Genomic DNA, 70943 nt, shown 5'->3' on the forward strand with positions numbered 1-70943 from the left:
AACATTCCGTCCTGTCCTAGAACGCGGCGCTAACCGCTAACGTCCATTTTGTATGAACCGGACGCTTAGTCACGGTTAGCAATTTCATCAAAAACAAAATAACGTCCATTCAACTTTCTGATAACGACATTCCACTTCGCGTCAGCTGTCGGGAATACGCGTAAGACGGCGTCACGTGGGAGTGGACGCCGTCTTACGCTTTCCCCTCGCCATCCCAGACACCGCAGCTGCTCATTAATAGGCCCGTGCCGTAAATCTCTAGAGACTGGTCGCTCGGGGAGCAGCTGTAGTCGTCTAAAAATAGAACCAAGGCTGGCACACGTTGAACTCGGCGCCCAAATCTTATCTTCGAAAACTCCTACCCACGCCATTGTGACATGGGGAGTTAAGACGGGGGTGCTGGAGACGTCAGCGTGTGTCATCGTGACTCAAATACTTAAACAAGGACTACAAAAAATGGACACTTTGCTTTTTTGGGGGGGAAGACAGGTACATCAGCAGAATTTGGTGGAAACAAATGGTCATAAAAACGAGAACAGGACTTTTTGTTGTTGTTTTTTTAGAAAGTTGTTATCTTGTGTAGGAGTCAAGTTCAGTTAGTTTTAGTCTTTGGAAGTGGTTATGTTTGTTCAGGACTGATTGTTTTGAAAGGAATATATAAATAATGATACAGGAGGAGGAGTTGTTGCTGTTAGTTTAGGGTACAGGTGTCAAAGTGGTGGGTCGGGGGTCAAATTTGGGCCGTCGTATCTTTTTGTGTGGCCCGGGGAAGTGAATTATGAGTGCTGACTTTGTGTTTTTGGATGAAATTATAATGAAGAGTATAGATGTATGTTACATTTCCTGATTTTGCTCGTTTTAAATAAATAATTGCCATTTTTCATCATTTTTTTCTGTTTTTTAGTTCAAAAATTATTTTGTAAAATTTAAAAATATATATATAAAAAAGCTGAAATAAACATTGTTTTAGATCTGTAAAAAAGGAATGTCCAGGGCTTTTAATCTAGTTCTTTTAATCCGTTTATTAAAAAAAATCTAAATATTCTATAAAAACTGGTCTGGCCCACATGAAATTGAGTTGACTTTCTGTTTTAGATTGAAATTTAAATGAATAGTATAGATGTATATTACATTTCCTGATTTTGCCCCTTTTAAATCAATAATTGTCATTTTTAATCATTTTTTCTGTTTTTTAGTTCAAAAATTATTTTGTAAAAGCTAAAAATATATATAAAACAAGCTAAAATGAACATTGTTTTAGTTCTATAAAAAACAGAATATTCGGCTTTTAATCTAGTTCTTTTAATCCGTTTATAAAAAAAAAAATCTAAATATTCTATAAAAACTGGTCTGGCCCACATGAAATTGAGTTGACTTTCTGTTTTAGGTTGAAATTAAAAGGAAGAGTATAGATGTATATTCAATTTCCTGATTTTCCTCCTAATAAATCAATAATTGTCATTTTTTAATCATTTTTTTCAGTTTTTTAGTTCAAAAATTATTTTGTAAAATCTAAAAATATATTTAAAAAAGCTCAAATAAACATTGTTTTAGATCTATAAAAAACTGAATATTCGGGGCTTTTAATCCAGTTCTTTTAGATCATTTATAAAAAAAAATTATCAAAATATTATATCTAAAATTGTTCGGCCCACATAAAATCGAGTTGACGTTAATGCGGCTTGCTTTAGTTGGACGTTGGAGGGGATATTTGATTTCCTGGAAGGGTTCGGGGGTGCCGTATTGCACTTCTGGGAGTCACTTTAGCTCGCATACTGACTGTATAAAAAAATTAAAACATATAATGTCCATTTAGGTGAACACCCGATTTTTTTGCGGTAATAGCATGGGCTATTAAAAATAATTTATTGATATAAAAGCACATTATGTGGATGGCAACAATTTGTCATTCTAGACAACTTAAACATTTATAAACAAAGTGTATGCAAATTAGGGAAGATACTATGCAAAACCTTAAATTATACTACAAGTAAATTAATAAAAGCCTTCATAATAATACTTTCCACACATAAAATTTTCCTTTCTTTCCATAATTAAAGTTTTCTTCATAAAAAGCAACTCCTTATTTGCTCTTACCTCAAATTTCATCATCTCTCCAAAATCCCTGCTTAAAATATACAAGAACAAGGCTCCCTCTAGTGGCTAAAATACGCTAGTGAGATCTCCAACACTTTTTCCATGCACCCAAATTAGAATACCATTAAAATAGGGGGGAAAAACATCCTCGATATTGTTTTTTAATTGACACGTGAAGTGAAATATTCAAAGGTTGTGTGTTTACCTGCGAGCCTCATCTAATAGCTGCGCACTGTTGTGTTACGGACCCCCCGTTGTTCCCCTAATTACAGCCAAATACGTTGCTCTTGTCTATCGCCATTATTGTATCAATCCCCCTTTCTCAGCTGTGCCGTTTTACATAATGAACGGCGAGGCTTTTGATGTAGTTGCCCGCTAGGAGAGGCACTTCTTCTTCTTCGCTGAAAGAGCTGCCGGAGGGCATCCTGTTATTTACATTTTTGTTTTTATACTGCTTTAAAGTGTTGGTGGAATTAGGTCTGTATGGTTATAATGTGCCACATTGTGTAGTTGGTGGTTTTGTAGTGTTCTGAGTTTCAGTTTTGGTTATTTAAGAAGGGGTGGAGCATATTAGGGAATGTGCAGTAATCCCTCGATTATTGTGGATTCATGACATGGTGTTTTTATAAAAGGGGGACATTTTTTGGGTTATTTTTTTTGTAAGTTTATAAAAATGTGAAAGTCTATTGAAGTGAAAAATAATATATACATTTTTATAGGTCATAAAAAGGTGAAAATCCATTGAAGTAAAAAAATGTATATTTTTTATAGTTCATAAAAAGGTGAAACTCTATTGAAGTACAAAAGTAAAAATATATATTTTTTAAAGTTCATAAAAATGTGAAAATCAATGCTGAAATTCGCAATCGGAAGCCACTCCCCCTTACCTCCGCTTGCTAACTAAAAACACGGAAAAAAATGGATTAGAAAAATTATTTATTTAAAAGGGGCAAAATCAGGAAATATAATATACATCTATACTTTATTTTAATTTGATTCTAAAACAGAAAGTCAGCACTCATGTTTGACTTTCCCGGACCGCAAAAAAATCATGTAGTGGGCCAGAATTAGCCCGCGGGCCACCACTTTGACACGTCATCCACTCTTTCTTTACACCACCCTTCATTACACCTGCTGGTTTTTGACCCATAGTTTTCCCCCCTTAATTCTGCTCTAACTAACGCAAAAAAACCCAAAAAAAAACATGAAAAAAATGCAAGGCCCCGCCCAGTGCTCTTAAATATCTTAACACAAGGCTAGATGCAATGAGAAATGTAACCATAAGCAGCCTTTAGCATCTTGGCTACCTCCCTGTCTCATATACTCATATCTCAAAGCAAAAATGTCCTCAGAATTGCACTCTTATCTTAAATTTCTACTATGTTGGAGCACTCTTATGTCAAAGCACCTCAGGCAAGCCAAACAGTCGACACATCGAACTCAGCGGGATGTAAACGGGAAAAAGGTTTCTCACTACGAGCGCCAAGAGTCTGATGTGTTTTGATCATTCTCAGCGGGGGGGCTGGCTTTTGGGTGCACGATAGGAAGTTGGAAAAAAAAAAAACACTGTTGATGCCAGGCTCAGCGGCGTTTGCTACCCGTGCAAAAAAGACACTTTTTTTTGCTGCAATTTAGGAAGGAAGACGTTCACTGGAGCTTGGCTAATATGGGGGAGGAGCTAGGAACAAATTCCTACCCCCTGTTGCTTCTTCTCTGTCTTAAACTATGTCTTCTGATGGTGGGAATGTACCTTGAATTTGAGGGAAACGCGGGAGGAAAGAAACGAGTGGTTAAACTACGGCCCGCGGGCCATATTTGGCCCGTTAGGCGTTTTAATCCGGCCCGCCGACGTTGTCCAAATATTTTTAAATTTTTTATAATTTATTTATTATAATATACAGTGTTCCCTCGCTACTTCGCGGTTCAGCTACCGCAGACTCAGCTTCGCGGATTTTTTTGGGAGAAAAAAAATACAAATATTACATTGAAACAACATATTTTACAGGTTTTTTTTTGGTATAACATGAATTTCACTCTCTCTACCCGTATTCTATATGGTGTACCATATACAGGGGGGTAAAAAAAATAAAATAAAAAAATTAAAACAAAAATAATATTACAAAATTTAAAAAAAAATACGAAAAAATAAAATTTTTGAATTAAATTCAAATTAAGCATTTTTGAAGGGGAATCCCTACTTCGCGGAAATTCACTTATCGCGGTGGTCCCGGTCCCCATTAACCGCGATAACCGAGGGAACACTGTATCCCCAAGATGGCGCCGTAATGCGGAAGCCAGATGATGATGATAGATGTATATTAAATTTCCTTACTTTCCCCTTTTCAAATCAATAACTGCAATTTTTAATCATTTTTCTTTGTTTTTAGCTCAAAAATCATTTAGTAAAATCTAAAAATATATATTAAAAAAATCTCAAATAAACATTGTTTTAGTCCTATAAAAAAAAAAGAATATTCAGGGCTTTTACTTCCGTTCTTTTAATCCATTTATATTAAAAAAAAATCTAAATATTATATCTAAAATGGTCCTAGTCTGACACCCTTATATGATCACAACAGCTCAAACATAGAATCCAGGATAGAAAACGCATCTATGGGTCATGTGACCACATCTTAATTTTCAGCAAGTAGCCCCGCCCCCAGTGTCTCATTCCGTACTCCATGTCTGGCTAGAGTCATTAAAACCACATCTTCCAGTTCTCGCCGTTGGGATAACGCGCTCATAACGTGTTGCAGCTTGGAGCGAATCGTAGAATAGCGGCGTTGGCGTTCTTCGGCGAGGGGGGTCGGCCCCCCCTCGTCGACGGGGGCGGGGCCTGGATCACTTCGTGGTTCGACATCTACTACAAGTGAATTGGTTTGAGTGCTCACATGGCAAAATCTTGGACTCGGACTCGAACCCGCGGCCAGGATTTCATCATGGTGGTCCTGGTGGTCTTCGCCGATGGTTGACGCGTTTGAACCCCCGCTAGCGTTTTGCCCGATGGATTCTTGGCGAGAAAAAGGCGGGGAAAAAGCTTTGATTTTACGTGCTGGAGTGCTGGTGGGATGTGATTGGTCCATGGGGAGGAGGAAAGGGGAGGAGTTTAGCAAGTGGTTGGAATTGGGGTCAAAGGTCGTGGTGTGTACAGGGATTGATCGGGTGTTGATGGGGAGGGATTGGGCGTAAAGGATGCGGAATTGTTCGTCAAATTTTTCCGTGATTTGGCCGGAAAGTTCCATTAAATTGCTGGTGTTCAATTTGCTGTCCGTCCAGTTGAACCTGAAAATAGATGAAAAAATTAGCATAGTGTGTTTGGAGGGTTAGCATGTGGATTTTTTTAATTTAAAAGGGGAGAAATATTGATTTATGTAGTGAGAGTGGTTGGTGGAAATGTTGGTGAGTGTTTGGCTGGGGAGGTGGGAGTTTTTTTTGGAGGATTTTGGGGGGATGGGGTTTTTGGTTGAAAATGTGGTGGGGGTTTTTGTTTGGGGCTTTTTGAATGTGATTTTTTTTGTGATTGGTAGAGGTGATTATGTTATTGTGAGGAGATTTGTGGGCATTGTTTTGGGGGATTTTTTTGGAGAATAGGGCCAAGAAATGTATCAAAATTTTAAACAAAATTTGTATTAAGTTTAGCGTAAGGTTAGTTGAATTTATTTTTGAGTGTCTGTATTGTAATTTAAAGTTCATTTAAATTTGTTTTTGTTATGTTACGAATGCGGTGCCATGCAAAAAAGTCTGATTTTTAGTACTATTAAACACATTTTAGTACTCTTAAGTTATTTGTTACTTTGTTTATAGATGGCAAATTAGAACAACTAAAAATGTTTTTACAATCCAATAGCCTGTTTTTGGTGTTTTTTGAGACAATTGGAACAAATTAATTTGTTTTTAGTTCTTTCTATTTTAGACTTTTAAGAGTAAATATGTGCCGCGGTGCCATTGTATATTTTTTGTACATTTGGGTTAAAATCCCTGAATATTCAGTTTTTTTTAATAGATATAAAACAATGTTTATTTGAGCTTTTTTAAAATATATTTTTACATTTTACAAAATGATTTTTGAACTAAAAACAGAAATTTTTGATTAAAAAATGACAATTATTGATTTAAAAGGGAGAAAATCATGAAATGTAATATACATCTATACTCTTCATTTTAATTTGATCCTAAAACAGAAAGTTGGCACTCATGATTGACTTTCCCGGACCGCACAAAATGATTCGGCGGGCCAGATTTGGCCCCCGGGCCGCCACTTTGACACATGTGACCTAGATAAATACCTGTATGAACCTGTAGCTACACGGTTCCCATCGATCAGCATGAAGCGTTCGTGCACTTTCCCCGTCATCCTGGCTCCCGATCTCGTGTAATAAGTGTTGCCGGTGATGGTCCTCACCCTCATTTGCTTGAAAAATAAACACAAAAAACTGCATGGTCATTTCAAATCTTTAACAATTCAACGTCAACTTAATTTCACGTGGGCTGGACCATTTTAGAAATAATATTTAGATTTTTTTTAAATAAATGAATTAAATGAACTGGATCAAAAGCCCTGAATATTTTTTTTTTTTAGAGATTATTTTAACTTTTTTTTTTAGTAAGAGAAAATCTCATAATCAATTTCAAAAATATCCAAATTTGTATTTATGTTCTACATTAAAATGGAAAACAGAAATATTTTTATATATTTTTAAATTTTACAAAATATTTTTTGAACTAAAAACAGAAAAAAATGAATAAAAAATGACAATTTTTGATTTAAAAAGGGGAAAATCAGAAAATCTAATATACATCTATACTCTTGTATAATTTTTTATAAGGAAAGGTAATATGACTAGATTATTCTTTAAAGCAAGGGTGTCAGACTCGGGTTGGTTCGCAGGGGCGCTTTAACGTCAACTTGATTTCATTTTAGATATAATATTTAGATTTTTTTTTATATAAATGGATTAAAAGAACTGGATTAAAAGCCCTGAACATTCAGTTTTTATAAATCTAAAACAATGTTTATTTTAGCATTTTTAAATTTTTTTAAAAATTTTACAAAATGATTTTTGAACTAAAAAAATGGATTAAAAAATGACAATTATTGATTTAAAAAGTGGAAAATCAGGAAATTTCATATACATCTATACTCTTAATTTTAATTTGATCCTAAAACAGAAAGTCAGCACTCATGATTGACTTTCCCGGGCCACACAAAATGACCCAACGGGCCACATTTGGCCCCCGGACCTCCACTTTGACACCAGTACCATACCTGAATATCATCCAATCTAACGCCAACATCGTTGCACATTTTCAGGAAAGCCAGACCACTGGACTGGTCCAACAGAATGTAGACTGGTACTTGACGGATAGAACAAGCCTCTTGAAGATCTTTAAAGATATCCAAGTCTGTCAGGGAATCCGTAACTATGGCGATCACCTGCAATGGAAAATGACAGACAAGAGAAGGTAATTTATTTCCAGGGCTGCAGCACATGATTGTGTTTTCATTTGTATTAAACGCAAGGCCTTATTGAAAAAAAACACAACTCTCCATCTCGCCAATATGCGTGGCCTCCGTTGACAATGCTCTGTTACCGTGGCAACGGCCAGTTACACTTGGTCAGCAAACAAATTAGTTTTTATCTGAACCCTCCTCCCTTAAAAAAAAGACCCTTTTCTAAAGAGATTTTTTTTTTGGGAGCTTTTCCATGTACACGGCGTTGAAATTTCAGCAGTCGTGCGTGGAGGATTAGACGCGGATGTTAACGTAATCTCAGATTTAAGACTTCAATCTGGTCATAGACGCATAGCATTTAAATCGTCCTTATTTGAATGAAAAAGCAGGGATTCTTTTAAAGAGGAGGATGAGCCAAAATGGTTTCCCAATGACAATTATGTAGCGTTTACAGTCTTTTGTAGCGTCATGGTGGCTAGCTCGGAGGCCAAAGGCCATTGTTCAATCTACATCTGGTGTCAAAGTGGTGGCCCGGGGGCCAAATTTGGCCCGCCGCATCATTTTGTGTGGTCCGGGAAAGATAATTGAGTGCCAACTTTCTGTTTTAGGATCAAATTAAAATTATAGATATAGATGTATATTAAATTTCCTGATTTTTAACCTTTTAAATCCATATTTGCCATTTTTTTAATCATTTTTTTCTGTTTTTTAGTTCAAAAATTATTTTGTAAAATCTAAAAATATATTAAAAATAAGATAAAATAAACTTTATTTTCAATCTATAAAAAACAGAATATTCAGGGCTTTTAATCCAATTATTAAGAAAAATATTTTAGACCATTTTAGATATAATATTTAGAATTGGATTATAAGAACTGGATTTAAAGCCTTAAATATTCCATTTTTTCTTAGTAATAATCATTTATTTTGTCATTTCAAATGAAAACATTTTTTAAAATTATATTCAATATTAAAGTGGAAAACCAAAAATATTTTTATATATTTATTTTTAGATTCTATAAAAAGCTTTTTGACATAAAAACACAAAAAAATGATTAAAAATTGCAATTATTGATTTAAAAAGGGGAAAACCAGGAAATATAACATACATCTATAATCTTCATTTGAAATTTGGGACTCATTATTTACTTACTCGGGCCGCACAAAATGATGCGGTGGGCCAGATTTGGCCCGCGGGCCGCCACTTTCACACCTGAAGGCCATAAAAGTGTCTCATTTCCAGATTGATCTGGTTCTGTCTACACAAAGACATTGTTTAGATCCACTACGGCTTTTTTATAGACTAAACTTGGCAAGTCGAAACAGATCTGCGTTTTTTTTGCAAATGCCCGAGGTCTTGCCGAAGTCACGTTATGATATTTAAAAAAATAAAATAAACAGACAAACCTGACAGCTGAAATAAGGCACATGACACCACCATGAATATTCATTCTGCGTTTTTTCTTTTGATTGTCCTTTTTTTTTGGTCATTTCATCTCATTAAAAAAGCCAGACAAAAGAAAAATGGGAAGATCAAACTCAATGCCGTGGGGACTTTAGCAGCACGAATCTAAGATGACAGGAATTTGATTGACAGCTTTTTTGTTGTTGTTCTGGGACAGGTAAAATTATATATAAAAAAAGGTGGTTTACCAGCATGGCAGCTAAAATCAATCATACAATAAGTACGGATGGTAAAAATAAGCGCTCTTAAGTAGGTGTAAAAATAAATAAATGCCGATCCCCTAAAATTTCGTCAGGTGGAGTATGCTCCAGCACATTTTTTCAGATTTTTATGAATTAAAAACAAAATAATAGCAGGGAAAAATCGCAAAGAAGATAATTCACGATAAGTGAAGTCGTGATAATCGAGGGAAAACTGTAATTCCTGTGTGCCCTTCAACAGACCGGCGACCAATCTTTGGTGTAATCACCTTTTGCCCAAAGTCAACTGGGATTGGCTCCAGCACCCCACAACTTATGTTGTTAGTTTGTATAGGTTTTTTACTTAACTATTGTGGGTAGGCTTTCATGCAACTACAACTGTGTTTATACAGCTTTGCTAATATTGTGAATTAATTTATCCCAAAAAGCCTTTTTGTTCTAATATTAAAAACTATTACAAAGTTAAAATCAAAATATGTTATGCTATAACGTTAAATTATAGATTATACTATTACAAGATTCAAATTGTGAAAGTCATTGTTTATTTTTCTCAGGAACCGGAAGTTGTTTGGTTTCTAGGTCATCAACTTTTGCGAACATAAAGTCTGTGTAAGCAATTTTTTTTCTTCGTAGTACTATTAGAAGGAATATGTCATATTTGGAGAAAAGTCATTCAATTAGTTTAGAGACGCTATATTATTATTTCTTTTCTTTCTTTTTTCTTTACAATACGTGAACCGGAAGTGGTTCGTGGTCGGCAGCCATTAACTTTTGATGATGGTCAAGGTAAATAAAAACATTTTGGAATAATTTTAGAGGTTTATGATAAAACTTTGATGAGAATAACTATCGCTAATATAGGCGACATATTTAAATTAAAATATTTTCATATGGCCAAAAAAAAGTTTGGAAACGCTGCTCTACCACACCTGAATCAACTGGTCAACTAATTAGCACGCTCGATCACGATCCGGATCATTTGTTTCCGGTATGCCAGTGGGGGGAGACGTAATAAAACAGTTGAAGACCCCTGATGTAAACAAAGTTAATCTACTTTGGCTAACATACCTCTTTAGCACTGCTAATCATTTTCCTCGCCGCATCTTTACAGGCATAGATATTCTCCCCAAAACTGGGCTGGAAATGAGCCACGGCCCGAGTGACTCCCCGATAAGATCCGGCTGTGAAGGCCGGCCAACCGATCTCCAGCGGCGGCGGCTCCACATCCGACAACTCAGGGAAGTACGTGACCGATGAGCAGTCAACCGAGCTGCCCAGCTCCGGGACTGCTTGGTCCTCCCCCACGAACGATACGCACCGCGGGGCCACGGCGGCAGCTCGGATCCGCTGGATCTCATCATCGGAAAGGAAGTTTGGTATGGATTCTTTCTTTAGAAACGCTAAAAAGTTGTCAACACCCCCTGACAGGAGCTCCTCCAAGGCAAGCCTGTGCCCCTCGTTGTACACTTCCTGCGGATTATTGCACAGCAGTGTCGGCTTCGATCTCAAGAGGGAGTCGTCCAAGCACTGGGATAGAGCCATGGCTTCTTCTTTTCGGCTTCCTACCTGAGGACTAACCGTCACCGGGGTGGAGGTTCCTCGCTTCGACCTACAGGTACGTGCATTCATATTTTGTGCTTTCCCACTGTTCCACTTAATCCTGAATCGCTATTGGTTGCTGGGAAATGTTGCCGACTTTTCATTGGTTTAGCCTAGCTGTCATTTTATTGTGAGCGATCTCATTGGCTGGTTTGGATGCAAACATAAATGCACTTCTCTCCTAACACGTAAACGTGAAATAACAGTAGGACGTGTCACTCTGACTTTTTTTGTCGAACATAAAATCGTATTTAGTCGCGTTAACTTTTATTTTTATTCCTAAAAAAACATTTTTAGGTTGGTTTATATGACTATTCAAATCAAATGTTTATTCTAAGCATATTACTTTAGTTTTTTTCTGTATATTGGGATCACAATGAAGCTCATATCCAAGTACAGTACTATGTACTATATAGGATACTATTATACACTATATTTAATTTTAATCATACAATACAGGTCTCATGACAAACTGCTATTTTTAGTCACTTTAGCCACTACTCTTGCGTCATACATCTTGTCAATTCGCAATGCCACGTTATAATTATCTGCGGTCTTTGACGGGAAAACACTTCCTTGAAGTAAATGATACATTTTTTGTAGTAAACACCTAAAAAACATTCCACATTATAATGATAATTGTTTTTCAAGCCTCAAAGTCCCTTACCTCTGCACAAAATAGAACCGTAGTGCAAATTTAGCCATTTTTTTCACAACTTTAAGGACTTTTCTTCAAAAAAACGACTGTTTTTGGTCGTTTTTTTCCTCCCTGACCATCTGTCACAACTGCAATTTAATGATTTTGTTTTTAATTGATTCTCCAGACACGATGCACAGCTCTAAAAGTATGTGCTTGTGTTTAAAAAGAAAAAAATACCATATGACCAAGGTATTATTTATTTTTTTACTCCAGATATGTTCTATTATAGCCCGAAGATATTTTTTTGTCATATGCAGTTTTATTTCCCAGCAAAAAAAAAGTTTGTCGTAATCATTAGCAGCTTTACATCGATAAAACTAGCACATCATGGTGATTAAAGTAAGTCGTTGTCATATAATGAAAGCAACAGCTCACTGTTAACGCCACACCCACCTTTTTGTTTCTATGTAGTGGTTTAGTGATTTATAATCTTGTTGTTCCTGAATGTTACTTAGAGGCAACATCTGACCTCATTCCTGTACAAACTGGTAAGACAAACACAATTTATTGTATCAAAAAAAATGTAAAATAGTTTAAAAAAGCCATACACGGCAAGCACAGTTCAGTCAAATCATTGATTTCAATTTATGGTTGTTTTTTTAGCCTGGTGTTTACATATTTGTGGATTATTGCTTGTGGATATGACTTTGTTGGCTGGAATTTATCATTCCGGGGATACTTTTCTATTGTTGGTTGTCGTTAGTGGGGTCATAGGTGAGTTGGGAAGAAAATTATTTGGATATTTGGTGGTTTTGGTGTTGTTTTAGCATGTTGTGGTGTTGTTTTTTTGGGTGATTTAGGTGTTTTGGTGGTTAGAAAATATCGATAGGGGGTAGTTTTTCATTGGTTCTTGTGGGTGAGTTTGCGAAAGTGGTTATTTTTACGTTTTGGTTAATATTTTGGGTGGATTTTTCGTCATTGGAGGAAATAATGAGTAGTATTTTGTAAATGAGTGTTTGGTCGTAAATCATTTTTCTGCTTCGACGGCACATTTTGTTCTTTTGACGCTTTTGATCAGAACAGAAACGCCGTCACGTGATTTTGCGACTTTTTGATGCGAAATGAACGTTTGCTTGAATTCTGAACATTTTGGAAATGGACCAACATTGTTTTTTAGACATCCAAGTAACCTGGCAAAAACACTACGTTTTTTTAATCCTTGAAACACCTGAATTGCACTTTAATATTCCCAAAAAAGCAAATTCTTTGTTCGGAGACATCGACAAGTCTCTTTTTTTTGCATTTCCACCTTTTTGTTGTTCTCTTGAGCCCCCTTTTTCTTGGCACTCCCACTTTTCTGGGATATTGAGTGTGTTTTCATTCATCTCAGTTGCATTTTTTTTTGGGCTACGTTCAAGTGCCTCCTTTTTTCATCTGCCATCCAAGTGTCTCTCGGGGATGGTGACGTTGCACACAACCAGTCTATACATCTCTCCTCCTCCTTTTTTCCCCTTTTTTTCTTCCCTATTACACATGCTCATCTATCCCCGCCCCTCTCCCAAATTTGAGATGAAAGGGCTTCTGGATTTTTTTGGATGACGCTCCCAATCACGTGCTCCGAGGAAATACACTGGCTATATTTTTTTGGAGCCGCATCGCCGACCATAGTTGTTTTTGCAAGCGGACGGACCGGCCAGCTTTACCCGGCTGTCATGTAATGTACCTTGCCGTGGTCACTGAAGGGTTCACGCCAGTTCAGCGGGTTCACTTGAGGAGAGCCCCCACCCCCCGCTCGCCTCTCGTCCTCTTCCTCCAAGCGCGGCGATCGGAGCTAATCCAATATTATTTCATTTCTATATTCATGTCGGATTCCGTTCCCCCGCGCCGACCGTTGAGGTAAGGACACATTGAGTCCTCTTTTTTTTCTTTCTTTTTTTGAGGCGGAGCACAGTGAGCCGCAAACTTGTTTACCGAAATGACGTCTCGCTCTTGAATTGTGGATGTTGATCTGACGCTGCTGTAGTTTAGATCAAGTCGCCTATGTATAAAATGGCGACAGTCGGTAGAGGGGCGGCGGAGGGCTTTTTTTAAGGGGGGGAGAAGATTTGACTCTTTTTTTTTTTTAAAGGAATGCCAGCTGATTGTTGGCAAGTGTCTCGGGGGGTCGTGTGAGGCTTCACGAGCGTTGTGAATGGACTTGAATTGGCTTTACGCGTCACTTTGTCACACTTGGAGACCGTCGATCCCCTTGGCGTGCACCCCCCTCCTCCATCCCATTTGGTATAGTCTCAAATGTGGCGGGTATGCTTTTTTTCTTTTTTTTTCTAAATGATTATTATTGCACAACACACACTCGGAGTTTGGGAAGAGACTTGTCAGCACACACGCTAACGCGCACGCGCGCACACACACTGGTGTTTAGGCTAACGTATAACAAGACGGTTGAAGCGCGCGCACGCACATACACATATACGCACGCAAATAAGCGTCACAATTTGTAATGTTAGGCCCGAATGTACAGGAGGAGTCTTTTTCTTTCATTTCCTCCTCTTCCTCCCACCAACATGTGCTTCTGCCCTCCTCACACACCCACTCGTTCGCGAGCGCACGAGCACGCGCGCAGGGAGACGAATATATACAAGGTTAGCTCATTTTTTTCCATATTTTCCACATTGTGGTAGGTCATTGAATGTATCACTTCCGGCTGAGGAACATTTTTGTAAGTGGACGTAAATAGTGAGGCAGTTTTTGTGGAGGAAGTGTTGGGAAGACATTCGTATGTTGAATCCTCGATGTCGTGCGTGGAAAGTAGTTTGGGAAAGATGCTTAGTGGAAAAGGGGATTGTTGTTTTTGAGGGGTTTGATTGGAGGTGAAGTAATGAGCGAAAAAAGTGCAAAAATGTCCAATTCATTTAAACTGGGAGAACTGACTTTGAATATTAGTATTTTTTTCAGTGCCTTTGAACGCCTCCCAGGTCAAACTGTATTAGACAACGTAGAACAGCATTTTGTTTGTGTGCATTTTTAGTCAAGTGAGTAGTTTTTGGTCATGGGGAAAAGAAAAAAAAATGAAACTTAACCTTTTATAGACCTGGCGTTCCTATATGTCTGCGTCATATTTCTAGTTATTTAAGCCACGATATTAATATAGTCATGATCTAATAGTTTATGTCGACATATGTATATAATTAGATGTGTTTATAGGTATGTATGTGTCTGTATATAAGTGTGTGTTTGTATGAGTGTGTGTATATAATAGTGTGTGTGTGTGTGTGTGCATGTGTGTATATATGTGTATATATGTATATGTATACACATATACATACATACATATATAAATCTACATACATATAAATATATACATGTGTGTATATGAGTATATGTATGTATGTGTATATATAAAATATATATTTTTTCATATGCATTTGCCAAAATTAACCAACTAAGTATACACATGTATGTGTAAATGGATATAGATGTATATATGTACATACACATGTATATATGTACATACACATGTATATATGTACATACACATGTATATATGGTACATAAATATATGTATATATGTACATACATGTGTATATATTTATATACATATATACATATGTATATCTACATTTACACATACTTGTGTATAAATAGTTGGTTTATTTTGGCAAATGTACATGGAAAAAAATATATTTTATATACTTATGTACAGAGCCCATTTAGTATTTAGAAGATATTTTCATTTAATGTGTCAATCATCTGACAATTTCCTATACTGGTTCAGGCGTTGGTAATAACTGATAATAACTAATTTTTAAGCAAACTTTAGGATTTTTAGGTAGAGTAAACCACTCCAAAACCAGCGTTGCCTTCAGGAATTATCGTACATTATAGCGCCACCCAACAAGATCCCAAATGAATGGAGACAAGCAAAACAAGGCACATTTTGGAAATAGCCTTTAATTATTTCATGTGGTACCGTTACATATAATGTAGGTCAAGGAAAGGACTGAGCTTTTCCACAGCGCCGTCCCAGAACTCGAATGGTCGCCCTGACCATTCTCCCGTAGATGTGTTTTGGTCGTTTGAGGCGTGGACGTAGGCGTGGGCGTGTCTGTGCGTGCTTGACCAGCAAGACGCGGTAGACCAGCTTTGGCGCTTGTCGTTTTGGCAGCTCGGACCGCTGAGTTGTGCGTGCGTGGAGGTTTTGGCTCGAGCCGGATGTACGCTGAGAATGGACTCCCGTGTTTCCCAACTGCGCTAATGAGGCCAGCCGGTTGGTCGCTTGCTTTATCTCTCTCTCTCTTTCTCTCTCTCTTTCATTCAGTCAGAAATAGGACTGCTGTGGGCTCGGCTTTTGTCCCTCAATCTGCAATTGACTGCAAGGACTCCATAGAAGGGAATTTTGGATAATACAAAGGGTGTCAGACTCGGGTTGATTCGTGGGCCGTGTTTTAGATAGAATATTTAGATTTTTTTTGTATAAATGGATTAAAAGAAGTGGATTAAAAGCCCTGAATATTCTGTTTTTTAAAGATTTAAAACAATGTTTATTTTAGATTTTTTAAAGTATATTTTTAGATTTTACTAGATGATTTTTGAACTAAAAACTGAAAAAATGATAAAAAAAAATTGCAATTATTGATTTAAAAGGGGGAAAATCAGGAAATTTATTATACATTAATTAATCTTCATTTAAATTTCCTAAAACATAAAGTCGGCACTCATGATTGACTTTCCCGGGCCACACAAAATGATGCGGCGGGCCAGATTTGGCCCCCGGGCCGCCACTTTGACACCTGCTGTAGGATTTTTTTTTTTTTTCAGGGCAGTGATTTCAGGAACATTCCATTCGTAAATATGCAAAAGTTCCATTAATTTCAATAATGACAAGGTTAAAAAATATTTTAGGTTTTAGACAAATTAGTTTTGGAATATTGGAACGTCAAAAATCAGTTTTTAATAAGTTCTAATGATTGATATTTTGCATTTTAATCTATGTCCATTCAATTCATATCATTCATACTTGCTAATTTTGCAGCAGTGATTTAATTACCTTGCGCTTCGACTCATTAATGTTAACAGCGTCGTAAGAAAATGTACCTGCTAAACTACAACGTACACATGTACTCACGTTGGCGTTTTAATGTCTGGGAACTGCAGTCTTACTATTATTTTTCTTTTTATTGAAATAGTAATTGTTGCCTTACTTCACGCAGAGAATTGAATACAGAAAAAACCCATGTAATAGATTTTTTTTTTGCTTTTGTATATTGTGACAACTGATGCATTCAGGGAAACTTGGAAATTTCAAAACGCAGTCCCAGTAGTATACAGTAATCCCTCGATTACTGTGGTAAATGTAGACCAGACATGGCCGCGATAAATGAAAAAACTGTGAAGTAGACTCACCCCTATTTAAAAAAAACATGAATAATATAAATTAATAAATAAAAAAATACACAATATAAATATGTATATTTTTTTACTTTAGTGCTGAGTCCTAGTATCAAGCGGAGAAAGGGGGAGTGGCTTCTACTTGCAAGTTTCAGCATGATTTTCACATTTTTAGGAACTTAAAAAAATAATAGTAATAATATTTGTTTTTTAACTTTATTGCTGAGTCCTAGTAGCAAGTTGAGGAAAGGGGGTGTGGCTTCCACTTGCCAATTTCAGCATTTTTTTCCCCATTTTTATGAAAAAAATATGTAATAAAAAAAATTCCCCCAGAAAAAAATACACTATGTTGTGATATTTGAGGGATTACTGTAATAATGAAGTCGAAAGCTAATTGCTAAAACATGGTATGGCCCAGTATGTTCTATGCACTATTTTCCAGTTTACCACACACACACTATTTCATCTCGGTCACCACAAAACATGCCGCGAACAAGCGAAGGCACATCGCGCTTCTGTGTACCTGCAATACTGCACTTCTCTGGTATTCTGACGCCACAATCGAAAACACTGGTGTCAAAGTGGCGGCCCGGGGGCCAAATCTGGTCCACCGCATCATTTTTTTGCGCCCCGGGAAAGTCAATCATGAGTGCCAACTTTCTGTTTTAGGATCAAATTGAAATGAATAGTATAAATGTATATTACATTTCATGATTTTCCACCTTTTAACTCAATAATTGTCATTTTTAATCCATTTTTTTCAGTTTTTAGTTCAAAAATCATTTTGTAAAATCTAAAAATATATTTAAAAAAGCTAAAATAAACATTGTTTTAGATCTATAAAAAACTGATTATTCAGAGCTTTTAATCCAGTTATTTTAATCCATTTATAAAAATAAAAAAATCTAAATATATCTAAAATGGTCCGACAAGTTGACGTTAAAGCACCCCCGCGAACCAACCCGAGTCTGAAACCCCTGTTGTAGGTATTCTAAATATTGTACTTGTGTGTATATTGATATATACAATTTTTAAGGACATTTGAACTTACGCTTGATATTGACAAAGTCCCCAAAAACCAAAAACTGCATCTAAAGTTTTTAAGCCCCAAATAGTGTTTTTTTTTTACTATAACTTTGTAGGTATTGTCCTTTTTTGTGTGGGTATATGTGTGTACCTCCCACATCCCAAAATCCCTGCCTGGGAATACCAAGAAGGTCATCTGGTCATGGTTTTCAGATTTAGCTGACTTGAAGTGTTCCACATTCCTTAACTTCTAAGAAGAGAATCAACTGTCTTAATGCCAAAACAATCAAATTTCCTGCTGTTTTACATGCAAAAGGACGCCATATTTTATTCGTGTCTTTAGAAAATGGCGGACTGTGCAGGTGCAATTTAGTGGGCGGTCCTTCAGCGTTAATTTGGCGCCGCTTTTGTCACCCGTTGGTCCGAGTTGAGGCGGAAACTGGCTGCCATGTCAGCCATTTTAGGGCGGACACTGTAACGCGTGCTAGGCCGCCATCTTTTCTTCTTCTCTTGTCTTTTTAAAGTTGCCAAATCAATGGCTTGTAGTCTTGGCTACAGAACTGAAGAAGTTATTCATCAAAAGTGATGTAAAAGGATGCGTGACTCAGATTTTTTTTCTTTTTCTTTTTGCTCTCTCTCTCTCGCCGCGCCACGGTTTATTTGTCCGTCATTCATCTGGGTCGCAGATACAAGGCTTTGTAGAACAATGTACGCTTTCCGCAGAGAGCTGCGCCCTTAAAAAACATAACTGCAAACACGTGCGTTGCGTCCGATCGAAAAGCCCCCGGGAGAGGGGGGGGGGGGGGGGGGGGTATATTGCCGTGCGTTATTTTTTCCCCCAAAAGACGCCCGATCGCCATTGGGCTAGGGAGGGAAGGACCTCGGACCTCACCCCAAGTTGTCTGAAAAGCGTGAATGGACTTTTCAACGACGTGGCTCACACACACACGCACATACACGTACACATACACACATACACACACACACACACACACACACACACACACACATACACATATACACATATACACATATACACATATACACATATACACATACACATGTACATGTACATGTACACATACACATATACACATACACATGTACACATACACATGTACACATACACATATACACATATACACTTATACACTTATACACTTATACACATTTACACATATACACATATACACTTATACACATTTACACATTTACACATATACACTTATACACATATACACATATATACATATACACACACATATACACACATACACACTTATACACACAAACATCCACACAAATACATACACACATATATAAACACACACACATACATAAACACACATATACACACGTACACACATATACACACATCTATACAAAATCACATACATACACTTACACACACATACACACACATCTATACAAAAACACACGCATGCACACACACACATGACCATACACCCACACGCATACACACACACCCACACATATACACAAACATATATCTACACACTCATACACACACACACGTACACACGTACACACACATACATACACACATATATACACACACACATACACACATTACATACACACATTACATACACACACATATACACACACCCGCGTGGATTAAAGTTTTTCCTGCGCCAGATGCAGTCCCAGGAATTCAGTGTGTATGAGTCTTGAGGTTGGTGTGTGTGTGTGTGTGTGTGTGTGTGTGGCATAGTGGGCAAGGGGAGGAGAAGGGTTGCCATGGCAATGTTAACACATGAGTGGCACGGCCGACCGGTCTCCCAGTGGACGGGGCTACAGTCATGGAGGTAAAGGGGGGGGGGGGGGGGTTAGTTTTTGTGTGTGTGTGTGTGTGTGTGTATGTCTTGTGTACATGTGTGTGTGTGTGTGTGTGTGTGTGTGTGAGCAAGGGAGAGAGAAAAAAAGGGAGGAAGAAGAAGGCGAGATGGCTGACAACACCTGCTTCGCAGACGTTCAGACGCTAACACATGCTAACACGCGCTAATATGTCGGACCAAGACTTTAAAAAAAATAAAGAAATAAAGAAAGAGGGCGTTAGCTCAAGGCAGCCCAGACGAAGACACTTGGAGGTCACATTTTGTCTCCAGTTGGACGACCGGCGTAGACGCCGTCACTGTCACCGTCCCCGCCACCGCCGCCACTCTATTAACACTGTTGCTAATCACCCGGACATCTCCCACTTGGATTTCAACCCACGTATTACTCCAGCCACACACTTATTCATGCCGCCAAGGCGCGGACCAAAGACGTCCACGTCGCCCCCGGCGAACGGGGAGTCACTTTTTTTTTTTTTTTGCCTCGTAAATGAGCCGCCATTGTTCCCCAATCCAAACAGTGATGTTTATTTTTTTTTTGACTGGCTTATATTTGGGTATCCAGCTGATACCCTCACATGACATCCAAGTCTCCATTTGGACACCAGTCAGGAAAAAATAGTCCCTCTGGACATTTTTTTTCCTTTTTTTTGATCTCTCAAAAAATGGATCTGACACAGCCCTTTTATGGAGAATTTTTTTTCTCTTAAAATATAGGCGGGGTTTCAAATTAATGTGGCGAGGAATTGGGTTTTTTGTTGTTTTACATGGCCTTTTTATGGAGAATTTTTTTTCTCTTAAAATATAGGCGGGGTTTCAAATTAATGTAGCGAGGAATTGGGTTTTTTGTTGTTGTTTTTGTTGTTGTTTTACACGGCCCTTTTATGGAGATTTTTTCCTCTTAAAATATAGGCAGGGTTTAAAATTAATGTGGTGAGGAATTGTTTTTTGTTGTTTTTTGTGTTTTGTTGTTGTTTTAAACGGCCCTTTTATGGACAAATTTTTTCTCTTAAAATATAGGCGGGTTTCAAAATTAATGTGGCGAAGAATTGGGTTTTGTTGTTGTTGTTTTTTGTTGTTTTACATGGCTCTTTTATGGAGAATTTTTTCTCTCTTAAAATATAGGTGGGGTTTCAAATTAATGTGGTGAGGAATTGTTTTTTGCTTTTTCTTGTTGTTTTTTGTTGTTTTACACGGCCCTTTTACGGACAAATTTTTTCTCTTAAAATATAGGCGGGTTTCAAAATTAATGTGGCGAAGAATTGGGTTTTGTTGTTGTTGTTTTTTGTTGTTTTACATGGCTCTTTTATGGAGATTTTTTTTCTCTTAAAATATAGGTGGGTTTAAAATTAATGTGGTGAGTAATTGGGTTTGTTGTTGTTGTTTTTTTGTTGTTTTTGTTGCTTTACATGGCCCTTTTTTGGACAATTTTTTTCTCTTAAAATATAGGGTGGGTTTAAAATTAATGTGGTGAGGATTAGGAGTTTTTGTTGTTGTTGTTTTTTGTTGTTTTACACGGCCCTTTTATGGAGAATTTTTTTCTCTTAAAACATAGGCGGGTTTTAAAATTAATGTGGCGAGGAATTGGGTTTGTTGTTGTTGTTTTTGTTGTTGTTTTTTGTTGCTTTAAATGGCCCTTTTATGGAGAATTTTTTTCTCTTAAAATATAGACAGGGTTTCAAATTAATGTGGCGAGGAATTGAGTTTTTTTGTTGTTGTTTTTGTAGTTTTTATCCTCCTTTTGTGTTCAAATCTTCCACCAGAGACGCTTTGCCAGTTATTTGCTTCAAAGGGAAAGATTTGAAAGCGACGTTAGCGCTAAATGTTGCCGAGGTGAGGAGGGAACGTGTCGAGAGCGCCTTGTCGACGCCCGCTACGAGGTGTCGACGGCGAGGAAGAGAATATTGAAAGAACGCCAGCTAGGTTGTCATCCGTCATCTCGTTTTTTTTTTTAAACTCCCAGACGTCCCTAGTTTTGTCTTCCTTTGTCCACGTTCTCCTTCATGTGACAAGACAACGTTCTTTTTGGCGTCAAGTGTAGCTGACCCAACTATTCGAGAGCGTCAGTCTGCATCAGTGGGCTGTTTTCAATTAAATTTTAATGTCTAGCAACCACTTTGCAGCCTCGCCTCGCTTTCCGGCGGCCATTTTTCACCTTGTAATATTATAATTGCTGCGCAGGTTTATGAACTGACGGAAGGACGACAGAAGCGTGCAGGCCCGCCAAAGTGGTGATTACAATTGTAGTGTATTTTCTCGTATATAAGTCGCATCCACGTACGTATAAGCCGTTCGTAGCCTTAAAAATTGGTTGAATTTTGCCATTTATTTTGTATAAGATGCTCACAAGATTCACAATTTTCTATATTAATGGTTTTAATAGGGAGTATGCGTAATGTGTTACAGGATAGGTGTCAAAGTGGTGGCCCGCGGGCCAAATTTGGGCCCTCGTATCAGTTTTTGTGGCCCGGGAAAGTCAATCATGAGTGCTGACTTTCTGTTTTAGGATCAAATTTAAATTAAGAGTATAGATGTATATTATATTTCCTGATTTTCCCACTTTTAAATTAATAATTGTCATTTTTTAATCATTTTTTCTGTTTTTAGTTCAAAAAATATTTAGTAAAATCTAAAAATATATTTAAAAAAAACGCTAAAATAAACTGGTTTTAGATCTTGTTTTAAAATAGTTCGAAATCTATAAAAAACTGAATATTTTGGTATTTTAATCTAGTTCTTTGAATCCATAAAAAATATATAAATATTATATCTAAAATGGTCCAACCCACATGAAAATGAGTTGACGTTAACTCAACCCGCATTTTTTCCACCCTTAAATTAAACCGATGTCACTTCTCCACAAAAAAAACACTAAAAACGTACATAAGAATGAATGAATGAATTTAGCAACAAAGCTAAAAGAGTTACTAGCACAGCTGCATTAAACTCGGCCCCCCAAAAAACCCTCAAAAAACCCAAAACGAAGCAAACCGTTACCCGAAAGAATAGCGTCACTCACCTACATGAAGAATGGCTCGCTTTATTTTGAAAGAGCGTGACTAGCGACACAAAAACCGGGACTCCCTCGTGAGCGCGCCCCATTCAACATTTCCCCGTGAAAAGGCAGGATTTGTGTTTGGGCGGCAAGGTGGACAAAGCTGCCAGCCGCACCGTCTCGGCGGGGTGTCGGACGGCCGCACGCATTTCTCCCGCGGGTTTGCCGCTTCCTCGCTGCTAAACTGTTGCTCAACTGAAAAAAAAACTGAAAAAAAACCCAAGCTTTTCCCACCAAATGGGATTAAACGCTATTCTAGTGGCTTCCCGCATTTAAAATGTGATTTCATAGCCGTATTATGATTTGAATATTACGCTGACGTTTCCTCCTTCTGTGTTTTACTGTATTTACTGTATTTTTATATGCGCTACCAAAAAAAATGTAAAAATATATTCAAAAAGTCTACTTATAGTCGATTAAAAAAAATGAACCCCAAAAATCTGATGCTATGTTAATGTGATCCTTTTTTGTAGAAAATTTGCTACCAAGAAAATGCCAAAATGTATTCAAAAAGTCTACTTATAGTCGATTAAAAAAAATGAACCCCAAAAATCTGATGCCATGTTAATGTGATCCTTTTTTTGTAGAAAATTTGCGACCAAGAAAATGCAAAAATGTATTCAAAAAGTCTACTTATAGTCGATTAAAAAAATTAACCCCAAAAAATGTGATGCCATGTTAATGTGCTCCTTTTTTTGTAGAAATTCGCTACCAAAAAATGCCTAAATGTATTCAAAAAGTCTACTTATAGTCGATAAAAAAAGTGAACCCCAGAAAATGTGATGCTATGTTAATGTGATCCTTTTTTTGTAGAAATTCGCTACCAAAAAAAGCCCAGATTTATTCAAAAAGTCTAGTCATAGTCGATTAAAAACACGAACCCCAAAAATCTGATGCCATGTTAATGTGATCCTTTTTTTTGTAGAAATTCGCAACTAAAAAAAATGCCAAAATTTATTCAAAAAGTCTACTTGTAGTCGATTAGAAAAATGAATGCCAAAAATGTGATACCATGTTAATGTAATTCTTTTTTTGTAGAAATTGGCCACCAAAAAATGCTAAAATTTTCTTCAAAAAGTCTACTTATAGTCGATTAAAAAAGATGATCCCCAAAATCCTGATGCCATGTTAATGTGATCCTTTTTTTGTAGAAATTGGCTCCCAAAAAATGCCTACATTTATTCCAAAAGTCTACTTATAGTCCATTAAAAAATGAACCCAAAAAATGTGATGCCATGTTAATGTGATCCTTTTTTTGTAGAAATTGGCTACCAAAAAAATGCCTAAATTTATTCCAAAAGTACTTATAGTCCATTAAAAAATGAACCCCAAAAATCTGATGCCATGTTAATGTGCTCCTTTTTTGTAGAAATTTGCTACCAAAAAATGTCAAAATGTATTCAAAAAGTAATTTAAAAAATGAACCCCAAAAATGTGATGCCATGGCAATGTGATCCTTTTTTGTAGAAATTGGCTACCAAAAAATGCCAAAATTTCTTCTCAAAAACTCTTCTTATTGTCAATTTAAAAAAAATGCAATTTTTTAATCAACATGAATCAAAATGTAACAAATTTTTGTATATTTTTTTAAAGCTGTAATTTTTGTAGAAGGTCCAATTCCGCCATTCAAATTTCCTAGTCCATTAAATCCCACCCATGTCAATTTCCACTTGAATCTCGTTGTATTCCCGATTGTTTTGGTTGTACATTGATTGGTCTTTTGTCAAGTTGCTCTCATTTCCATGTCATGACCCACATTTAAAAAAAAATAACCTCATTTGAACTACATTATGTAAATCAGGCCTTAGGATACCCATAATTTAACCACCAAATAAAATTAGGAATGTTTATTTCCTCACAGCTTTCAAAGATATCCGCTCACATGAATTCATTTAATATGCATGCAACACACTTGGAGGATGCTCAGATAGGCTGCGGCACCCCCCCTTTGCATGGATGCGTGTATTCTTCCTAGAAATATTTACTGTCATTGTAACTTTTTGATAGAAAACACAGTTACTTTGAAAGATAAACACGTTCAAATCCAGGCTTTGGTTGTTGTATCGTTGCTATAGGAACAAAGAGCTATAAATTTAGGAGTCATTTTCTTAGTACGGACTATTTTTTTTGTGTTTTGACAGAAAACAAAGCAAATAGAACGTTGTTTTCAGGATACAAAAATGGCAAATAGTGTTTTTTATCCTTTTTTGTTACATTTTACTGTATTTTCTCGCATATAGGCTGTTTTTGTGGCTAAAAAAATGGTGACTGAATCGAGGGTAAGGCTTATATGCGCATAAATTAGAATATATGTTCATTTATTTCAAAATAGAGAAAAGATAAATAGATAGAATGCTAAAGAAAATGTATTTTGACTTCTATGAATGAAATTCAAGCAAAAATATCAACTGTATATTGCATAAAAATTGAAAAAAACTTGTATCTTACCCAGGGATGACAAACTAAACTACTACAGATACACTTCATGGTTGTACTGCTCACTTGACCTCCTTTTTGAATTTGTCTATTTGCAGGCAACACCCTTTAGGAATGTGCAATCCAGGAATCGATTTATACAGTATCTCAGAAATAACACATGATGATTTTTATCAAGGTTTTCCCTTTCAAAGTAACACATTTGTACTCCCTATTAAAACCATGAATATGGTGCTGAAAATTGGGAATCAGGGGGCGGCTTATACGAGAGAAATTGTCAAATTTCAACAATTTCAAGGCAATTTTAAGGGTATGGCTAATATATGTGAGAAAATACGGTAACAAATTTGTACTCTCTATTAAAACTATGAATATGGTGGTCAAAATTGTCAATCAAGGGAGCGTTTTATACAAAAAAAAATGTAAAAGTCAATGATTTTAAGGCAATTTTAAGGGCTTTTACGCAGAGGCGGCTTATATGCGAGAAAATGTGGTAACATATTTGTACTCCCTATTAATATCATGAATATGGAGATGAAAATTATGAATCAGGGAGTGTTTTGTACAAAAAAATGTAAAAGTCAATGATTTTAAGGCAATTTTAAGGGTGCGACTTATACATGGATGCGGCTTATATGCGAGAAAATACGGTGATCAAACATCTGTAGAATAGAATAAGCGAGAAACTAATATATATATATATATATAAATATTTTTGTAGCTTTGTACTTCACAATGAGAATTTAACTGCAAAAAAATGGTAATATTAAATGAAAGATTTGAACTCAAAATCCTGCACTGCGGCCCATTTATCTGCAACACTAGGCCTTGTTATTGGTCCCCAAAAATTCTCTCTGAAAGTAAACTCGCATCTTTCCTACAGATGTTTTTCGATGTCACCATATTTATTATTTTTTTTTTTTGGTGAATCTTTTGTTCGTGGAACAGACACAAAATGTCCTCAGCTGGGATTCATTGAATGTTCCGTTTTGAGGGATATCATGACCCGTCTGTCTGCCACACAAATGTACAGAACATGCCTACGTCTGGTTGGCCGCGAACCGGACGGGATTACTCAGTAAGATGCGGGTGACCTAGTTTTTGGGGTTTTTTTTAGTGTTTGTTTTGTTTTGTTTCAGGTTTTTTTTTTGTTTTTTTTGTGTTTTTGTTCCTGTCCAGAGTCAGCAGCTGTCGGTCATAAAATAAATCATCCATTTTCTATACCGATTGTTCTCGTTAGAGTCCAGGCGTTTCAAAATGGTTAAAAAAACGGAGCTTTTGACCATCTGGGGGTGACGGAGTTCTGGTGGGTTTTTATTCGGGAGAAGGTTCAGTTTTTATTGAATTGTTGTCAGGGTGGTTTTTGTTAATTTTGTAGAAATGCTGGAGGGTTTGTGGAAAAAAACGGGGGTGATTTATGTTGTCATAAAGCTGGGCAATATGCAAAAAAATGTTATGAAGAATTAAAAAAAAAAATATCAGTCGATATTGATAATTATTGCGATTAAAAATCGTGTATTTTTTGGTTCAGACTTCAAACTTCTGTGAATAAGTTTTTTTTTCAAATATGAAGGTAATTATAGTATCTTACTTTATAACAAAAAAATAATATGAAAAATGATTTTTTAAAGTATTTTTGTTGCTCTGTTTTACAATATAGATAGACAAAAAGTAAAGCATAAATCCTGCAAAAATCTTAATTTTTTATAAATTTGCCTTCAAACCAAAATTTGCTGTGTAATAATTCATATTAAACCAAGAGAGGTTTTTGTAACATTTTCAGAACATTTGCATAAAATAGTGAAAACATCTTGATATTAAGTTGAAAAAAAAATATTACAGGCTGTCCTCAAATGAGGACAGTGGGTTAAGGACATTTTTAATAAAGCTGCTTTTTACGAGGCATTTAAAAAAATTAAAACTTGGATCTTTTAGTGTTGGATATTTTGGCTACGTTATTGTCCTTTTGTATTCATACTCCATGTTAGCCTCTATTGCTAACATGCTAAAAACACGTTTCCTCGTCTCCTGAACATTGACCTGGAAACAGCGCCCCCATTTTCGGTGGTGGTCAACTGATGTAACTACAGTTTTTTTTAAATTATCAAATTTTTATTTTTTATATTATTATTGACAAAAAATACCCAAAAATTATCATTATGGTTTTATCGCCCACATTTATGTCACCACATAACCAACAAGCGCAATTTGTAGTAATTTATGTTGATGAAAATATGACATTTGGTTGGGATGTGGATTTAGAAAAACGTCAAAAAACTCCCAAAAACTCGCCACACGTCAACAATTTCAGACGAGAGAAATATGATCGGCGGTTGTGTGTGTGTGTGTCAGCGGTTCACGGGGGTGTCGTGCACGGGCTGAACATTTCACTTGACTTTTCCGCCCTTTTTTTTTCATTCAACACTTTTCCACTGTGATTAAAGCCAGCTGTGTCGCTGACACTCAGCAGGAGGACGTTTTTTTCCGACATTTTTGGCTTCCAAATTTGAATATGCAAGACTTTGCGAAAAAATATTCACCTCCAAATGTCAATAGTCAAAAAGTTGCATGCTGAAATAATATATATTTATGATTGTACTTGATATTTACCTTATTTGAAAGGATAAGTGAGTGGTTTGCGTGTCTGCCTGGAAGTTCTGGGATCAATTCCTGGTGTGTTGGTTTTGTTTAGGTATTCCTGATTCCTCCCACATCATTTTGCATTGAAAAATATTTTCATTTTAAACTATGTTACCTATATTAACACTTTTACTGTATCAGCTCTGTGTTGTCCTGCATCTCATCGTCTATTTTTGCAGTATTATTCATTCTCATCGAAGTTTTATCAGCAGGAATCACATAATCCTTCAAAATTATTGCAAAATGTCATGTTTCACATTGACCCAATGTCACCAAAAATTGATGTATAATAGATATATGATTATTTTTCATTGCAAAATGTTTTTTTCCCAATTGAAGACTTCTATCCCTACCATATATACGTGAAGAATCCTATACAGAAAAAAACCCAGAATTATTTGTTTTTAAAACATTAATATTTTTTTAATATGTACACTTAACAGGGTCAATACTTCCGAGCATTTTTATCCAGGTAAATTGACTTTGAAATGTAGTTTTTAGTATTTTGTGTGTGGATTATTGGGTGGGTGGATATGAAAAATACATATATATATATATATATATATATATATGATTATTTTTCATTGCAAAATGTTTTTTCCCAATTGAAGACTTCTATCCATACCAAATATACACACATAATCTTATACAGAAAAAAACCCAGAATTATTTGTTTTTAAAACATTAATATTTTTTTTATATGTAAACTTAACAGGGTCAATACTTCCAAGCATTTTTTTCCAGGTAAATTGACTTCGATTTGTTGTTTTTAGTATTTTGTGCATGGATTATTGTGAGGCTGGTATGAAAAATGTTGCTATTAGAATTACCATAATGCTTAATGAACTTAAAAAAATAAAAAATATAAAATAACAAATAAAAATTTCCCCTAAAATAAAAACCGTAATGTCGTGAAACCCGCGATATTCGAGGGATTACTGTATACGAAGCTTCCCTTTTCAATCTGCAATTCAATTGTTCAAGGCGTGTCCGCCGCATTTCTCCATAAAATTCATATTTTTTTTGTCAGCAGACCTCCTAAAAAATGAATTGAACACTCCTCATCCCTTCCGGAGACAAAAAAAAAAAAAAAGACCGCCCGCATAAATTTGCCTGCGGAAAATGTAAAACAGCTCCAAAGGTTCGGGGAATACATGCGCTTCCATCAATCAAGTCGCCCAGCAAAATCCACCTCACTCAATAGGTTGAAAATCCCCCAGGAAGTCTGAGGCCTAATATTTATTCACTGATAATAACTCCTTCCTTCAGGGAACCAGGTGGCATCTGGCAACAAATATATTCACTCAAAATCCCTAAAAAAAAGCCTCCAAATTACATTTTTGGTGGTGCACAATTGTCAAGCCTACACTTTAATTACTTGGGGTTTTTTTTTTTGGGTTACATAAAGTGCTGCTAAAAATAATTATGCGGACACATGCCATTAATAATTAGTCGATTTAGACTAAGGCAGCAGATTGGGAAAACAACAAATAGTGATGAGATGAGATGTGTGTTGTCGGAGTGGTGATTTTTTTTGATTTGATCAAAAGTGACAGCAAGGGCAGAAGCGGAATACGCAAATAGAATTGTGACAGGTGATCTTAAATGTGGATATGTGTGTGTGTGTGTGTGTGTGTGTTATTCTTGTTTAATTGCTATTGTCAATTGTGTTGGGAAGAAATACTACATTTTTTATAGAAGGCTGCAGTGGTACCTTGATATACGAGCAATTTGAGATACGAGTCAAATTTTGAGCAAGTGTGTCTTGAGATACAAGGAAAATTTTGAGCAAGTGTGTCTTGAGATACAAGGAAAATTTTGAGCAAATGTTTATCTTGGGGTATGAGTTACATTTTGAGCAAATATGTATCTTGAGATATGAATAACATTTTGAGCAAATGTGTATCTTGAGATACGAGTAAAATTTTGAGCAAATATGCGTCTTGAGATACGAATAGAATTTTGAGCAAATATGGATCTTGAGATATGAGTAAAATTTTGAGCAAATGTATTTTGAGCAAATATGTATCTTGAGATACGAGTTAAATTTTGGTCAAATGTATTTTGAGCAAATATGTATCTTGAGATACGAGTAAAATTTTGAGCAAATACCTATTTTGTGCAAATATTTACCTTGAGATAGGAGTAAAATTTTGAGCAAATATGTATCGTGAGATACGAGTCAAATTTTGAGCAATTATGTATCTTGAGATGAGACAAATTTTGAGCAAATATGTATCTTGTGATACGAGTCAAATTTTGAGCAAATGTGTATTTTGAGATACGAGTACAATTTTGAGCAAATATGTATCTTGAAATACGAGTAAAATGTTATTTTATTTGATTCATATCCCTGGCAAAGTTGATTTGAGATAGGAGTAAATGGACATACGAACGTATTCAGCTCGTATCTCAAATGGTCGGCTAGTGCTTTGTGTGACTCTCGCTATGTTTTTCAAGTTATGTATTGCAATGTGTGTGTGCTTTCCGTCCGTCCGTCCGTCATTGCATAAGCCAGCGTGTGTTATTTTCAGCAAATGAAATGAAAGCTGTGCTCAAGTGTTTTTACTTGAGTGGAAAAACACCACCTACATTGTCACACTGTATTTAGCGCTTAGCGTTTAGCGCCTCCACTTATTCCGCCGCCGCCAAGCCTTCTTTGCTTTTCTACATTCACACAGCTGTTACCGTAACGGGTGCGTCTACGCGTGGCATCTTTACGATTGGTCACCTGTAAATTGGTGTTCTATTAAAATGCTTTTCATGCAAAAATGTAATCACTATGTGCAATACTTTAGGATATTTTTCTCTCTTTTGCCTTTGCCAAAGTATTTTTTAAATATACAATCGTACCTCTACTTAGAAAATGTATTTACTTTTTACGTAACTTGAAATATTAGTAAGCAGATCAGTACTTTATATGTAAAAAATCGCAAATTCGTTCCAGTCAGTGTTTCAATTTTGTATGAAAGATGTACACACGAAATTGATAAGAAAATGATTTATTAATTTCTTAAAATTAATAACAAGTAAACAAAATATTTGGGTTAAATTCATACAACAATTTAATTCATTTTTTTTGTAGATGGCCGTATATCAAGTAAATTTACAGTTTATTTTTAATTTTTAAAATGTTCTTGGTGTAAGGGTGGAATTATCTTATTTTTATTGCAAAACAACAACAAAAATACATTTTTTTAAATCATCATATTTTCTTTTCTTTCCCAACATAGCTACTTCCATCTTTAAATAAGGAAAAAAGTAAATTATTTTCATAAGTCCGAAGTCTGAAACCAAAAAATAAGTTATTATTGTTATAATAATTATCAATTTTTAAAAATTATCTTTTATTGTGAAAATATTTTTTCTCATATCTAATTCTAAGGAGAATTTATGTCATCCAGCTCCAAATAATATCACTTTATTTATTCATTTTTCATTAAAACAAACTGAAACCAAAAAATAAGTCAATAAAAATAAGTTATAATTATTGTAATAATTATTGATTTTTTAAATATCTTTTAATGTGACAACATTTTTCTCATCTAATTCTAAGGAGAATTTATGTCTTCCAGCTTCAAATAATATCACTTTATTTATTCATTTCCCATTAAAATTATTATCGATTTAAAAAAAAAAATCTTTTATTATGACAAAAAAATTTCTCATATCTAACTCTAATGAGAATTTATGTCATCCATCTTCAAATAACATCACTTTATTTATTCATTTCCCATTAAAACAAACTAAACTAACAAAATAAGTTATTATTATAATAATTATTATCAATATTTAAAAAATATCTTTTATTGTGACATTTTTTCTAATATCTAATTTTAAGGAAAATGTATGTTTTCCAGCATCAAATAATATCACTTTATTTATTTTTCATTAAAACAAACTGAAACCAAAAAAATTAGTTATAATTATTATAATAATTATTATCAATATTTAAAAACTATCTTTTATTGTGAAAATATTTTTTCTCATATCTAACTCTAATGAGAATTTATGTCATCCATCTTCAAATAACATCACTTTATTTATTCATTTCCCATTAAAACAAACCACCTCAACCCAATGTCGCCATTCCGTGCCTCCTATTAACCCTCCCTCCCTCCATTTTGTGCCCTTTTAGGTTCCCCGGCAGCTCTTAAAGTCCCCCCTCGGCGTCCCTTGGCGTCTCCAGCACCCCCCCAATCAAAAGTCATGAAGCAGCATCCCCTCCGTGGCTGATCCATGCCACTCCGGTCCGTCCTCTGGCCCTCCGCTCTCATCGCACCGGACAATCAAACCCCCCCCAAATCCCCTTCCCGTGGTCTCCGGCCATTAACGCCGTCGCCGCCGCCGCCGCCGCCATGGCCAGCAAGAGGAAATCCAGCGTTCCCTGTATGATCCCCTCCTCCAAATCCAAACACGCCCGCGAGGAAATCATCCTGGGTTCGTTACCGGAACTCCTCCCCACCATCCCGGAAGACGGCATCCTCAGCATCTCCATGGACGAACGCGGTGGCGCTAGCGAGGTCCAAAAAGGCGGAGCCTACGCTTGTCCACCGTGCTCCTTCGAATCCAGAGACCTGAACTACTTTTTGGACCACATGCACACTTGCCACGCCGATTTTAGGGCGCAGGGGACCTTCTACTGCCTGAGTTGCGCCGTTTCGGTGGTCCGTTTCGAAGCTCTGGCCCTGCATAACGCTAAAACCCACCCCAAGATCGTGGAGGGTTCCATGACGGCTTCGTTGAGCGTCAACAAGCGGGACGGGATCACCGCCGTGGAGCAGAGCTTGTTCACGGACGCCAAACAAGACGCCGCCATTTCCCTCAGCAAGACCCCCATCGCCAAGATGATGCGAGCTAAAGGGGAACACAAGAAAATCGTGGTTTCACATACTGTGGAAGTCTTGAAAAGAGACACTGACCACAAGGGGGCGCCAAACGCAAGTATCCCCGAACTCCAAAACGGAGCTACGACCAGGACGACTGCCGTTCGCACGCCGGTGGCGACCCTACCGGCGTCCAATCGTGTTTTTCGCCACCAGCACGCTGCCCCCCCATTGCCGTACCCGGCATCCCATAAAGACCTCCCCAAAGTGATGATCCCCCTAAGCAGTATCCCTACTTACGACGCCGCCATGGACACCAGCAGTTTTCTCAAGACCTCCTTCGGTAAGTTCCCCTACCCGACCAAAGCGGAGCTCTGCTACCTGACGGTAGTGTCGGAGTTCCCCGAAGAGCAGATCAAACTGTGGTTTACCGCCCAAAGACTCAAGCAAGGCATCAGTTGGTCTCCGGAAGAAATCGAAGAAGCCCGAAGGAAGATGTTTAACACCGTCTTCCAGGGCTCCGCCCCCCAGAAGCAACCCACCACCGTCGCCGCCGCCCAGCGTCACGTCAATCACATCGTTACTCACCGCACCGTAACGGCCCCTTCAGGTTCCAAAGGACTTAACTTTCCCGGGGTCGACGCCCCCTTTGGCGCCGGGAGGAATAGAACCCTGGGGGCCATGGCCAAGCAGGCTAGCGCGTCCACCAATCCCAACGTGACTAGGGTTTCCTATTCCACGCCTATTCTTTCTCCGAAGCTTCCGCCAACGCTGGCGCCCGTCAAGAATCTTCAAGCGGAGGCGGAGCAATGCGGGGACGGCCTCGGAACGACGACGACGGCCGGCTTCGCCAACGAAAACGGCAAACCGTCAAACGGCGTCCACGCCAACATCAGCAATAACGATTTGCACTACGTCGCGACCCCTAATGACCTTTCCCTGAGCGTCCCGGAAAGTTCCAACAATCACCATGACGACGGCGCCGTGGAAAACACCAGCGACATCAATCATAACAATCACAACAACGTCTTAATCCGTCCTCAAGAGCACGCCGACGACACCCCGAGGAAGGACAACAAGCCAATTGACGACGCCCCCTTGCCGAATCAAGTCATTGGCTCCTCCCCCTCCGAAAGCACTACCACCAGCAGCAGCGGCGGCGCCGCCAACGCCACCGCCGTCATCACGAAAAGTATGTCTATCTTACAGCAACTCATCAAGGAAGACGACTCGTTCGCCGCGGACGGAAACGGCGCCGATCGCAAAATGGAACCCGTCAAGATCAACTTTAAAAGACTGAAAGTGAACGAGAGTGAAGGCGATTCGGAGGCGGGGCGTCAGGATGGCAAAGCGGAGAGAGGGGAGGGTTCTTTCTCGCCGCCATGGGCCGCCAAGAACGCCCAACAGCTGCGTATCCTTCGCCAGGCCTTCTCCGGAGCGCGTTGGCCCAACAGCCAGCAGTACGAAGACTTGAGCCGACGGACGGGCCTCCCCAAGTCGGAAGTGGTGCGCTGGTTTAGCGATAGCCGCCATAGCAGCAAGAATGGGCAACTCAAGTGGCTGGAAACGTACCTGCGACCAACTACGGACGCCGAGGAGGCGCCAGCGCCGACCCGATGGCGGCCCGATCCTCCTCCGCCGCCGCAAACCGCCGACAAATGCTGGCTACGAGACGTGGAGAGCGAGAGGGAAGCGAACAGCGAGCCGACGCTTCAGTGGCAGGATTTAACCTCGCCGCTGCGAGGGCTGATGGCGAGCACGGCAAGTGGCGAGATGGTCAAAAGCGGGAGCTCGCCAAAGGACGCCTGGCCGGAGAGAGAACGCCAGCAGATGAGCGCCAGTCAGCCGCTCATTGAACAACCCAACGACGCTAATCAGACTAGGTGAGTCCAAGCCTTATTTCTCACACACAGTCCGCTTTTTAATGGTAAAAAAGGCCTATGTACACGTACATACATCCATCCATACATACATATATACTTGTACACATACATACATACTTGTACACATACATACATACTTGTACACATACATACATACTTGTACACATACATACATACTTGTACACATACATACATACTTGCACACATACATACATACTTGTACACATACATACATGCATACTTGTACACATACATACATACATACTTGTACACATACATACTTGTACACATACATCAAAAAAACGACATTGTATAGTTAGACTTTTTCTTCAAAAAAACGACATAGTATAGTAAGGCTTTTTGATTCAAAAAATGACATAGTATAGTGAGGCTTTTTCTTCAAAAAAACAACATAGTATAGTAAGGCTTTTTCTTTAAAAAAACGACATAGCATAGTAAGGCTTTTTATTAAAAAAAAACGACATAGTATAGTAAGGCTTTTTGATTCAAAAAAACGACTTAGTATAGTAAGGCTTTTTTATTCAAGAAAACGACATAGTATAGTAAGGCTTTTTTCTTCAAAAAACGACATAGTATAGTAAGGCTTTTTTCTTCAAAAAAACGACATAGTATAGTAAGGCTTTTTTATTAAAAAAAACGACATAGTATAGTAAGGCTTTTTTATTCAAAAAAACGACTTAGTATAGTAAGGCTTTTTTATTCAAGAAAACGACATAGTATAGTAAGGCTTTTTTCTTCAAAAAACGACATAGTATATTAAGGCTTTTTTCTTCCAAAAAACGACTTAGTATAGTAAGGCTTTTTTCTTCCAAAAACCGACATAGTATAGTAAGGCTTTTTTCTTCCAAAAAACGACATAGTATAGTAAGGCTTTTTTCTTCCAAAAAACGACATAGTATAGTAAGGCTTTTTTATTCAAAAAAAACGACATAGTATAGTAAGGCTTTTTTCTCCGAAAAAACGACATAGTATAGTAAGGCTTTTTTCTTCGAAAAAACGACATAGTATAGTAAGGCTTTTTTCTTCGAAAAAACGACATAGTATAGAAAGGCTTTTTTCTTCCAAAAAACGACATAGTATAGTAAGGCTTTTTTATTCGAAAAAACGACATAGTATAGTAAGGCTTTTTTCTTCAAAAAACGACATAGTATAGTAAGGCTTTTTTCTTCCAAAAAACGACATAGTATAGTAAGGCTTTTTTCTTCCAAAAACCGACATAGTATAGTAAGGCTTTGTTCTTCCAAAAAACGACATAGTATAGTAAGGCTTTTTTCTTCCAAAAAACGACATAGTATAGTAAGGCTTTTTTCTTCCAAAAAACGACAGTATAGTAAGGCTTTTTTCTTCGAAAAAACGACATAGTATAGTAAGGCTTTTTTCTTCGAAAAAACGACATAGTATAGTAAGGCTTTTTTATTCAAAAAAACGACATAGTATAGTAAGGCTTTTTTATTCAAGAAAACGACAAAGTATAGTAAGGCTTTTTTCTTCCAAAAAACGACATAGTATAGTAAGGCTTTTTTCTTCGAAAAAACGACATAGTATAGTAAGGCTTTTTTCTTCCAAAAAACGACATAGTATAGTAAGGCTTTATTCTTCGAAAAAACGACATAGTATAGTAAGGCTTTTTTCTTCCAAAAAACGACATAGTATAGTAAGGCTTTTTTATTCAAAAAAAACGACATAGTATAGTAAGGCTTTTTTCTCCGAAAAAACGACATAGTATAGTAAGGCTTTTTTCTTTGAAAAAACGACATAGTATAGTAAGGCTTTTTTCTTCGAAAAAACGACATAGTATAGTAAGGCTTTTTTCTTCCAAAAAACGACATAGTATAGTAAGGCTTTTTTATTCGAAAAAACGACATAGTATAGTAAGGCTTTTTTCTTCAAAAAACGACATAGTATAGTAAGGCTTTTTTCTTCCAAAAAACGACATAGTATAGTAAGGCTTTTTTATTCGAAAAAACGACATAGTATAGTAAGGCTTTTTTCTTCAAAAAACGACATAGTATAGTAAGGCTTTTTTCTTCAAAAAAACGACATAGTATAGTAAGGCTTTTTTCTTCGAAAAAACGACATAGTATAGTAAGGCTTTTTTCTTTGAAAAAACGACATAGTATAGTAAGGCTTTTTTATTCGAAAAAACGACATAGTATAGTAAGGCTTTTTTATTCAAAAAAATGACATAGTATAGTAAGGCTTTTTATTCAAAAAAACGACATAGTATAGTTAGGCTTTTTATTCAAAACAAACGACATAGTATAGTAAGGCTTTTTTATTCAAAAAAACGACATAGTATAGTAAGGCTTTTTTTATTCAAAAAAACGACATAGTATAGTAAGGCTTTTTTATTCAAAAAAACGACATAGTATAATAGTAAGGCTTTTTCTTAAAAAAACGACATAGTATAGTAAGGCTTTTTTATTCGAAAAAACGACATAGTATAGTAAGGCTTTTTATTCGAAAAAACGACATAGTATAGTAAGGCTTTTTTATTCAAAAAAATGACATAGTATAGTAAGGCTTTTTATTCAAAAAAACAACATAGTATATTAAGGCTTTTTATTCAAAAAAACGACATAGTATAGTAAGGCTTTTTTATTCAAAAAAACGACATAGTATAGTAAGGCTTTTTTATTCAAAAAAACAACATAGTATAGTAAGGCTTTTTTATTCAAAAAAACGACATAGTATAGTAAGGCTTTTTTATTAAAAAAAAAACGACATAGTATAATAGTAAGGCTTTTTCTTAAAAAAACGACATAGTATAGTAAGGCTTTTTATTCAAAAAAACGACATAGTATAGTAAGGCTTTTTTATTAAAAAAACGACATAGTATAGTAAGGCTTTTTCTTAAAAAAACGACATAGTATAGTAAGGCTTTTTCTTCAAAAAAACGACATAGTATAATAAACCTTTTTCTTCAAAAAAACGACATAGTATAGTAAGGCAATTTTTTTTTTAAAAATGACATAGTATAGTAAGGCTATTTTTCTTTTAAAAAAATGACATAGTATAGTAAGGCTATTTTTCTTTAAAAAAATGACATAGTATAGTAAAGCTTTCATTCCCTGATTTGTTTCTATGTATTAGTAGTCAAAACCTTCCAACAATGACTAAAGGAAGTGTAGCCTAAAGGTTAACTCACTAGTCTCTTGTCTGGGAGACTTGGGTTCGATTCCCGGTCGGGTCACATTTTCACTTAAGTGTTTCTGTGTATTTCTTGGAAAGACACTCAAATGATTACTAAGGAAAGTGTAGTCACTTGGATGGCGCAGAGCTTAGTGCACTGGACTCCCGTGTGGGAGACCCGGGTTCGATTCCCGCTGTCGCCCTTTGGCTGATCACTACACCATGTGGTTCAGTAACTGGAATAAGAAGAAGAAGAAAAAAGAAAAAACTTTTTAATTTATATTAAACACTTAGTCATACTTTTCAGCAAAAGGTTATATTCCGAACTGCCTTCGGCAGTTCGGAAGAATGTTGGAGGGACCTGTCTGTGCGAAAGGCGTTCTCGGGTCGGCCTTCGGCCGACCCTCGACCGCTTGCTTGGTCAGTGAACCGCCGACACCGGGAAGCGAACTCACGTTCTCTCGGTGCAAAGGCGAGTGTGCAACCCACTACACCAACTCGTGCCCCACTTATACAAGGGTGTTGAAACGTTTTATCCAAGGAAATGGGTTGAAACACTTAGTCATTTTTTGGGACAAAATGCTTCATCCACCACTGAGGACTTATACACTTATATACTTAGTAAGTAATACTTATTCTTTTACCTGAAAAATTGTGGGAAAATCTTTGCATGCACTGGGATTTGAACCCAGGACCTCAGAGTTGGCAAACTGACGACTTATCCATTGGGCCACCACCCTGTGGAAGAAAGCAGCAGTACTTATAGTTAGTACTTTTTCTTTTACCTGAAATATATTTGGAAAATGTTTGCATGCACTGGGATTTGAACCCAAGTCCACAGATGTGGGAGACTGATGACTTATCCACTGGGCCACCACTCAACAAGATCAGGCAGTTGTATGTGTTGTTTTGTCTCTTTTCACTCCTAGATCGTACTTAGTTCTTTATGGGACCTTCAAGAGGAAAAAGTGAAGTAAACAGGGCAAACCAGGATTTGAAACACACATTGTACACATACATACATACATACATTTTTGTACACATACATACATACTTGTACACATAAATAGATACATACTTGTACACATACATACATACATACATGTACACAAACATACTTGTACACATACATACATACATAAAAACTTGTATACATACATAAATACTTGTACACATACATACATACATACTTGTACACATACATACATACATACTTGTACACAAACATACTTGTACACATACATACATAAATACTTGTACACATACATACATAAATACATACATACATACATAAATACTTGTACACATACATACATACTTGTACACGTACATACATACATACTTGTACACATACATACATACATACTTGTACACAAACATACATACATACTTGTACACAAACATACTTGTACACATACATACATAAATACTTGCACACATACATACATAAATACTTGTACACATACATACATGTACACATACATACATACATACTTGTATACATACATACATACATACTTGTACATATACATACATAAATACTTGTACACATACATACATACATACTTGTACACATACATACATACATACATACTTGTACACATACATACATACATACATGTCCACATACATACATAAATACTTGTACACAAACATACTTGTACACATACATACATACATACAAACTTGTATACATACATACATACTTGTACACATACATACATAAATACTTGTACACATACATACATACATACATACATACATACAAGTACACATACAGACATACATGTACATTCATACATACCTGTACACTTACATGTACACATACATACATGCATGCATGCATGTACACAAACACACATGCATGTATGTATCATGTATGTATGTATACATACATATACACACACAGAAACACATACATATATATACATACATACACACACAGATATAGAGATAGATACACATACAGATACACATGTTGTATTTGGTTCCTAGAACTTTACTGTTAAAAAAATGGGTAAACCTTTTCACCATGTATCTGTCTATTACTGTAAATTTAACATTGAGTAAAATGCCAAGACTAAAAGGATTGCCTGCGTCTTAATCACCGTTGTCAACATTCATTTTCCACGCTTGAACGCAAAAAAGAATGTGTGGGAAAATGAAAAATGGAAGAAAATCCCATTCCATCCAATCTTACTAACCAACACAATAAAAGTTAGCGCCGTGCCAGCAAAGCATACCATCCTATTACTCGTCACTAGCATTTCTACTCAACCCAGGATCTCTTTTTAAATTCTATTTTTAGGTAAGCCTTCGTCTAGCGCATTGAATTATACATTGAAAGCGCATGCTAATACATGTGAATAAATCATTACCATTGTGTTCAGTAGGATGGATTTTCACACAGCCACCGCCGCCGCTTCTCGCTGTAGGAACTTTTGCCAGGGATGGAGTCCGTGACCGGACGGACGTTTGGTCGCCTGTCAAATGGTGACAGAGAGTTTACTGTTGAAACCAGCTCTCAAAATTTGATTCATGAGAGAGAAAGTTTAATATCTAAGTATTGTTTGATATCTAAGTATTGTTTAATATCTAAGTACTGTTTAATATCTAAGTACTGTTTGATATCCAAATACTGTTTGATATCCAAGTACTGTTTAATATCCAAGTACTGTTTAATATCCAAGTACTGTTTAATATCCAAGTACTGTTTAATATCCAAGTACTGTTTAATATCTAAGTACTGTTAAATCCAGCTCTCAAAATTATATTCATGAGAGTTTAATATCTAAATATCTACTGTTTTCAACAGTACTTAGATATTAAACTGTCATGTATATATTTTTTCTGGTTTCAACAGTACTTCGATATTAAACAGTACTTCGATATTAAACAGTACTTCGACATTAAACAATACTTCGACATTAACAATACTTCGAAATTAAACAATACTTCGATATTAAACAATACTTCGAAATTAAACAATACTTCGACATTAAACAATACTTCGACATTAAAAATACTTCGACATTAAAAATACTTCGACATTAAAAATACTTCGACATTAAAAATACTTCGACATTAAAAATACTTCGACATTAAAAATACTTCGACATTAAAAATACTTCGACATTAAAAATACTTCGACATTAAAAATACTTCGACATTAAAAATACTTCGACATTAAAAATACTTCGACATTAAAAATACTTCGACATTAAAAATACTTCGACATTAAACAATACTTCGACATTAAACAATACTTCGAAATTAAACAATACTTTGACATTAAACAATACTTCGATATTAAACAATACTTCGATATTAAACAGTACTTCGATATTAAACAATACTTCGAAATTAAACAATACTTCGACATTAAACAATACTTTGACATTAAACATTACTTAGATATTAAACATTACTAAGATATTAAACATTACTTAGATATTAAACGCTCTTAGAAATTAAACTCCAACAATACTTACATATTAAACTCTCAAAAATATAATTTTGAGAGCTGGCTTCAACAGTAAACTCACCATCTGACCGGCGACCAAACGTCCGGCGACCAAACGTCCGTCCACCGATGCAGTCTTGACCTAAATTGTCCACGTCTTGTCTTTAGGGATCGCCTGAGGATGGAAATGCTGGAGGTGTGACCAAGTGGCCGCAAAAGAGTGTTTGTCATGACAGCAAATGTGATTGTAGCTGGACCGTAAAGACTCTTGACTGTAACTGTGAATACCCCCGCCAAGCCCGTCCTCCTCCTCCTCCTCCTCCTCCTCTTCTTCTTCTTCTTCCTCCTTCCATCTGCCATCACTTCCCGTCAGAAGAAAGAACTTGTCACCTTCTCCCGAGTCCTGTGATGTTTTTCTTCAGCCTTTCATGCTTCTTTGCGATGGTGCGGAGGGAAGGGGAGGGGCCACAACCAGGTCACTACGAGGGATCAAAAAAAAGAAATGAGAAGACGCACACTGACTGGAAAACTTGACTTGAAGAAAATAATTAAAAAACAAAATAGGACGGGATAAAAAGTCCAGTTGGTCATTTGTGAGGAAATCTATATTCAGTATATGAACGAAAACTGCACTATAAAAACGAGGGTTGTACTGACTGAACGGACAAAAAAAGACGTGTCAAAGAAATGTTATTGTTGGCTTTGTGATATTTTTTACTTTTTTTGGGGTTTTTTTAGCAAACCAGTACTTCAGCACTGCCTTGAATTCTACTCATTTTTTGCTTTTTTTCTCAACCCCAATTCATTTTACTTTTTTCTACGCTCACTGTAAGTCCAGATGCAATTAAAAATACTTTTTTTTTTAACCCGTATCCATGTTGGTGATCACTTTGTGGTTCGGCTACACGCAAGAGACAATATTCAATGCACTAAATAACCAAGATAGCAAAGCGCGAATGGTATTGACAGCTTTTTTTTTTTTTTTGTTTGTTTTCCCGGTCCAATAACCTCCCCAATTTTCCAAACCTGTCACCACGCTAACGTTGCCTTACTCAGCTATTTCCGTGTGTTGCTATATGATGACCTGTTTGTCCGTGTTGGCCTGCTTTCCGGCTACTACTGCGCTTTTTTTCTGTAAAATTCATGAAGAAATGTACAAAAAAATATGAATGACTTTAAAAAAAATGAGAAAAAAACGACAAAAATAAACAAAAACAAGCTAGTGCATCAAGCACCTGAAAAAAAATTGTGCCGCTACTTTTCTGTACACTTTGGAGATGTTTTTTTTTTCCTATCAGCTGTAACTGTAAAATATTCTATCTTGTGATTGGCCAATTGTTGGGAAAAAAAAGCTAAATTACCATTTTTTTTGGACACTAACAGAGATCTGGAAGCTAGCTAGCTAGAGAGCCAAATGGGGAGAATTTTGTTTGTTAAAAAACACACAGTCACTACATGGATATCTTATTAAGCTGCATCTTTGTTAAGCTGCTAATAGCTAAAAGAACGGTGCTATACCATCCAAAGTGAAATTGGAGGTTCATCTCCTACCAGCAGTGTATGCACTTGTGTCGAATGTTACAAATTTATTTTGCTTTGAGATAAATGGAATCTGGACTTACGGTGTTTAAAAAAAAAAAAATGATCGCTTACAGAAAAAAACTAGAAAGAAAAAAAAACTTTTATGAAATAGCCTGATCATAAAGCACTGTTGTATCATCCTTTCTACACTTTCTCTGAATCTTTACAGAATAAACGGAATACTCACCAAAATGTAGTCTTGTTTGTTCTTCTTCCAGATAACAAAAGCTGTGGGATGCCTTTGAAATGAGACCATAGATCTTAGCACGCCCCCTGGTGGTCAAACGTTGACAATAGCTGAAATTGGCAAGAAAAAGGACGCTCGGCTGCATGCCTGCCATCTTTTATCCTTTTTTTTTGTTTACTAAAAAGGGAAACCAAACTGCAAAATGTATTTAGTACACAATAAATCTTTCAAATATTACTTATAATGCCAACACTATTGCCAAATAATACCGTAGTTAACTTAAGACCAAAAGTGTTTGAATATTTTTTTTTAAATGTAGGATTTTTATTTATATTCTTAACCTACAATGAGCATACAACTTAACATTATCAAATGCTAGGACAAAAAGGTAAAACAGGAATAGGATGTTGACTTTACAACTACTTACATCAACTTTCCTATCATAAGCGTGGAATAAAATCAATTCACATTAAAATGTTTACATTGCTATAACCTCATTCTTTACACAATTACCTACCTAAAATTGTAACAGATTGGTGATTATTTTTGGCAAAGTTGATATCCCTCACACGCGCACTCACGCACGCACTTCTCCGATGAGAAACACTTTTTCATTTTACAGACTTAAATACATTGAGTTCAAGTAGCAGGGGGGAGATTTTTTTTTGCTTCAAAAAATTTGAAGTTCAACTCCGATGGAGACTTTGGGGGCTAAGTAGCAGCTTTAGGGGATGGATGGAGCTTTCCAAGTGACTTGATTAAAAAAAAAGTTAAAAAAAAATTCTACCCAAAAAAAATTTCTACCAAAAAAAAAAAATTCTACCAAAAATTAAAAAAAAATTCTACCAAAAAAAATGTTTTCTACCAAAAAAAAAAAATTCTACCAAAAATTTAAAAAAAATTCTACCAAAAAATGTTTTCTACCAAAAAAAAAAAATTCTACAAAAAATAAAACAAAAATTCTACCAAAAAAAATTTCTACAAAAAAAAAAAAAAACAAATTCTACCAAAAATAAAACAAAAATTCTACCAAAAAAAAAAAATCGACAAAATAAAAAACGGGTTCACATTGACGCTGGAAAACAAAAAATCCGAAAAAACAAAGTCCCTGATTAAAAGGCTGTAAAACATATTCACATTCTGCTCGCCCATAAAAGTTTCCGTGTTTGCAGTTGTTCCTCCAACCCCCAAAACTGTCCCACTTTCAGACATCCGCATGCTAATAATCACCATTTTTTTTAAATAGTCCAGTTTAAAATAATCACCCTAAACAGCCGGCTTTTTTTAAGATGGTTGGAGGTGGGGGGGCCCCTATTTAGGCATACAAACGCACGCAAACACTCACGCCAACGTCAAGCTCACACTTGTCCTCCAAAAAGGCCTGTGGGTGGTATTAAGGAATTCATTTGATTTGACTTATCAAAATATAGATTCGTTCCGATAATATGAGGGGCGAAAAAATTAAAAACGGTGGGTGAGGAAGGATAAAAATGATGCAAAGCAGTTTCTTGTTTGCTTCTTTACGCAAAGCGACGGGAAAGGGAACCACAGAGTTCAAAGTTCAGTTAAAAAAAAAAAATGGGGGTGTGTGTGGGTTACCCAATTACTGGCACTACGCCTTGATGTTCAGAGTTCAGCATGATGCCTGATCCCAGATCAGATGTTTGGACTGATACTCCAAAGTAGCCTCATCTTCTGGTTTCGTCTGGTCTTTTTTTTAGTAGTTTTGTTTTGTTTTTTTCCTGCTAAAAACCTTCTTTTGGGGGGGCCCGGTCCATCGAGAAAAAAATGTGTTACAGTAAAAAGAAGCATCCGATTAAAAAGGAGAGTTAAAAGCAGAACCTGGAATTTAAAATTCAAAGTCATCGTCTGCCATGTCGATGGCCCAAGCGAACTTCTCGCGTTGGGTTTTGTTGTAGATCTTCTCCACGGGAATGCCCCACTTCTTAGACCTAGAATGTAACAAAAAACTGAGTTAAAGTAAGCAGAATCCAGACAAAAAATATCACTAAAAAAGCGACTCACCAAGCTACGGAAATCCTCGGGTCGAGATAGTTAAGTTTTGAAGTGCCGAGCGCAATCTGCTTGTTCTCTTCGCGATCGGTGGCCTGAACTTCGAGTTTCATCAATTGTTCTTCTATCCTCTGGACGGCCTTCTTCTTGGTCTCCACGGTCCTACACGGGGTCAGGTGTTGTAATTACACGTTCACGGCGCCCCCTATTTTTACAAGTGTACTCACTTCTTAGTTTTTTCATCCCTCCGTACTTTGGCGTCAGCCTTGGAGCTCTTCAGCTCTCTTTTTGCATCGGCCAGTTGGTCTCTTTTTGCTTCGATCTGACCAAAAAAAAAAAAACAATCAATAAATAAATTAAGTGAAAATAAAGTATCTCAAAAATACCACGTGCGATGATTTTTCTTAAGATTTTCCCTTCAAAGTAAAACACTTGTACTCCCTATTAAAAACCATGAATATGGAGCTGAAAATTGTCAATCAGGGGGAGGCTTATACGAGAGAAATTGTAAAAGTCAACGATTTTAAGGCAATTTTAAGGGTGCGGCTTATATGCAGATGAGGCTTATATGCGAGAAAATACAGTGATCAATCCTGACATATTGAAATAAATTGATGAAACTGCATAATTTAAGTATTTTGTCTAAAACGGGGTCACCAACTCTAGTGAGCTACCACTTTAAAAAATAAATCCTCTGAGAAAAAAAACATTTGCTTACCTTTGTCTGCAGGTTTTGCATGGACTTCTCAAACGTTTTGGGTGGTGCCCTCTGATGGTTGCACAGGATGGCCACAGCTCTGTTGGCCCGGTTGTAGGACAGAATCTTGGCTGGGACATTCTCATCCACTAGATAAAGGGTAAAAAGTGACATAAAATAAGAGGATGGACAATTCAACTTTAAGAACGCTTTGGATTCTGTAGCCGAGACTCACTTACCGTTGGTAAGCTCTTTGAGCTGCTGCTGCAAGGTAATGGAGGCGTTGTAAGTACGGAAAACTTTGGCCGTCAGACCGTCCATCAGTTCCTGAAGGTGCTTGTTGAGAATTGAAGTCTGCTCGGACAAATGAAATGAGAGTCAACAAAATGGCCAACTGGATGTTTAACGCTAAAATGACAGCTTAAAAAAATTGGAGCTGAAGCAAAACATTGAAATTTGTTTCTGACGTGGTCGGACGTTTGGTCGCCAGATTTTTTGGTCGCCGGACTTTTTTGTCGCCAGACTTTTTGGTCGCCGGACTTTTTGGTCCCCGGACTTTATGGTCGCCGGACTTTATGGTCGCCGGACTTTTTGGTCGCCGAACATTTGGTCCCCGGACATTTGGATCTTCGGACATTTGGTCCCCGCTCAAATTTACTTAGATATTAAACTCTCGCATTTAAAATTTGAAATTTCATCAGATCAAGATCCGTCAAGGAATCTTCCACCGCGCATTCCCCTGGAGATAATTATCCCAAATTAATTGAGCGTCGTGTGGCGACGCCTACTGCACCTATGACTTAATTGTTTGAAGTACAGGCTGGTCGGCTTATGCCCGAAAAACTTGCTAAGCGATTGTACTTCAACTCCAAGGTACGGCCGCATATCTTTCATCTTACATTCAAGCGGTCAAACAGGTCGTCATCCGGCTCTTTGTTTTCCATGAACAATTGAAGATTTTTAAAAACCTGGAATAGAAGAACAAAGCACCCATGAACACATCACTTTTGCAACTGGACATATTTTCCATTCTTACCCTTTTTTCCACCGGGACTTTGTTGTAATATCGGATGGAATCTTTACCCAAGAAATCGAATTCCACCACAAACTCTTGCCCGTCATTTTCGGGGTAAAGTTTAAGGTGCTCCACTCTGAGGGAGCAGCAGCCCACCGTGTCGGCAGTTTCCCCTTCCTCCTTTTCGTTACCTGCTCTCAGCGCCAGCTGTGGGAGCCGAAAACAAGCTTTAGCGTTTGTCACATGACAACCGGGTCGCTCATTTACTCACCTTGTCGATAAAGTAGAGCGCCACGGCTCTCTGTCGGATCCTCATCTCCTTGGACTTCCAATCGTCACGATACTGTGTCCTAATACGGTCCACACATTTCTTTAGTCTACGGGCCGTTTCGTACTTTTGCCAGTCCTTCTCTCCCTGTACAAAAAATATTTTAAAAAAGGTAACCATGATGTTGTATGGTGGTCAAGACAGGTAGGTTTTAGGTCAAATTGTGGCTTACCTTAATCCTAGAGCTGGAGTTCAACATGATGTACTTGGTAGAACCTTGAATGTTCTCAGTCCACGAGACCAGCCACGTCACCTTGTTATCGTGGCGAACTTCTTTCCACTTGGTGCCAGGAGGGGGTGGGGGGTGCTTGGAGTCCCTGGGTGGAGGTAAAAAAACAGAGGGATTTTATTTTTGTTGTCATATACATTTGTTTTTAAGCAAGCGTTTCAGATAAGTACTGTATTTTCACAACTATAGGGCGCACCACATTTAAAGGCGCACCCTCAATGAATGACATTTTTTTTTTCCATATATGAAGCACAATGGATTATGGGATACCTAAAAGTGTGTGTGACAAGAAAAAATGTACTAACTTGCTGCAGTTGACGATGACGTCTTTGGGTCGGATCCGACGTTTCAGCATGCCCATTTTGGGATGGTCTCCGCGACCGCGGAAAAGGCCCGGCGGCTCGATACGGAAGTTGGCGATCCGTTCCCGGTGGTTGTCCATCATGCAGAAGCCATATGCCTGTAAGACGCGCTCATTCTCCTCTTTGATTTTCTACGAAGGAGCAAAAACGTTCAAAATTAAATCAAATATCAGGCTGTTTAACAAAACAAATGGCTGAGTTAAGACCCATCTATGCATATATGTACATTTATGTGTATGTATGTATATGTGCTTATAAAAATGTATGTATGTGTAAGTATGTATATATATATATATATATATATATATATATATATATATATATATATATATATATATATATATATATATATATATATATATATATATATATATATATATATATATATATATATATATATATATATATATATATATATATATATATATATATATATATATATATATATATATATAGATATATATGAATGTGTAAGTAAGTATGTATATCAATGTGTGTAAGTATGTATATAAATGTGTATGTAAGTATATATATGTATGTGTAAGTAAGTATACATATGTATGTGTAAGTATGTATATATATGTATTTATTAACTTACTTACGACCCATTTATTTGTCTAAAATGTTTTTTTCTGTGTCTGTATTCTCACCCTCTTGCTACTGTGACAACAAAATTTCCCTAATATGGGATGAATAAAGTTATCCAATCCAATATCAATTAATGGAATTGAAAAAAATTTTAGATTATAACACATGGCTAGCTAGGTATGTAAAGTAGTACACTCGGTACTGCAGCAATTTGAAAATCTAGTTAACAATTATGGATGATGACAATAGATGTAGATGAATTGAGGACCAGGTAATAATGGTGAAAGATGTTTACCAATTTGTCCTCCTTGGACATGGCTTTTTTGGCTTCCGACTGAGCTTTGTAGTAGTCCGCCATTTCGGTAAAGTTACACTTCTTCAAGTCAGTGATCTTCCCCCTTTCCTCGGCGGTCATTTCCTGAATTTAGAAAAAGATTCGATGAAGGAACAAGGAAGGAAAACCCCTAAAAAAAAAGACTTGGCTGACTCTTCACTTACCTTCCGCCAATCTTTAAAAAAGTTTTTACGAAAGATATCTTTTGAGGTGTATTCGTGGTCCAGCATTTTAGCAAAGAACGTGGCCACTTCTTCTGCCTCTGGACTAAGCTTCAGTGGCTGCCCTTCAAGATAAAAACGATATGTGAATTAATCCACCCGGGTGATACGACGTTATGTAAACACGGGTGTCTTACCATCGTAATAGAAGCGGACTTTGCTAGGAATTGGCTCATATGGTGGGGCAAATACTGGCCCTTTGTGCTCCAGAAATTTCCACTTGACACCATCTGTGTATCGCTCTTCTTCCCACCTGGAATCGGTAGCAAAAAATATTTATAAATATAGTTTTTTAAAAGTAATGAAGAGCAAGTACGACAAGAGTACTCACCATTTCCACTTCTCTTCAGGCTCCTTTTTTACTTTCTTTTTTGCATCGGCAGTTTCTCCTTTTTTATCTCTCGTCTTTTTCAGCTAAAATTGGAAGCGAAAAATTGTAGTAAACATAGTAAAACTCATTCAATGCCAGCAAAAGAAAAAAACATAAGACTAGCAAGTTTTCCTGCATATTGGTCGCCCTGCATATAAGCCACACCCTTAAAATTGCCCTTAAAAAATATTTAAAAATTGCAACAAAAAAAAATATTTGAAAAAAATCGCAAAATATTACTACCGTATTTTCACGACTATAAGGCGCACCCTCAATGAATGACTTTTTTCCATATATAAGGCGCACTGTCTATTTTGGAGAAAATGTAAGACTTTTTAGTGCGCCTTATAGTGGTGAAAATACTTTAGTAATTACTATTGACTTCCAGGTGTGAAGCACTCACTACTTTACAGTCACCTCTAAAGCCAGCCATTGTTGATGTTTTGGATTTTTTTGTATAAAATCTGGCAGTGGGGGAGGAGCTATATGATGGAAGATTTTGGAAACTCAGATGGCATCTGCATATTTAACAGTATTGTTTGTGTTTTGTTTATGCGCATATAAGCCGTACACCTCAATTCAGTCATTTTTTTAAACTTATGTGAGGAAAATAAAGTAATTAATTGACAAATTTCTTGACTCATCTTACCTCAGTTGGTTTCCTTCTCCTGTCCTTCCTGTCATTTTCAGTCTTTATTTTTTTGGGCTTGATGTCATATCTGCAACATGAACATTAAAAAAGTTAAGCAACCATAAAGATGAAATTAAAATCTTAAAGTTAAAATGAAAACGAGCCACTCACTCTTCATCGCCATCCCGTTCTCGCTTTAAATTTAAAGATTTCTCAAGTTTGGGCGAATGATAAAAGTCATCGTCAGGCTCGCACTTGACATGCGGAGGGCTAGAAAAAGCAGTAAAAAAATTATCTTCTTAATTATTACAATAAATCCTTTAACTCAATCTAAGCGCACTTACCTGGAGAAGCCATTTTCTTTCTCCTTTTTGATTTTACCATCAATGACTTTCATCTGTAAAAGATGAACGTAAATCAACAGTCAAAAGCTGGAAGAATACTACAAGCTATTGGTGTCATGTTCAATGTTCCCTCTAAGCCAGCGGTGTCAAACATACGGTTCGCGGGTCGGATTTTGGCCCGTCTGGTGGTTTGGTACAGCCCGGGGAAGAAAGCTGCATTGTATAAAAAAAAATATGAATTTTCCTTGAAAATTGTAGTTCTTGTATTATCCGCTAGGGGCGCAGTGTTTTAGTACGTGCAAACAACATGAATTGACATTTATTTATGTTCTTGTTATTTTCTTGTTCATAATATATTGTTCATAATGTAAAAGGAAAATTCTGTTAATAAACATTTTGATAATTGACTCATTCTTTGCACTAATTATTAGTATTAGTGACTAATACAAAGGAAAAAAGTGGGCTTATTGTTGGTTCTATGTCATTTTGCAATGAATTTACTGGTCCGGCGCGCTTGATATGAAATTAAGCTGTACTATTCGGCCCGCGGACCAGACGTTTGACACCCCTGCTCTAAGCTGTGCACTACCCTCGTCTTCTCTGCGCAGCAGCAATCAGTAGTAAATAGAATAGTAAATAAAATCCAAACTTATTGTTTTACTCCTCTCCCCATGATGGCACTGTTTACACAGTAGCCAATGGCAGTAGCACTGTCCACTCTTATGTTTTTTTGTGTTTTACAGCATGTTTTATATGAAAAATTAGAGGTAACATTGACATGCAAGTGTGATAATGGTGTTCCCATAGTGAGCAATGATGATGTCACTCACACTGGTACTCAGTTGTCTTTTTGCCCAAAACAACAAAAAATAAGAGGGAACATTGGTCATGGTCCATTCATGCGACCCACCTTTTTCTCCTTGTGCTTGTCTTTAAATTTGTCTGCGCTGCCATCTTTGTGCTTCATTTTATCCTTATCGCCGTATTTTTTGTCAGAGGAGTGTTCACTGATGTATCCATTTAATGAAAAATACAAAGGTTAGATTTAACGGCATAAAAGGATACACCGACTGTGCTTTTTTTTAAATAGTAAACAAAAAAAACATGTTTTACCCGTTGCCATGCTTTAGTTTTTCCCGTTCCTTGTCTTTCTTGTGGTCCTTGTGCCTATGTTCTTTATTTCTATATCTATTGGAGTCTATGAGAAAAATAAGATATGTATGAGTGAGTGGGCAGTTTTAGTCGTTGTAAACAAAAAATTGTAGTGTACGGATTGATAAAATATCCCTTTAATACAATAATATGTTAGTGTCCAGAAGAATCTGTCTTGCTACTGCAACCAAGAAATTTCCAGACTGTTCTAATCTAATCATATTTTGAGATCAGATTGAACATGTCGGAACAGGTAAACAAACGTAAAGAAGCAAAGTTTTTCTTTGAATGTGACTGAAGTAGACAGTACATTTTCAGGTGGGTTGAAAATTTATAAAGCTGATTTTAGTTTCAAAACTGATATACGGAACATTGTTTGTACACGTATAAATACCAGAATTCATCTTGGGTTCATCCAAACTACTTAAAAATTGGCTTCATTTACTTACGTGAAACACAAACATATACGTATAAATAAAGGCCAGTTTATTTATGCTATACATATTTTAAGACTTTAGTTCGGAGGGCTGATTTAAAAAAGGAGGAATTGTGAACTTGTGAATATTTAATTCAGCATAATTGTTAAATAGGAAAGTAGCTAAATAAAGAAGGAATATCCTAATGTGGTCATGAGTAATTTTGGCCTTATGTTAGCTTGAGATGCTAAGTTAATAAATGTTGCTTATTGTTAGTTGGCCTAATTAACTTTAAGACACATTTATTTGGGTTATTTGGGCAGGATTTAAAAATAGACAGGTTTTAAAACTCCATTAAAAAAATCGAGGGACGTTGCAGGCTCAGCAAATCTTATAAATTTGAATAAAAACCTAAAAGAGATAACATAACTACATCCATAACATGCTAATAGTTAGATGAACAACATCTAAAACGTACCCAAAATGTTCACCAAAATTTGTAGTTCAATAAAAATGGTTTAAATAACCTTCATTTTAAATTAATCTCTTGACCTAACAATGTAATAAACAAAAATGTTGTCAGCATTTGACCTGTACAATTCGTATATCTCCAACATAACTGTTATCCATTATCAATAAGAAAAGACGTTCTGTTTTTAAATTGTACTATATTTTTGTCCATGAATAGATAACATTGTTACAACAAACGTCACTTTCATGGCCAAATGTCGGTGTAAAAAGGATATCTCGGTCTTACGTGGTTATTATTGTCTAATAAAATACAATAGTTTCGATTGAATTTCTAATGTTTGTATCCCCAAAAACAAAAATGGCCACAATCACTTTGTCATACTTCACAATTGTAATATTTCAAGCGAAAATACTATATATTTAATCCAGGTCGTTTTATTTATAATTAATTTAGATGTTTTCCTTATCGTTATGTTGGCAAAAGTTACTTTCTCTTAAGGGAGGCGAAAAATGGAAGCCCCAGTGACCGTAGCATTATTTAACCGTGTCGGATATTAGCTAGTCGCTTTAGCGTGTCACGTCGCCGAGGTATACCGAGTTATAGGCGAGCCGGCTCGGCCTTCGGAGCCACGAAGGCACGGTGGCATGCACCCATCCGAGGCTGAGCCTGGGTTCAGCTTGCAGTCGTCAGGCCGCTGCGCCGAAAAAGAAAATGGCGCAGAGACTAAGTCCTCAGCGCCCATACCCTCACTTTCAGCTGGAAATTTCGCCCGTTACGCCTGACCGGCGGCTCAATTCGACGTAGCAAATGGCTAAAACACTTCCTAGGCCGTACAAATACGTATTCGAAGAGAGTTTCATATTTCCCAAACAGCTGTAGCAAGGCCTCCCTTTTGAACAATAGACGCTTGTGAGTGAAAGAGAGGACTTAGTCTCTGGACGCCATTTCTGTCCTCTGCTCTCTAAACTAATCCCATGTTATCATGTATCCCCGAAAAATAGCATTTTATTTCCTCCGTACATTTGAATCGTCATGTTTATTAGAAATATAACACGCTTACCGTTGACCCGAGAGCCACCGTCGATCTGAAATACACCAGGAAACAGACATGGGTTACATTTTGGTAGAAGCTAAAGCAGCCGGCGGCTAACTAACTTTGAACTTGCTGGATGGCAAATCGTCAGTATCCTAGCCCGGTGAGCTAGCATGCTAACACTGGCTACAAATGGGACTTAGCGGCTAATACCTAGCCACATGCTAACGCTACATTCAATGCAGCCATACGGCACTATGTATTCGCGTATGCGTCTAAACACACAAGATTATGCGAGAAATCGCCTGCCGGCATACTACGGCGTCATTAATAACAAATAGCGAGTACAAGTTGTCAGGATATTATTCATAATATAAAAACCAGTAGACTTGATCAACACACGGCCAACACGCATTAGCTACCAGTGTTCACAGTTGGCCAAGTTACCCTCCTAAGCTATACACATTTATTACGAGAAAGTATTACTACGTTCTAAATCATGATAATAGCGTTACCTGGTCCTCGTTGTGGGCATGGTCCCCACTCATTTCCTTGGCGGTGATGGACAAGAAATTAAAAATGACAAACGTGTGCCACACACCGGCGAGCAGAGGCAGGCAGAATGAAGAAAGAACTGGGTTGTGTAAGACCAAAGTCCCGATTGAATTGCAGTGCGCATGCGTACACATTTAAACGGCAGCAATGGAGCTCCTCCTTTGACGAGAAACGTGTTGCTTTTCAACAGCAAGCTTTTACGGGGTTTCAGGGGTTTACCAACTTTTCCCATCCACATTCATTTTAAAATGTATTTTTTTACGTTATAGGTCAGTGGATGCCATTCACGCCCATACACGTCCAGTCCTTTTTATACTAGGTCATAACAATGGATTATTAGGTTAGAATACAAGCATAATTATTCAGAGGTATACAGATAATATAAAATATTACATCATGTCAGAAGGAAAATGTCCAGTGAAGGTAAAAAAAATATCACAGGATTAAACTGCAAAAACTGGACTATTTGCCCACACACCGTAGATTGGACACCACTTGTGAAGATGGGGATTACTGGAAACAATTTTACACATTTTTACATTCCTATCAACAATAGTTGCTTGGTTTTCCCTCACAGGCCTAATGTTTACATACAATCTCGACTTAAGAACATTGAATCATCTAAGGCCAAGCCAATTTAAATTGACACAATTACAGTCATAAATACATTTCTAAAAACTATAAAAATACTATCAACAACAACAAAAAATCAGTCCTCGCAAATCATCAAAAAAGTGTATTTTTGTTGTTGTCATTCACCCCAAAATGGAGGTTAGCATAAAAAGAACACATTAGGCCGACTTGCCCTCAGTAACCTTGAAAGGCAACAACATAACTATCACGTAACAACTCAAGAGTTTCAAACTATACTTAGACAATGTAAAGGTCAGCATTTATTTAAGAACTATAGTTTAAAGTACATTTATTTTAATGTTTAGACTATATTTACTATGTCCTTTTGTTATAATGTAGAATCCAAATGGAAAAATAGCAATAATTCGCTCATTAAAATAAATTTGATACAAAATTGATTAGTAATGAAAATGTATTTGGGTGAACTTCCGCGTAAGCAAATAACAGATGACGTATTTATGACGTCTTCTCAGTGTTTGTCTGTCGTGCTGAGTAGGCAAAACCCTTTCCAACCAACAGAGGGTGCTATAAGCAAAGTTCTATGTCCCTAAGTATTATCAAACCATATACAATGACTAGTATACGTAATGTAGTAAATTCTATACCCTAAACTATGAAATCCTATCAAATATGATCACAGTACGCATAATGTATGTCAAATTTGTTAATAGATTACAATTAAAAGTAACAGAAAATCAGATTTTACCTTAAACTTTGAAGTTGAAGCTCTTTTAATTTGGGATGCAAAAATATCTGCTCACATTCCAGGATGCTCCTTTTTCCAGGGTTAATCTATTAGTGATTAAATATATATTTTAAGCCAAAAAAAATCAAAACAACATTAAAAAATATTTAATCTGCAAAAGAACAAAAATCAAATAATGCAATACAACATTTTATTTAAAAAAAAACCACTACAATAAGCTATTCATCCCTAACATTTGTGCATTTTCTGTTATGTTAAAGCAATTCCTCTCCCTGTTGTTTAGCTTTCATAAGCAGAATAAAGTGCAAGGTTATTATTTAAGCACTGTTTCAAGAACACGGCGTTCTTGCCCTCATAAATTTATGTCTCCCGATAGTTTGACGTGGAAAGACTTGCAGCTGGCTTCTGATATAAAAACATGTAGGAGTCACACAGCAACCTGCGCACAAGTTCAGGGGTATGCGAGGGGTTAGCTTGCGCTTGTTCCTCCACAGATTGAGCCAAAAAGTCACCCAGTTCTGGACAAGCCTGAATTTCTGGGATGTTGAAGCCCCTTTCGTCGTCACCTGCGAGGAAGAGCGCGTGACTGAGATGAGATTGTCATGTGATGAAAGCAAGAACTTAGCGTGCGTCCTTATCTGCGTATGTGCTTTTATCAGAAGACAATAGTTTTGCATAAGCGTTCCATTTGGAAACCAAAACATGTCAAGGTTTGCACGAACATGCTAAAATGGACGCAGTTTTCGTGCCAGTCAACCTCAGCCAATTTCTCCTCTTATTATTATTGGTGTATGAAGCTAACAGCTGGACTGTCCGGATACATTGCTTGCTGACACGCTATATTTATATGCTTAAAGCATGACAATATTAACTGTCAAAATTAGTCTTGTATCTCAAGATAAATATTTGCCATAAATTTTACTCGTATCTCAAGATAAATTTTTCCTCAAAATTGTACTTGTATCTCAAGATAAATATTTTTTTCAAATTGGTACTCGTATCTCAAGATAAATATTTGCCCCAAATTGTAGTCGTATCTCAAGACAAACACTTGCCCCAAATTGCACTCGTATCTCAAGATAAATATTTTCCCCAAATTCTACTCATATCTAAAGATAAATATTAGCCCGATAATGGTACTTGTATCTCAAGACAAATATTTGCCCAAAATTGAACTTGTATCTAAAGATAAATATTGGCCCAAAATTGTACTCGTATCTAAAGATAAATATTTGCCCAAAATGGTACTCGTATCTCAAGACAAACATTTGCCCCAAATTGTACTCGTATCTCAAGACAAACATTTGCCCCAAATTGTACTCGTATCTCAAGACAAACATTTGCCCAAAATTGTACTCGTATCTCAAGACAAACATTTGCCCAAAATTGTACTTGTATCTCAAATTCCTCGTATGTCACAGGCGTGCACTATTAGAAATTATTTAAAAATATGTATCTATATAAAATACAGGGAAAAAAACGTATAAGTTGACAGGTAAGTATTTTGTGCATGTCCTCACCGCATCGGTCCGCCATGCTGTCAAAGAAGAGCCAGGAATGCGGGTCAGGCCCAAATTTGACATAAGACACGTAATGGCTGGTGTGAATGCAGAGCACGGCAAAAAGCTCCATGGTGTGCCGCCCTGCCGCCAGGGAATTTGAAGCCACCTCGTCCGGAATGGACAGCGGCTTTGGAGAATGTCCTTGTCGTGACGAATGTCTGTGCACCTGCAAAAATAAACAAAAAACTCAAATAAATATAAAGGAACATTAAAATGTATGAGCTACGACACCCAAATAATGCCTTGCCTGTGTATTGCAGGTTGTGCAAAATTGCTTAATTCTTCCCGGGTCCATTTTGCGATCAGGAAGACATTGAAGACATTCATGCTCGGCCTTTTGTCCGCAGATGAAACATTCTCTAAAAGCTGTATACACAAAAAAAGTGTAAAATGACAAAATTATGTTTTTATATATTTTTTGGTTGATGTTTGTATGTGTTACTTACAGTTGTATAGGAGGTCCGTGACGTCCAGTTCAACGGAAGGAATAATGTGGGAGAACATTTTATACTTGTTTCCGAATCTTGGCATCTGAACTATCAGGCAGGATGGGATCTAAAGATGGAGGGAAAAAAAATGGTATTTAAAAAAAATAACAGGGCTAAATAGAAACATATTTGATTTATTTATTAATAAGTGACAGCACATATTAATTAGATATTTATATCCATGTTAATGAATATGTATATGTAAATACAGTAATCCCTCACTATTTCACGCTTCAACTCTTGAGGTTTCACTACATTACGGATTTTTTTCTGGGGATATTTATTAATGTTTATATTTTTAAGTTTAAGTTTTAAAAATGTGAAAATCTATGCTGAAGCTTGCATGGAGAAAAGGTGGCTTTTAAAAATTATGGGGATAAATAGAAACATATTTCTTGAGTATGAGTTTGATTTATTTATTAATAAGGGACAGCACATATTAATGAAGATATTAATATTGATTTATATGATAACAATTAAGGCTTTAGATTGTTTATTTATTTTGTATTACTTGACGTTAATGCTAATGAACATATATATATAATATATGTCAATACAGTAATCCCTCACCATTTCACTCTTCAACTTTAACGGCTTCACTACATTGCAAGGTTTTTTTTTATTTTTTTATTTTTTACAGTTAATAAAAATGTGGAAATCCATACTGAAACTCCTGTGTGAAGATAAAATTTTGCTGAATTCTTTCTATTGAACAAATAGATTTTATTCTGATTTGGCATGTTATTATTATTATTTTTTTTACATTGTTTGAGGGTCAAGAGTAATTCCTAGGTATTTAAATTATTGGACTACTTTTATGGATTTTCCTTGGATAAAAACATTGGTGTCACTCACTATTATTTGTTTTTCTTTTTGAGAAGTAAATACAAACAGTCTTAGATATATTTAAGTGTAGTATTTCACAAGAGATACCACTTGGCTGTACCTCTTCAAACTTGACATCTGACGACAGGCATGAAGTGTCCAGCAACTGTTGAACTGTGGGTATTTGTGCCATTTGCTCCTTTTCCAAAAAGATCTGGAACGTATACGCCCCTTGACTACTTTCATTTCTAGACCTGGTAGAAAAAAAATTGTGTTTAGTAACATCTCTTGTGTAAAAAATAGATTTAAAACCAAATAGTACAAATTCCTACCTGAGTTTAAGCATTGGCTCAATGCCAAGAACTTTTTGAAAGAGAAGTGTGATGAATTCTTCTGGATCTGCAGTCAAATAACAACAAAAAAATAGATCATATAAACCACACTATAGCAAGAATACCTCATATTTAAAAAAAAACAACCAAAAAACAAGAATTACGAACCTTTTTCTTCCGTTCGAAAGGAATCACAACCAAGCTGATAGCGGAAATTCATGATGCTAGCAGCTGGCACAAAACCTTGTCTGCAAAAAAAATGCATTGGTAATCCATAAATGACATTTTTTTGGGCGGATAACTATAAAGGAAAGTGACAATACCGTCGTAAACGATTAATAATTTTTCTCAGCGTGGAAGCAACAGGCGGCAAAGTGTCAGCCGGTTTTTGGCAGATACTGTCCAGGGTCACCGAAGAGTTGAATAAACTGGAATAAGAAAACATTAGCTTTTTATCTGGGTGCATGGAAATTCTTTCTGCCTTGACATGATTCAAGATGATTAAGTAAGAGGGTTGCAAATTGGCAACACTTACCGTATTTTCTCAAAAAGAAAATTGACTGAATTGAGGGTACGGCTTATATGCGGAACAACGTCATAATGCAAGACAATGTGGTCGATACGGTCATTTATTTTAAAATAGAGAAAGATAAACAGATAAAACGCCAAGCATAATTTATTTTGACGTCTATGAATGTATTTTCTGGTTGTACTGGTCACCTGACTTCCTTGTTGAATTTGTCTACATGCAGGCAACAATTTGCAAGCGATCATTTCAATTCATAAAGTACCTCAAAAATACCAAGTGCGATGATTTTTAAAAAAAAGATTTTCCCCTCAAATTAACAGATTTTGTACTCCCTATTGAAACTAGAAATATGGAGGTAAAAAATGTCAATCAGGGAGCGGCTTATACGAGAGAAATTGTAAAAAAATCAATGATTTTAAGGCAATTTAAGGGTACGGCTTATACGCAAAGACGGCTTATATGTGAGAAAATATGGTAACACATTTGTACTCCTATTAAAACCATTAGTTGTCAATCAGTGAGCGGCTTATACGAGAGAAATTGTAAAAATCTATGATTTTGGGGCAATTTAAGGGTACGGCTTATAAGCAGAGACGGCTTATATTTGAGAAAATATGGTAACACATTTGTACTCCCTATTAAAACCATGAAAATGGAGGTGAAAATGGTCAATCGGGGGCAGCTTATACGAGAGAAATTGTAAAATTCAACGATTTAAAGGCTATTTTAAGGGTACGGCTTAAGAAAATACAATAATAGATTTTTTTTGAAGGGTGTTGAACTGTTTTTACCTGAAAAGGGTGGCATCCAGATAGCAGGAATTGATGTGACCCTGAATCCCTTTCATTCTTCCCAGTAACAAAGACGAGACATCCGATTCAGCAATGGGTGCCACGTAGTCTTCAGAGTCTACGTATGGAGGATCTTCTATAGCACACAAATACATAGTTTTTTTAGTGATACATTCAAGAAAAGCAACTTTTTTTAACCTTCAAAACTATTTATAAAGCATGTAAAATTGTTAGCATACCTAATGAGATATTTTCTTTGTATAATTAACCGTAAATTACAATAACAATTTTTTAATCACCAGGCAGTTATTTCAAGAGACAGTTTCTCGAAACTATAATTACACTGTAATTTCTAATCAGAAATGCGAGTCATGCTTAAAAACAAAAGACGATAATATGATCTTGGCTCATGACATTTTTGCATGACAACAGCGCTGTAAACAACTTGATAGCATTTCTTGTTTATGTGATGCTAAGAGCAAAATAAACTTGTTGTGATCTTGGTCAAAACTGCCGTTTTTGGCGGAACATTAGAGTTGCAAAAGGTTCCTAAATCCCAATTTTATTTTATTTATTTTTTAATATCATTTAGCAATTCCAAAGTAATCTAAGCATATATTTAAGAATTTTGCTACCCTGTATTTTTAAAGGATGGTAAAAAAGACATTCAACTACATCGCATTTTTTACTTTTTTTTGGGAGAAACTTTTTGTTAATATTTTTTTTTGTAATTTTAATAAAAATATGAAAATACACACTGAAACTTGCAAGCTGAAGCCGCTTAATAATAATAATAAAAAATAAATAAATAAAAAATTCACCCTACTTTGTGATTTTTCAATTGCCGCGGCCATGTTTGTCCTGCATTAACCCCGATAATCAAGGGATTACTGTAAATGTCAAACTTAGCTTAAGCTAACTTGCCAATGAAATACACAAAAACTATCGCTCTGAAGTTTACCAACCATCTATCTCTAGTATCTTTCTCCAAAAGTAATTGCATACAAAAGTCAACAACTTATGCAAAACAGTGAAAATGTCAACATTATTTTGCATGAAACAACAAACCTGGCGGTATTTCGGCTTGGCTGCCATTGTCACTTCCATTGGTGGAGCAAAAAAATCTGCTATCTGGGCTGCATTTATTGACAGGGATGAACAAAGCCCGGTTCTTTTTGCAGTCGAACAATCGGAGTCCTCCGTGCGTCCCATCAGAGCAGCCATTGACGTCAAAATCCTGAAACACAAAATGGAGGTCATCGATTCCGAATACAGAGGCTCCCATATTTATGAACAAGTTAGGTTCTGAGTGGTTGTTCATAAGTTGAAAGTGTTCATAAGTTGAAAGTGCTCATAAGTTGAAAGTGTTCATAAGTTGAAAGTGTTCATAAGTTGAAAGTGTTCATAAGTTGAAAGTGTTCATATGTTGAAAGTGTTCATAAGTTGAAAGTGTTCATAAGTTGAAAGTGTTCAAATTGAAGTTGATTCAGTGCTTTATTTTGTATTATAATTTATATTTAAGGCCTATATAAGTATATTGAATGTTTATACAAGTGCATTTGTATATTTAAGTTGTGTTATTTGGATGCACCAGATATTTTATGATAGAAATGAAAGGTTGTTTGCGCACCGGAGATATACGTCACACACTTCCGCACTGCAGAGTAAGGTACCGTATTTTCACGACTATAAGGCGCACTTAAAAGTCTTAAATTTTCTCCAAAATAGACAGTGCGCCTTATAATCCAGTGCGCCTTATATATGGAAAAAAAAGAAAACCAAAAACGAAAAACCACCACTGTCGGATATTTACAAAAACACAAAGACCTGAACTGAAACAATACTATTAAATATCCAGATGCCATCTTAGTTTACAAAATCTTCCATCATATAGCTCTCCCCCCACTGCAAGATTTTATACAAAAAATCCAAAACATCAACAATGGCTGGCTCTAGAGGTGACTGTGAAGTAGTGAGTGCTTCATACCTGGAAGTCAATAGCAATTACTGTATTTTCACCACTATAAAGGCGCACTTAAGTCTTTTTGTTTTGCAGAAATGTTCGTATGTACCGTTTGTTTGTGTATTCGCAAAAAGCGAAAATCCTTAAAACCAGTTGAAAGGGAGTCTTACCAGTTCAACACCGGCCCACTCTGAAGTTTTTCCCGTTGGGACACCAAGCCACCGGATAACTCCATGTACCAAGATCCCCGTATTGGACATGACCTCCACCATGGAGCCCACTTCGAAAGTTGTATTTAGCTCTGGACTCGGCTCGATCCTCCTCTCTGGAAGTTTTGATTTAACTCGTCCATACATTTTCATATTTGGCATTGAATTAATGCGGGTCACTGCCTTTTTTGTTGTACCTGAAAAAAATGTAGGGTTATAAAGTTAACAGGTTAAAAAGTCAAGTTATATAGGATCCTTAACAACAACACGGGAAGACAGTATGTTTGAAAATATGGAGACTTTTCTGCATTCCTGTGGAACCAGACCAGTTCTTCGACTGACATCATACACGTGATTGTACTCTGACTGATAACACAACATTGTGACCACGTACCCGGTTGGCTTGCGTTCCAGTTCAGTCCGAGGGGGATGGAGTAAGATGGGACCACCTGGGTAATCTCTGCAGCACTGAACAGGTGGAGGGGGGCTGGCTTTTTAGTGGGTGAGGTCACATCGTGGTCCTGGAATGGGTTTAAAAAAGACAATGGGTGAATAAATAAATACACAAAGATAAAATAGAGTTTATCAAATGTGCTCAAGTTAAGGTGGTTTGATAGTTGTTATTTTTTGTTGTTGTGGTTAGAGAGGTAAATTATTTTCAGTATATACCTGTCAATTTTGCCCAATTGGACCCCTAATTAAGGATTACAATCCCCCTTAAATGATAAAAACGTGTAAAATACAGAATTTTTTTTTAGGTTAACAGGTATGTCAGTATTGTAGTACAAGTGTGCAAGTCTTTTAAAAATAAAAAATCAGGCTTCAATATATGTCAGCAATTTTTTGGATTGATTAAGAGTGTACCTTAATCTCTCGAATATTCCTGAAATGAAAATAGATTTTAAAAAGGGCGAAATCTAAAATATACATCATCTCTAATCATTTGAATTTGATTTTTTAGATTTTACAAAAATATTTTTGAACTAAAACCAGAAAAAATACTTTAAAAATGACAATTATTGATTTAAAAGGGGAAAATCAAGAAATTTAATACACATCTATAATCTTCATTAGAATTTGATCCTAAAACAGAAAGTCAGCCCTCATAATTTACTTTCTCGGACCGCACAAAACGATGCAGCGGGCCAGATTTGGCCCGCGGGCCACCACTTTAACACCAATGATCTAAACAGTGTCAACTTCCCTTTATTCCCCCCTTGTCACTTACCACAAATTCCACTTCAAATCCCAACATGTGCAGATCATCCTTAGTCTCCTTCCTCTCAACCTGCATCAGGTTCTTGACCAGACCCGGTAGATGTCCCTTGCGGTTCTTCACCACCACCAAGTCATCCACGGTCAGCTCACAAATGGCCATAAAGAGTTGCGGATTGCACAGCAGCTCCAGGCGTTGACTTGCCGAGGAGACAAAAATCAGGAGTTGAGCTTGATGTCGGCTCAGTCTGTACGTGTCCTCCCTCCGTACGACACCCCCATTATGGGGGCTCCCTTGGCCGTAAACGAGCCCCCTCAGCTCCGCTTGCGTCTCGGACACCACACGGCCAATACATCCCCGGCTGAAGCCTTTGCGCGACTTTCCGCGGACGACGATGAAAAACTTGTCTTTCAACACCGTACTGGACTCCATTGCGTCTTTAAAAAAGAGTCAACCTAATGAAAGACCAGTTAAAAGCGGTTTACATGTGTTCAAAATGCTTGTTTTGAAAGTGTTTCCAAAATAAAAGCTCACCTCGCAAAGTTCGGTGGCCTTCGCTTACAGCCAGAAAATCGGAGACTTGATAATCATAGCACACGTTTAAGCACAGTTGGTTTCCTCAGAGTGAGAGAGAAGCGTCTTCTTCACATCTAATACACAGCCGAGATGCGTTCACGCCCACTGGGAAAATTGAGCATTTTCATCTCCGCCTGCAATATTAAAGGTAGAAAGCGGGTGTTGAGGACACGTTGCATTCAATGACAGTGCGTGACTGCGTTTTTGATCAGGGGAGAAGATTTGACGGACTGGTGACATAAGATCAACCACGCCATGAGATTTGATCACAAAGTGCTGCATAGGAGGAGGAAAAAGAAGGCGGAGTTAGTTTATTGAACAACCAGTGAGAAAGCAAGCCTTTATCTCTTTATGCTTTGTGATTGGCTGTGGGCAATTCTGACTCCCACCCATCGCCACTGCTATCAAAGTTGACCAAGTAAGGTAGACAACCTAAGGCTCACAAGCCTAATGTGGCTCTTTGGCTGAGTGTCTATAGCTTAGGCAAATGCACAAACCACTCAGCTCCACCATTAACCTATAAGACAAAAAAAATACAATAAAAATATAAAGATTTTAAGACATTATTTTAAAAATAATTAATAGCAGAAAAAATTGCGATAAATAAGGGAATACTGTAGACATCATTGAACATTACACAAAGAACTCATAGCAACAGTTTTACATTACTACTGCCAAGTTAAAATTGCTATTATAAATGAAGTTCTAATGAAAATGACTATGTTAACAATTGACTTTAAGCAGATAGGGCAAAATATTTAACCCATACGTACTTGTTTTGAGTGACATGTTTGTCCCAGGACTGATCCCACGTGACACGTCACCTGGCATGCAAGGTTGACACTATCTTGACGGTACATCAGTTTTAAATAACAAACTTGGCGCTCCTCAGCAAGCACATGTTCCCTAAATGTTCTTTTTTGGCAAACAAGAAAGGTGAAAACGTTCCTGAAAATGTGACAGAATTAGTAAAAACCACATACTGAAATTTGCAGATCACATTAAATGTAATGATGAACTTTATATGACACTTTCAAATGAATAATAATTAGAGTGGAAGGTAAATACAAACAATAGCAGAATTTCTCTAAACGTTTAAAAAAAGAAGGCAAAAACTGTTTAATGTACTCGTAAAATTCCAAGAAGAAAAACTTGATTACTAATTACTATGTACCATTTGTGTACTCCCTTGAAGATGACGGCTTGACATAAAGTACACCACAAATATTTAAATTAAATACAATACACATCAGATTATGACAAGGTCAACCTGCAACATTGACATAATAGTCAACCCCATGGCTAAGGTGAATAAAATAAAATGAAATTTAGTGCATTAATACTGGAACTTTTGGTAATTGAATGGAGAACTAAACAGAACAAATAGTTAAGATAGTAGAAAAAAGACAATTTTACATAATATATTCAAATTATACCATAACCATGGTGATCAATTGTTATTAAATATATTGGTAGAAATGTTAAAAAAAAGCTATTTTGTTATTATTAGAGTGGAAAAACAGATAGTGTAGTTACCGAGAATTAACAGTAAAGAACAGGCACGGTAAATATACTTTTTAGTATTTTATTAATAAAATGTAGTGAAATACATACGAGTGGACGGAACAAAAAAAGCTTAAAAGCTTTAAGACAATTTCCAAATGTTTGAAAGCAAAAATGGATGGATTCTAATTCTAAAAACAATAGTGGATCTAAATGTAGCTGCCGGCTTGATTTAATAACAAGTGCGGTACAGTAATACCTTGAGATACGAGCTTAATACGTTCCGGGACTGATCTCGTATGTCAATTTACTCGTATTTTCGTAGATATGTTTAGATGTGCCGAGAAAGGATGCTGTTTTCATAAGCAGTGAATCGGGAACTATCTGGTATGCTCGTATCTCAAATTTTCTCTCTTATCTCAAGGTAAAAATTTGCTCCGAGTTTTCCTGGGATGTCAAATTTCTCGTATTCCAAGGTATTACTGAAATTATATGAAATCTCAGGTGTCAGATCTAAAATTCTGTCATACCGAGAATTGCCGGGCACTTGCGTTGCTTCAATGACCGAATGCACGTTGTCCAGGTTGTTGTAGCGAGAAGGAGCGGTGTTGGAATCCATGGCGAATACGATTACGTTGCTGAATAGCGGGAAAAGATTTGGGCTGGTATGTTTCACGGGTCTTTTTCATGGAGGTTAACTCTGTGAGCTCTTGCAGGGTTTTAGTTGGAGGACAAAGTATTTCGGAGGTAGCATGAATGCTTTTAGCAGTTTCTTGGCTATCTACTGTGGATTGCTCACTTGCTGGCTCTGTTGCCCTGAAATAAGTAGAATTCAGTTCAGGTTTTACAAGGGAATTTAAGGTGATTTGTTCTACAATTAATCTACAGCAGGGGTCTCCAAACTGGATGTCAAAGGCTGCTGTGGGTCCTGGTTTAGAGACCCCTGATCTAAAGCTACGTTTACAAGTGATTTTAGTGCATTTACTCGCATATAAGCCGGTTTTGTCGGACAAAAAAAATATGACTGAATCGAGGGTACGGCCTATATGCGCATAAAAACACGGAATGCACAAAATAATTTGATATTTTGTATTTTGAAAAACAAGCATATTAACTTCCTTATGATATTGACCCTAATAATGTGCTTTTGATTCATACAGTATCTCAGAAATACCCCGTGTGATGATTTTTAAAAAGATTTTCCCCTTCAAAGTAACAGATTTGTACTCCCTATTAAAACCATGAATATGGAGGTGAAAATTGTGAATCAGGGGGCGGCTTATACGAGAGAAATTGTACATTTAAATGATTTTAAGGCAATTTAAGGGTACAGCTTTTATGCAGAGGCGGCTTATATGCAAGAAAACACGGAAAGTATGTAGCTTTACTATGAAACTTACCTTGTAGTTTCTAGGTTGGTAATCATCGTTGGATTGGTAACCGATTCCGAGGATCCAGTGGGCGCCTCCACAATTGCGATCTCTGCAGATGTGGCTTCTGGGAGGACAATTGCAGATACTATAGAGCCAAGACAATGTTTTGAACTATCTTACCAAAGATGAAATAGTAGTCAATTAAATCTATGTTGTTAAATATTGTGCTTAAATGAGAAAAATCAACAGGAAAGAAATAGCTTGAGGGTCAAACATTCAGTTGTACCTTTAGGAGGAAAAAAAAAGTTTTATAAAAATACACAGAGGAAAAATAGTTTCTAGTGTTAAATAAAAATTTAAAGCATTTCCCAACCAACCTTGATGAGTAACCACAAGCCATTCTTCTTCCACTTTTTCAGGAACAACTTCCTCAGAAGCATCCTTTTCTCCACCAAAAAGCAAATAAGCGAGCTTTCTCAGCATTATTGCTTTTCTTTGACGTATCTTCCTTTTTCTAAAGAGAATAATAATACAACATAATTTAATTTAAATAAAACAATCCCCCTCCATGATGTTTTCCATTTGTTCAACATTGTTTACTCAGCTGACTAATCCATTCAATGAAACATGATTTGAATAATAATGCATTGATTGGTAGGTAGCGTCCATCTGTCTCTCAACAAAGGGACGAGATTATTATAAAATATTTTGTTAAAATGTAACTGTATCTTTAAAAAAAATGCACACTAACTAGCGTTATATTGACAAAACGTGGTTAAATAGAATGATGCTTAGCCTTAACGTTTGAACAATGAAAATCATTCGGATTCTGACAGAAAAAACGTCAAATTACAACTAAGCAGGGCTTGAAGCATATTTTATGTGTCAAATTACAATTTATCAGAGCTTAATATATATTTTAGTCATTCAAGTAACGCATAAATTGAACTCATAATGACAAAAATAGCATTCATAACTAGCTCTTCATTCAATAACCAGCTGCAGTCAATAGGCAATTAGCGATTAAAAAGCGCACTATATTTTATACACACTAATACAGCTATGTACATTTAGAATTTTTATCTGATATTCATTTTTTATCGAATATGGTTCTTACCTTTGGTGAATGTCATACAATAAATAAAGGATTTTTGAGGACAACGTTCACGAACTTCAGACCGGACCAAACAATTGCAAATCTTGTTGTTTGTATTTAAAATTCTTAACCAATGAGAGCCCGGAGGATACCCTCTTGGCTACGCCCATGTTAACAGACTACCAATCAGGGATTGTCAAAGAAAAGGAGCAAACACTTGGAGCAAGAAAAGTACCTTCTTATCGTAATGGCCTGTTGCTTCTCCGTTTTTCTTTTTTATTTAACGGTAGCAACGTCAACGTTTTTGGCTTTATTTATTTTTTCAATAAAATCTTAGGACAGTAAAACTTTAGTCAGGATCTTTGTGAGTGAACAAAATTCTGCATAAATTCATATTTTAACACAGACGACATTTTTGTTTTTTTACAAATGTGACTATAACTCTTTGTAAAACACGACAGAATTATGAATACAAATGTATACATCTTTTTAAAGCTAGTTTATTTTTTAATTATCTTTAGAAAAAAATACAACGAATCCAGAAGAATTACGATTGTTTTAACAATTAATCTTCCCGTTCCAAAAGGGGAATTTCCAATGTTCCTGCGTTCCAAATACGTCATTGTATATCACTTCTACTTTTGTCCGTCAGGTGTCGCTCATGCTCTCTATGAAAAACTTCTATTCGGGACACCCCCCATTTTGACCACATGTGCTTTACACGAGGGTCAAGTGGTTGCTTTGTTTACCGTAATAGAGGGTGTCACGTTTAATGACATCAAGTAAAATACCCTTCTACTTTATGACTTTTAAACTCCAGACATGTAACTGACAAAACAGTTTTACACTGTACAACTGTAAGGCCACCCAGAATAACCATGAACAGGAAATCTATATCAACATACTTAAATAATCATTTGAAAATGTTTGTAAACCAGATCTAAATGATTACCATCTGAAGTTTAGCAATGCAATGCAACTTACCTTAAAAAGTTCCTATTTTTTTGTTCGTCTTTAAACACCCAAACAAACTACCAACAGCAACTATTAACATGAATAAAGCGCAAAAATATCAGTCAATTTTGTGAATATTGTCATTTTATAACACTTATGAGTCATATGTCTTAAATATCATAACATCATCTGGTGACTGAGTGAGATGAAACCCTACAAAGAGTCGTCTGTTCTGCATGAAACATTGTCATTAAGTGTTCCCATTTTCCTTGAAGTGATCATCACTTGTCTGTCTAATGAATTTACAGCACATGTGTCAAAGTGGCGGCCCGGGGGCCAAATCTGGCCCGCCTTATCATTTTATACGGCCCGGGAAAGTAAATCATGAGTGCCAACTTTCTATTTTAGGATCTAATTTAAATGAAAAGTATAGATGTATAAATTAAATTTCCTGTTTTCCCCCTTTTTGAATCGATAATTGTCATTTTTAAATCATATTTTTCTGTGTTTTTAATTCAAAAATCATTTTGTAAAATCTAAAAATATATTTCAAAAAATCTAAAATAAACATTGTTTTAAATCTATAAAAAACTGAACATTCAGGGCTTTTAATCCACTTCTTTTAATCCATTCATTAAAAAAAAATCTAAATATTACATCCAAAATGGTCCCACATGCCAGAGTCCAACACCCCTGAATCCCAATTTAATTTTATGCTACATGCTAACACTAAATCCACTTTTCCTTGCCAATAACTTTTCCCACTTTATGTCTTACATCTTTACACTTGGCCATATGTATCTCTTTGTTGTTATACTTGTAAAGTAGTCATTGACATGAATGTGTTTACTAAGCTATCACATTTTTTTTAAGTCTGCACTGTTGGAATCCTGTCTACAAAAGTTGCATGTTTGGGTTGTGGAGAGGAGTGGAAGCATGAAGGCCCTTTCCTGGCGGGGGAGGGGGGAATGGCGCTAGTGGTGGTGGTGGTGGGGGGGGGGGGGGGGGGTGTAGTGGTGGTGGGGTGGGCCCTGGAGGCGAGCACACCCCTATCGCCTGTGTCAGTATTTCAGAACAGAGGCCAGCATTTAGTCATTCTACATGAAAGCTGCAGACGGGCTGGCCTGCTGATTTTCAACTCAACTTTTTTTTGGACTATTGGAGCCTACATTGTTTTGGTTGTTTTTGTAGTTTTATGTAGTTTTTTTGGTTTTCCATACCTCCCCTACTCGGAAAGAAGACGTTGGGTTCCAAAGTTTGCGTCCAATTTGGATCCATTTACGCACGTCAGGTTTTTTTTTTGACACAATGCCTCGATCTTTTTTGGTGAAAAAGTACTTTGCCAAACAAAAACCTAACTACAGCGAACTGGAATGTCAAAATGGTAAGTAATGATAATACACTTTTCTATTTTCAGTACTTCAACTCCACACAAAAAAAAACTCCGCTTACGTAACTGTGCACGTTGGTGAGAAACTCCTCAACTTTCCAGCACTTTTTTAAAGTCTCAAACCAAAAAAATCTGGGTTCAACTCCCCTAACTAACTACCGTTATACTCAAACCCCCCCTTTCTTAACCGATGGCGGACAGAGCTCCATTCATATAACATACCCTCGTGAATATGTGGGAGGAAACGGCCCATTAAAAAAAAAAAAAAACGCAAAAGTCCGCGGGTTCGAACCCCAAAAACCCCCAAAACAGTAAAAAACCCGTCATATCCCTCCCCCAAACCCCCAATTTCTTGACCATGACCTCATCCTTCTCCCCCCAGATACGTCATCGACCAAATATCCCCTGGCCCAACTCTCCTCCAGCGCCACCTGCTTGACAGCCGGCTTAGTTTGGGACCTGAGCGTCCTCCCTACGCTCTACCTACCCACTACCCAAACAACAGAATCCACTACCAGCATCCCATTGGACCTGAGTTCCCCATCCAGCCTCAGTAGCAACGCCAGTAGCAGCGGCGAGGAAGACGAAGGCCGAACTTCGGACCCCCCCAGCCCGGAACCGGTACACACCTACGCCCCTCGCCAACGGATGAAATGTACGGGTACTACAACCCTTGTGGTACCCCCAGAAGAATTGGAAAGGGAGGCTCCATTACCCACCAGTAGGCCGGCCTTCCTTTGCAAACATTGCCCCAAAGAGTATACAAGTTTAGGGGCCTTGAAGATGCATATCCGCTCACATACCCTACCGTGTGTATGTACGACCTGCGGGAAGGCCTTCTCCAGACCTTGGCTGCTACGCGGTCATATCCGGACGCACACAGGTTAGATTCCCTAGTCTTATTTTGGTAGCTAAGCTAGGTGGAAGTCCACCATAACGTGACTCAATGGGATTTTGTGCTAATCAATTTTTTTCTGTTAGACTCTGTTCGGGTATTGATTGGGTATTGTGTTTAATGGGATGGTAACAATGGGGAGATAATTGTCTTATCAAGGGTTTTTTTTGTGATACAATGGGGGTTGATTAGTGG

The 70943-nt window shown here is 36.7% G+C and overlaps 6 protein-coding genes and 1 long non-coding RNA gene across 15 annotated transcripts in view; 2 read left to right on the top strand and 5 right to left on the bottom strand.

Annotated features, from left to right (window-relative positions):
* Positions 1-4396: 4396 nt before the first annotated feature.
* fam83d (family with sequence similarity 83 member D) lies at positions 4397-10852 on the bottom strand. The gene is made up of 4 exons (XM_077725717.1): positions 10283-10852; positions 7364-7531; positions 6384-6508; positions 4397-5379 (listed from the first exon to the last, which is right to left on the bottom strand). The coding sequence occupies exons 1-4, from the start codon at positions 10841-10843 to the stop codon at positions 4731-4733; spliced, it is 1503 nt and encodes a 500-aa protein (XP_077581843.1). The 5' UTR covers positions 10844-10852; the 3' UTR covers positions 4397-4730.
* Positions 7434-42051, top strand: zhx3a (zinc fingers and homeoboxes 3a). Of its 5 annotated transcripts, XM_077725713.1 has the most exons (5): positions 7434-7560; positions 10326-10456; positions 10643-10829; positions 31993-34563; positions 41348-42051. In XM_077725713.1, exons 4-5 carry the CDS (start codon positions 32213-32215, stop codon positions 41379-41381), a joined length of 2385 nt encoding a protein of 794 aa, XP_077581839.1. In that variant the 5' UTR covers positions 7434-7560; positions 10326-10456; positions 10643-10829; positions 31993-32212; the 3' UTR covers positions 41382-42051. The 5 variants fall into 5 exon arrangements, with proteins under 5 accessions (XP_077581839.1, XP_077581838.1, XP_077581837.1 ...); XM_077725712.1 differs by having other exon boundaries at positions 10326-10829; XM_077725711.1 differs by lacking the exon at positions 7434-7560 and adding an exon at positions 10153-10249 and having other exon boundaries at positions 10326-10829.
* Positions 37358-41486, bottom strand: LOC144202749 (uncharacterized). The gene is made up of 3 exons (XR_013327554.1): positions 41262-41486; positions 40095-40199; positions 37358-38669 (listed from the first exon to the last, which is right to left on the bottom strand). It is a non-coding gene; the product is annotated as an uncharacterized LOC144202749 (long non-coding RNA).
* Positions 42052-43952: 1901 nt separating the features above from the next.
* Positions 43953-53794, bottom strand: top1a (DNA topoisomerase Ia). Of its 2 annotated transcripts, XM_077725715.1 has the most exons (21): positions 53668-53794; positions 53180-53204; positions 51193-51277; positions 50990-51086; positions 50080-50132; positions 49907-50005; positions 49754-49823; positions 49066-49148; positions 48872-48987; positions 48678-48799; positions 48475-48597; positions 47535-47722; positions 47173-47317; positions 46944-47087; positions 46694-46879; positions 46557-46625; positions 45897-46011; positions 45679-45806; positions 45188-45282; positions 44973-45122; positions 43953-44899 (listed from the first exon to the last, which is right to left on the bottom strand). In XM_077725715.1, exons 1-21 carry the CDS (start codon positions 53698-53700, stop codon positions 44797-44799), a joined length of 2229 nt encoding a protein of 742 aa, XP_077581841.1. In that variant the 5' UTR covers positions 53701-53794; the 3' UTR covers positions 43953-44796. The 2 variants fall into 2 exon arrangements, with proteins under 2 accessions (XP_077581841.1, XP_077581842.1); XM_077725716.1 differs by lacking the exons at positions 49907-50005; positions 50080-50132; positions 50990-51086; ... (1 more) ...; positions 53180-53204; positions 53668-53794 and having other exon boundaries at positions 43954-44899; positions 48678-48794; positions 49754-49816.
* Positions 53795-55222: 1428 nt separating this feature from the next.
* cyld2 (cylindromatosis (turban tumor syndrome) 2) lies at positions 55223-64452 on the bottom strand. Of its 2 annotated transcripts, XM_077726825.1 has the most exons (15): positions 64311-64452; positions 63496-63671; positions 62974-63416; positions 62140-62266; positions 61707-61942; positions 60642-60810; positions 59574-59709; positions 58577-58681; positions 58422-58501; positions 58254-58320; positions 58043-58175; positions 57055-57163; positions 56856-56974; positions 56567-56774; positions 55223-55612 (listed from the first exon to the last, which is right to left on the bottom strand). In XM_077726825.1, the coding sequence occupies exons 3-15, from the start codon at positions 63391-63393 to the stop codon at positions 55407-55409; spliced, it is 2115 nt and encodes a 704-aa protein (XP_077582951.1). In that variant the 5' UTR covers positions 63394-63416; positions 63496-63671; positions 64311-64452; the 3' UTR covers positions 55223-55406. The 2 variants fall into 2 exon arrangements, with proteins under 2 accessions (XP_077582951.1, XP_077582952.1); XM_077726826.1 differs by lacking the exon at positions 64311-64452 and having other exon boundaries at positions 63496-63816.
* A 656-nt stretch (positions 64453-65108) lies between these two features.
* The window catches only part of LOC144203414 (uncharacterized), a 7475-nt gene continuing 1640 nt past the window's right edge, over positions 65109-70943 (bottom strand). Inside the window, exons 1-4 of one of the 3 annotated variants that reach the window (XM_077726831.1) lie at positions 67531-67664; positions 66791-66927; positions 66441-66537; positions 65109-65856 (exon numbers count right to left, since the gene is read on the bottom strand). In XM_077726831.1, the coding sequence (XP_077582957.1) occupies positions 65598-65856; positions 66441-66537; positions 66791-66896 (462 nt within the window). In that variant the 5' untranslated portion in view covers positions 66897-66927; positions 67531-67664 and the 3' untranslated portion in view covers positions 65109-65597. Of the gene's footprint in view, positions 65857-66440; positions 66559-66790; positions 66928-67530; positions 67665-70943 lie in introns of those variants that run through there. The other 2 variants (XM_077726829.1, XM_077726830.1) reach the window with 2 other exon arrangements.
* The window catches only part of snai1a (snail family zinc finger 1a), a 3844-nt gene continuing 2445 nt past the window's right edge, over positions 69545-70943 (top strand). The window contains exons 1-2 of the mRNA XM_077726827.1: positions 69545-69847; positions 70236-70736. Coding sequence (XP_077582953.1) covers positions 69772-69847; positions 70236-70736 — 577 coding nt within the window. The 5' untranslated portion in view covers positions 69545-69771. The remainder of the gene's footprint in view (positions 69848-70235; positions 70737-70943) is intronic.

Source organism: Stigmatopora nigra, chromosome 10, assembly GCF_051989575.1.
Source record: "Stigmatopora nigra isolate UIUO_SnigA chromosome 10, RoL_Snig_1.1, whole genome shotgun sequence".
In the NCBI taxonomy this organism is placed as follows: domain Eukaryota; kingdom Metazoa; phylum Chordata; class Actinopteri; order Syngnathiformes; family Syngnathidae; genus Stigmatopora; species Stigmatopora nigra.

Bases quoted from the DNA above. Each gene is read 5' to 3' on its own strand.
- fam83d (XM_077725717.1), bottom strand. From the start codon at position 10,843: ATGAATGCACGTACCTGTAGGTCGAAGCGAGGAACCTCCACCCCGGTG. The intron at 7,532-10,282 runs GTATGTTAGCCA...TTTCCATTGCAG, and splicing joins TGATTAGCAGTGCTAAAGAG to GTGATCGCCATAGTTACGGA. The intron at 5,380-6,383 runs GTATTTATCTAG...ATCTATTTTCAG, and splicing joins GTAGCTACAGGTTCATACAG to GTTCAACTGGACGGACAGCA.
- cyld2 (XM_077726825.1), bottom strand. From the start codon at position 63,393: ATGGAGTCCAGTACGGTGTTGAAAGACAAGTTTTTCATCGTCGTCCGC. The intron at 62,267-62,973 runs GTAAGTGACAAG...AACCCATTCCAG, and splicing joins GATTTGAAGTGGAATTTGTG to GACCACGATGTGACCTCACC. The intron at 58,502-58,576 runs GTATTGTCACTT...TTTTTTTTGCAG, and splicing joins ATTATTAATCGTTTACGACG to ACAAGGTTTTGTGCCAGCTG.
- zhx3a (XM_077725712.1), top strand. From the start codon at position 32,213: ATGGCCAGCAAGAGGAAATCCAGCGTTCCCTGTATGATCCCCTCCTCC. The intron at 34,564-41,347 runs GTGAGTCCAAGC...TCTTGTCTTTAG, and splicing joins AACGACGCTAATCAGACTAG to GGATCGCCTGAGGATGGAAA.
- top1a (XM_077725715.1), bottom strand. From the start codon at position 53,700: ATGAGTGGGGACCATGCCCACAACGAGGACCAG. The intron at 49,824-49,906 runs GTGAGTGGCTCG...TTCATGTTGCAG, and splicing joins GAACGGGATGGCGATGAAGA to ATATGACATCAAGCCCAAAA. The intron at 45,807-45,896 runs GTAAGTGAGTCT...CCCTTTATCTAG, and splicing joins GCTCAAAGAGCTTACCAACG to TGGATGAGAATGTCCCAGCC.